The sequence below is a fragment of the Numenius arquata genome, chromosome 3, assembly GCF_964106895.1.
Source record: "Numenius arquata chromosome 3, bNumArq3.hap1.1, whole genome shotgun sequence".
Taxonomy (NCBI): Eukaryota; Metazoa; Chordata; class Aves; order Charadriiformes; family Scolopacidae; genus Numenius; species Numenius arquata.
The window spans coordinates 25,663,402-25,734,954 of NC_133578.1; the positions used below are offsets into that span (position 1 = coordinate 25,663,402).

Genomic DNA, 71,553 nt, shown 5'->3' on the forward strand with positions numbered 1-71,553 from the left:
AGAACTCTGGTCTACCGCTCAAATCATCCTACCTAGACCGAGGTCTTTCAAGACTGAATTGTAATTTAGAAGTAACAAGTGGCAGTTCTACAGTGTTATGTAGCAAATTTCCTATACAGTCCTCAGCAGAAGCAGGAACACTCACAGAGCTGTATGAAGAGTAGCAGTGTCCAGGACAGTCTCAGGAAGGCCTGAGACAGTTTTGGCAAAGTCTGAGGAGACTTTCTGCACTGGTGATATTCATACAAAGGTAAATAATGTGGGTTCTGGCATACTAATATCATTTATGTAAGGCAGACAAAAAAGGAACATGGCCCCTGCTATGAGGAACTGAAGGTTTGTGGAACAGTTATCAAGCTAAGATAATACCTAGCAGCATGTAGTAGGGACACACGCATTCCAAAAGAAACTGCATTTAATACCAAAATATTCCTTTCTCCTCATTACCCTTCACAGAGACGTAACTCAGAAACAGCTGGTTTGGTCCAGTAATCAGTTTTCGTTAGAGTAAAGAAGCTTGCCACCACAGACATACAGAAGTCATGTTAGAACTGACTACAATTTATGTTATTCTTACTGGATACCACTAAAGTAAACCCTAATAACAGAGTGAAACATGTACAGACATTTTTCAGCTTACTTACTGACAATTCCCTCACCATCCCAGGATGCAAACCACTTGGAAACACACGTGTTTGTGTTTTAGTGTAAATGGCATCTCAGATATGGATTTCACATTAAAAAAAAAAAAAAAAAAAAAAGACTTGGGTTCAAAAGATGGACTAGATAGGCAGATTTAAAAATCAATATTGACAGATTTAATCCAGAGGTCAAAATAGGAAAATCTGCCTCTTGTCATTGAAGTGAACAAAACAGAAAAAGGAAGAGCTTTAGGCTGGTGGTTGATGTTTCAGCAGTGCTGCAGTCATATATAATTTAATACTCCATGACTGGCTAATAATACTCTTCTCTGTGTTCCTATCACAAGTTTTGCAATAATAGTCAAGATTTGTGGTTTCCAGCCATCAGTTTGGAATATTGCCTCACTGCTCGAGGCCTGACATAGTAATCCTAGTTTTCCACTGGGATGTGCTATATAATTGCATCAGTCTGCTTTCTGAAACTCTTGGGAGGGTGTTAAGCTAAAAAATAGGCAAGATAGAGGCTTTGTTTGGGCACAGGACTACAGAACAGAAGAAAAAAATAACTAATTCAGTTAATGCCATCGCTAACTTCATGAGAGCGAGGGAATAAAAGCAACAGGTGTACTGGAGGCTTAGCACATGTCCATATGAGGGCATAAAAAGCAGTTAATTCTTGTGTAGATAAAATGGCAACTTTAAATTACAGAAATATCCAGCTGCATATTTTCTATATTTACATGTTCCAAGAACCTTTCTTGATTTTTAAATAAAATACTGTATACTGACAGATACAAAAATATGGGAAACTATTTTTATCATTGGAAATTCTGTGGTAAAACTACAGACAGTATTCAAAATGGTACAGCCCTCTTGGTTGACTAAACTTGAAAAGAAACTCCAAAGTCACCGAGTCCCAGGTGAAACTTCTTTGAGTTGGCGCCACTGAAGTGAAGCAACCAGACCCATTTATCTGCATGTTTTGAGTAACAAGTCTCTGAAATGGCACCCAGAAAGAATATGAAAATGGATAATATCTGCAAATTACTAAGGCCTGGGTAGGCCTCATCCTCAGCCAACACAAAGTCCAAGGAATGCACATCAGACAAGAATCTGATTTCATAACTCTAAAGCCTTTATCCAGAATTTTTTGTACACTTTGGGGATATTGTTAGACAGTTTATTAAATCCCCTAAACATCACAAAATCCAACTACATTTTAACTGTATCTGGGACAAGACATTGTAACCAAGTCCTCTGACATCTGGATAATGTAGATTGATGAACTACATGTTAAACGATATAACTACAACAGCATTATGGTGGCAAACATTAAAAAGCTACTAGTTTTTATATTACATTTTGCAAGGAGTGATAGTTTTCAGGGGAAACTCCATAAAAATATTTGTCTGTCATTTTTCCAAAAGCAAAATAGCAACGTTTTAGATCTGAATTGTTCCCATTCACACAACGTAACTTGTTTGAAACTTACAGCTTTAAACATTAATACAGTTTTATGAATTAGATAGTTGACCTTATGCTAGTTTTTTCTTGCATAATCTATTTGCTTATATTACCATCCTCTTATTAACACATAGAAAATGATTAATTATATGTCCAAGGAATCTAAACCATGTGTGTCCTGAAGGCAGAAGTGTCATCAGTTGTCATCATTTATTGCCATATTTCCACTACTCAACATTTTCCAATTGTGTTTATTGCATATGACCTACAATGTTTGGTAAAAAAGCGTGTGCAGCCATTTCCGTGGCAAATATTCCAGCATTACAGGGCATTTTTTAAACCACGTAACACAATTTTCCATGAAATACAACAGTTCATACTCTTGAGGTTTCTGAATGTATGTATGACTAACTACCAGTTGCAGTTTCCTCACTTTTGGCTATATTCTCCCACCAGTTCCAATATATTTCTCTTAATCAAGTGATTTAATCAGCCACAATAAGTAGATTGGTTCTTGACACTTGAGTTGTATTCTAGTCACCCAGCATCTCCATCAAACTCCTGGTACTGGCCAGTACAATCATTTTAAACATAGTGAGAAAGAATTATATGATACTTAGCAGAAACTATTATAATGCTTATGATATTGGTTTAAATTACAATCATGTGTATTTTAGGGGATAATATTTTGTATTTAGCAGTATCTGTTTCTAACTAAATACAAAATCTCTATGTTAGGAAAGAAAAAAGAAAATTTGTATGAAATTCATTATGAAGATTTGATGATTTTTTAAAAACGGATACATCTTAATGTTCCAAATGCAAACATTAGCACATGTAGTATCACCCTCTGGAATTTAAATTCATTTTGGCAGCTTTTGAAAGATAAAACTTTATTCACATGTTTCATGCTGTATATAGAGAACTGTACATGTCCTTGCATCACAGCAATCTAAAAACCTCAAATACATGTTATAAAATGAATAAAATGCTTCTCAGCAGCAACAGACCAGAAAAATAATTATGTAAAAAATCAATTAAATGTATTTTGAAATATCTGACTTGACAGGGGAGTGTAATATTTAAAAGTGGAGGACAATTTGCAAACAGATTAAAACATAGCATGCTATCAAAAAGCATGATCCTAACAGCTTAAGCATAGCTAGTAGATTAAGTACAGGAAAGGAATCATATATGTAGCTGTGTTTTTTAAAAAAATCCTATCTGTGACAGTCATTGGTAAAGTAGTTGTTAGGGTAGCTACAGTGTATACCAGATAAAGAGTTAAAATTATGTTTGATGTAAATCACAGTCTGAAGAATGTGTGCAAATTCAATTTAGGAAAAAAAAAAGTGAAAGGTTTTCATGTTTAGCAGTCAGAAAAGGCATTTTGAGGCACACAAATCCAGTGCCAGATGTAAGGCTAACTATTGGCTGAACACTGACCATGTGTTTGAGCCATGCGGATATGAAAACCCCTCCCAGAGCCAGATCTGCATTGCAGTCAAGGAAAGAACAAGATTTATTTCCCCTGCCCTACTCTCTTGCATAGATATGTAGGCAAGCAGGAAATCCACCTGCAGTTCCTCGCCTTAATAAAATGTATGAAGTAATACTTACCAGTTAGCCACTTGTACAATTAATGCTAACTAGTGTTTTCCAAATTCCAAGTAACAAAGAATGAACACTGAGATCAAGTATATTCACATACTACTTTTTACAATTTTGGTTTCAAGAATAGCAAATATCACTTACTACGTCCTCTATTTTTCTTCTCTTCTACATCTCAGCAATTTTTTTCTTCCTGTGTAGACAACATAAATCCCAATTAAAAATTATTCTACTAATCTTACATTTCTTATTGTTCCCAGTTGTGATGATTTTACTCCAAAAATTTTAGCACAGCTGACTCCTCATGCACTGGCATCTCAAATCCAACATACTAAATTTCATTTTAGCTGGAGTTTGCAACTGTAACTGGCTATCACATTCCTTTTTTTCCCTAGCAATACATATAGTCCTTTCTATCTGATCTACATTTAAAGAAAATGTATGTTTGCTAACAAAAAAAAATCTAATATAAACAATGTATGTTGCTTTTAAGAAAGCCCTAAATTTATCCTAGAGCCCTGTATAAATCAAGCAGCATAGAAAGTTAGGCATACAATACTTTATCTCTAGTAAGCTCCTTAAATATGATTGTTGACACAATCTTTGTGACATGTCTGACATGACATCTTTACACTTTGTCTAGGCATAATTTTGCTATTAAAAGAACTCCCCCTATCCTAAGATATAGTCAAGAAATGTGAAATTCTTGTGCACAAAGTTACAGAGCCAACTATGTTATAATGGCATCTCAGCAAGCTGTCATTCCTTCACTGCTAGAGGTTTTATTGTTTGGTTAGTCCTAGTATCATTCCGAATGCACACTTCTTCCTTTAATTTTTGTCAGAAGGGTCCAAGTAAATAAAATTTTAAGAAGAATAATTTTTAATTCAGATAAAACATAGAGTGAGCGGGTTATGGAATAAACCAGAGTCAATATGTTCAGATTTAATTAGCATCCAAAGAAGAGCAGAACAAATGGGAAAAAATGTTTAGGAAACCATTCATTTTTATAGCAATCCAAAATGCTATTATTTTCCATATTACATGTCTGGTACAAATATAAAATATTCTAAAGAATAAACATTTTACAGTTTGTAGAAAGAATTAATTCCATGTCCCTGAATGATACCAAAATATACAAGGGGATGCAGTTTAAAAGTATTTTTAATTGATCTAGTTGCTAATTGTTTGAGAGAGCTCATTTCCTGGATCACAGCTCTGAGATGTAGCTCTTGAGGAATATGTGTCATGCAAAATTGTTCTAAGGTCTCTGACAGATGGAGTCTAACAGACATAGTTGCAAGAGTTTGGTGTTACTTACCCAAACGTTTGCTGGAGGTTACTAAACCTGTACTAGGCTGGTGGACAAGTATGTGTGGCTTTGCTTCAAATTAGCTCATTGACTGACATATTACTTCAAATGCACCTTTATCAATTATCAAAGTTAATACAGGAGACTCTAAAATCAAGCAGCTGACGTATCTAAATGCATTCTGTGCATTCCATGGGAAGAAAAAAAAAACAGACAGAAAGGGGAAATCCTGTCTCAAACCACCGCAACCAAGTCCTTCAGAGACTGCCACAGTTCTGGGGCACAACACACCTTAATTGGCACAGTCTGAAGTGGAAAGAGTCTTCAGGATTTGTTGTTTCTGGAGTGTGTGTGTCTGCAAAAGTATGTATGTATACCTATGTATGTGTGTGTATGTGTGTTTCTGAAACAAAGCAAATACTGTAGCATAATCATATTACTAATTCTGATACCAAGGATCAGGTTGTTCATTCCACATATTTTTTAATGAATGAAGTAAAAGGTTTTCATGCACCCTGAACTGCATGCAAGTATAAGAAGAATTGCCAAAGTGTTACCAGATTTTACACTTACATATTATCCTGTCTTTGTTCAGTGAAGCTCAACTATTTAAATCAAATTTGGAGATGAAAACAATTGTTTGTAAATGAAGAAGATAGCAGAATCTGTAGTTGCTTTTACAATAGTCAAGTGTCTGCAATAACACTTGCCCATGTTTAAATATACCATATTTCTGTAATGCAGAAAAAAGAGCTGAACATTAAACAATCATTTGTCCTGAAGCTCACATGAACATTTTACTATACAGCACTTAGGCCTCCATATCAAAATTGTAGTTTGTGTCCTTTTCAAAGTATGAAACTTAAATATATTCAAACCAATACATTTGCAAAAGTATCATCACAATACTAACATTTAATTAATTATGTGTCCATTTGTTTCTGCAATCTAAGAGACTTAAGGAAAATATATTTGGTTCAGTGAATTGGTTCCATTAACATTTATGTTCTGAAGACTAGAATTCAAGATCAATTTCATATTTGCATCCTAATCTCTGTGTAACACTAAAAACAAAAAAACTTTGGACAATTTCACCAACAATATTTGCATACCCAAAGATTCACTTCACAAACAAATACCACGTAAGAATCAAGTAATAAAAACCTCCAACAAACCCTCAATAAAAAAAGAACAATGAAGAGAAACTGACATTTCAGCCACAGAATTATACAAGTTACAAGCCTTTCCCACTTGTTTTTGAATGAGGTATAAACTACTGTTCCCTTGGCTTACAAAGAAGTGAGCACACGTTTGCAAACACTGCTAGGAAAAAAAGAAAAGCATGTTAGCCATCTGCATAGACCACTGATACTGCATCTGCTACATAATGTGAAACTACATCTGACTATGAAACTATATCAGCCAGAATAGATACAGGTATACTAAATGCTACTTTTTTTTCTTAAGGAAATGAGTGATCCAAAATGGGAAGCAATATTCTACTAGATAACAACCAACCTGAAAACACTTTACTAGCAGAAAATTGTTTGCCTGCAATCCAAATTATAATTTTTCATCTAAGACCTCAAACTTGTGGATAATTTTCATCAGCAGCTGTGAATCTTTGTAAAATGTGCATCTCCCTCATTTACCGCCTTGTCTTTTATGACAGTGCAATAAGCACAGTATTATAAAATTATTACATTCTGTACAATTGATTACACATAGGGGAGGGTGATCATGAACTGAAACTATAGAATTCAAATGTGATCTGCCTGTGGCTGTGCAACCAAATGAGACCGCAAGACAATCAGCCTCCATGAGTGATGCTTACTGTGAAGTGAATGACAATCAAACTAATAAAGGCATGGTATTCTTCAAACTCGGTGAGGCGGCTCCTGTGCAAACTACAAGAACCTTTGAAATTAAGTGACATATTTAGCCAGTACTGCTATCTCACATTATTCTCATCCTGTGGGTAACAGGGCAAGAGAACACGCAACATAAATAATACATATATGAAGAATTTTATTTGAAATAAAAAGTTAAATTTTGTGGTTTACTTTGTTGGGAGAAGGGAGATGAGAAATTATTGGTTTTGGCCTCAATGCAAAGAATAACTAGAGGCTGCTGAGATTTCCACTGGGTTTTACTTTCTAGGAAGTCACCTACCTTCTGACAGATCAAAATATAAGAATAATCTAAAAGCTCCTTTCAACTTCTGTAGCCAATGGTAGCGAGAATATTTCTAAACCTATTGGGAATTTATCTACATATTAGGAAAATTCTCTTTATTTAGAGAAATCAAACGGGTTTTGACACTTTTACATAAATGAAAGATGCTAATCCATCAACCAGTTCACTCCTTTATATAGCATAAAGATATTTTTAAAGGGGGTAAGTGCTAACACCTGCCTAGGTTAGGTAATCTTACTGAAATAGCTACTGGTACTGTGAGAGGATAGAGATAACCAAGACTGAAAAAGCTTTAAGTGTAGGTTTTTCTAATGTTGTTTTTCCTGATGTCATTTTCCAGATAAGCAAAAATTTGTTATGTGTGCTTAACTATGCTTTTTTCTATACAAAATCCTTGCAGAAGACCCTTTCTTTTAAGCTCTCTATGCTAGTTTATGACAAACACCATTAAAAGGTACAGGCAATGCCTCTGCTTAAGAGCTATGGAGAAGTCTGTCAAACTTTGCTTTGTGTGTTTTGGTTTTCAACCAGAAATACACTAACCTACCCTCACTTCCAAAGGGCGAGCGCTAACCAGTCTCCAGAGAGCAAATCTTTTCACTGCCTCCTTGCAGCGTCTCCAGGATAAAAACAATACGTGGAGACAAATAACTTCTTTTGGAAGGTCCTGGGCGCCTCAGGCATACCCGGCTACTCCTGCAGAAGTCCTCTGTAAGTATCACGCCCCCTCCTTTCCTTTTCTCTTCTTTCCTACAAAGTACTTTAACCGGTCTAGATTAACAGTCTCCCTCAAGGCCGGTATTTCGATGGCTACTCTTTCGCACAGCAGCCCCCACAGCCACAGGCGGGCGAAGTAGCCGCGGCCCGCGCTAGTGACCGTGGGCCGGCAGCAGGCGATGGGCGGGCAGAGGCCGCGGGGCCGGCCTGACGTGTGGCGGGGGGGCGGTGCCCGCCTGCGCGCACCACTCACGGCTGCGCGCTGGCGCCACCACCCCCTCAGCGGGCGGCGGTTAGTGCGCTGGGCCGGCTGCCGGCGCGGGACCGACGACGGTGGGAAGGCGCTTAACGGAACGCTGGCACGGTTCTCTTTTTATTCTTCTCCCCTTCGCTCCTTCCCTTTCCTCTTCTCCCCTCCCCGGCTGCCCCTCGCTCCCGGCCTTTCCCACCCTCTCGGCGGGGAAGGGGCCGCTCCGCTGCGCGCGGCCCCGGGCGGGCGGTTATGGCGGAGGAGGGGGGGGGGGACTCTGAGAAGAAAGCGTTAACGGCTGCCGCGCGCGCGGGGCCGCCAGCCCTCCGTTTACCCCCCTTCCCGCGCGGGGCCTGCAGCCCGCCTTCCCACCACGTGACCCCTCCCTCTTCTTCCCTTGGGCTCCATATTGGTACTGAAGGAGGCAAGTCTGGTCACAAAATGGAGGTAACTGCCTGCTGTGCTCGGGGAGCGGGGCTCGCTGGGCTGAGCTGAGGCTAGGGTGGAAGGGAAGGTGAAGCAGCTTCCTTTCCCCCCCCGCCTTTCCCCCGCCGCAGTAGAGCCGCTGTAACTCGCAGCCGCCGGTGGGAAGGGGGAACGCTGGGCACGGCGGGGCTGAGGGGGAGGCGGCACGTGGCGGTGTCCCTCGCTGCCGTCGCCGCCTCTTTGTAGCGTGTTTCTACCGCGCTTCAGACCCGTTTTCCTCTGCGACATGGCGCATTAGCCCGCAATGGCGGCCGCTGGCAGGAAGAGGGAGGGTGCGGGAGAGGCTGCGCTTCCGCCGTGCGGCCCCTCGGGCACGGCGGCGGCGGCGGCCGCCATTTCGCTGCGCTCCAGAGCGTGAGGGGTTGCGGGGGAGAAGGCCTGCCCCGCGGCTTCGGACAGGGCTGTGGGTAGTAGAGCCCTCCTCGGCTATCCTGGGGGACACCGAAACACTTTAAACCGTATTCGGGCGAAAGCGAGGAGAAGCGAGCCCCACACATAGCTTATGTCATTGTTCTGTCCTCCTTGTGTGGCCCGCCATGTAAGCTACCCGGAGTAGTGCGCCAGGGGTGTTCATTTTCCCACGCATTTTCCTGGAAACAGACTTTTAAAGCACGAAGGTCGTTTAATGCAGTACTCAAGTTTCTCTCTGAGGAATGCAGGTACACGTTGCAGCACCTCCATAATATCCTTCACCCCCTTCCACACGGGAGTTAGTGCGTGTAGCGAGCTTTTGCAGCCTGGGGAGGTGGGGAAGGTACAGTGCGAAGCTCTCTCGAATAGCTTCCCATTTCCCTTTCTTCACTCCCCCAGACACACATGCACAAGAGCCACGACACTCCGTGGCATCCTGCCATGATCCTAGTGGAGAAGCAGTCCTGCACAAACCTTGGGTCAAATTTCTCTCAACTTGAATGAAGTCGAGATCATATGCACACCCTCTCCAGAGGGGAATACTGTCATGATATATGCCCTTTGCTTTTCTTTCCTCTCTCCTCAAAATCTACGGGTTTTTGCTCAAGTATTACAAGTAAAGTATGGTGAGCAAAAATTATGCAGGACTGGGGGTTTTGGAAGTAGGGTTTTTTTTTTTTGTGGTGGTTTTTTTTTTTTCTGTACCCCTTTCTTTGCAAGATGGAACCTTAGAGAGTTTAGAACAGAGAAACCAACAGGACACAAGTTTTGTTCCTATGTTAAAAGCAGAAAAGAAACTGGATCCCTCAGCAAACAGCTAATAATAACTCTTTTCCATGGAAGCTATTGTTTTAGCTGCTTCAGGATTGTTGAATAGTTTGACAAATGGGAGGGATGATGTTCAAAGCATTTGAACATTCTTCAGTAAAGCTTGGAAACCCATCTCATAAGTTATTAAGCTAATATCTTGGGTTTTTTTCCCAACAGACGTTCCTGTTGGCATTGCGAATAAGCTGCCAACACACTCCAGAGCTGAAAATCTAGTGTTTTGCTGCTTTAACTCTTAGGTTTGTCACAATATACTGTATACATCAGGTCCAACTTCAGCTATTTAGAAAAAAAGACCAGTGCATCTCCCTAGTAGTCTCTGATTGGACAGGTAAACTTCCCTCTTGGGAATGTGTTTCACCGCCACTGTCTGTCTCTGCAAGAGATACAGTAGCATTATAAGTTCCTTTGAGTAACGAGGCATCTCTTAGTACCTTTCGTCTCATAATATCCAACAGATCTGTTCTGAGACTACTTTCAGCTCTCTAGTTAAGTTGCACTATACAACTCTTTCAACGCTAGTTTAACTCAGTTGATGCTGTTCGGTATATTTTTATTTAGAGTCGAGTAGAGTATTTTGATGCTAAGTATAAAAAAGCTAATACCGACATTGATATTTTTAATGACTTTTTATGGGGCAAAGTAGGAATAGGGCTGAACAGAGCTGAGTTCCGCTTCAGCTGATGGCTTGCAGTAGCAAGGAGACAGTTCTCTTATGGCCATCATGGCCTTCAGAGGCCATTGTGGCAGAGACCATGCCTGAGAGCTTTATGTTGGCCAGCGTGGAGCCTCACTGGAGAAAGCAGCAGGTGACAAAATCAGTGAGGGATTGCATACTTTTAATGACTTAGAGTATTCTAATAGGCTTATCCCTTTCCTCCCTAACAATTCCCAAAGTTTTATTTTACCATACAGTAACTTTTTAAAAAGTTAACATTCTCTTTCATACCTCCCGTGTATGACTTACGGAATTGAACAGCTCAGTTGAAACACTTAGTATCCTAATACTTTCTAAGTCAAACTGATGTTTGATTTCAAGGATTTCAAGAGTAGGTTTAACATTGTGTAGAGAGGAACTGAAGACACTTTCATGTTACTTCATAAAACCTCTATAAATTTCACAGTTGAGTTTAATTTGAAGCTGGATTTTAACATGGGATTATATTAAATAATTATACTTTGAATAACAGTACATATTGGTCATTAGTAGATACCTGTTTGCCTTTCCCTATGCAGTATTTATAGAAATTAAACTTTAACTCCACCCCCCAACCCAAATAAAAAGCCCACAAAAATACATCTAATCTTGTAAATATTGATGTTTTCAATGCAGCACAAATATAGTTTTATGGAAGCATGTTATTTAGTTGACAGTATTCTATTTTGTCTACTGTAAAAAAGAAACATCCAAAGTAATGATGAATTGTAGCCAAAGATACTAATATAGTGTAGTAAGAAAAGTAACTTAATGATCTGAAGGGAATGTGATTTTTTTGTTTGAATGCTCAGATGTGGGTTCATTCACTGAATTTATGTTGTGAAATACTTGATTTTAGTAACAATATGTTAACTTTGTTAACATTTATTTTGAAAAGTTGGGCGTGTAAATAGTACATGGTAGTAATCAAATCTATCACTTGGAAGCAAAAGTAATGCAGATGGCTAATGCTACAGATTGCTAAGGATCAAGTGTTAAAATTTCTGATGTTGCAAGAATAGAATCAGTAAAGGATTCTTACACTGGTGTTAGTGGAAAATATTTTCCAATACAGAAAACATTTAACACATCTAATGTTCCAGTTTTGTAGGCTGCTGGGTGACTGATTACAATAGGTTACATATAAGATAATTCTGATAAGCAATATTTGCAAAATGTTAAGTGTTTCGGGGTTTAAAATCTGGAGAAGTAGAATTTCATTTATGTAGTGGGTTTGGGTATCAAAGATGGAATTTGCTTGCCCTCTACCAGTTGTATTCACGATAGTTATGTGAGACAGTAATTGACATGGGTTGTTTTCTACAGATTTTAGCTTTAGGTTGTACCTAGTTATTCCAACAGTTGTAAGAAGACCTTTACTAGGATAGCAAATGTTCCTTCTGCAGCTCTTCCTAATAGTGAGTGGAATGGGCTGAGGATTTTTACTCTACCCTTTTAAATACTTTTTTTTTTTTCTACTTTCACCCCGCTTCACGTTTCCTCCAGTAAAGCCACACCCGTGGGCTGCAGCCAGAGAAGGCCCCGCTGCATGGGAATTGGGGTAAGTACTGACTTATCCAACCTGTTTTCTAGGTTTCCTAGGTCTAAAAGAAAGGCTGAGTTAGAGTACCCTTCCAAAATGGCTGCTCTTAAGGAAGAGAGAGATGTGGAGGACTACAAGAGGAAAGGAAGACGATCCTCACAGGTGAGAGGATTGCGTTTTATTTTTTTTTTTTAAAGTAGCTTTAAGGGGAAAAGATTAAAAAAAAACTTTACCATTTCTGTCTAATGTATTAATTCATAGATGTTTCTCTACCTTCTTCATCCCCATATTAGTAACTTTAAATTGCAGTATATTACAGTTTTAAGGGGTGGGATGTTAAGCATAAGGAGGAGATTTTGTTTTATTAGTGTTTCGTTATAAGACTGATTAAATGTAGGTTTGTGATTAAAGTAAGGTGTAATTACTTTTTTTAAGAAATTCATGCATCCTCAGAGTATCAGCAGAAACTTTATTCCATCCTATCTTCAAAATCCTGTTTCTAGTGGGAATGAAGACAGGTTCTTCTATTCTTTTTTCTTTTTTAATAAAAATGGTTGCCTAAAAGTCACTGCAAATGAAAGTGAGGCTGTACTAAGTAAAAAATAACTGTTTTCTTTTGCTTCTAGCAGAAATACCGTAGACTGAATAAGGTGCGTAGTATAGAGAAGATGTTGGGGCTGTTCTGGGAGGATGGGAGCTAGTTACTTTGGGGCAGGGTGTGGAAACGGGAGGGGGGAATAAAAAGTCTTGACACCCTTCAGAAAGTAAACTCAATTTTAAGATCAGTAAAGAGGGTGTTCAATATGCATATGTAGCTGATAACTGAGACATTTTCTGTTTGCTTATTTTTATTTGTTTGCTTTCGAACATTACTTTTCCAGGGTGCCTGAATATTTTAGCTAGTTCAAACCGCCTTTGTGTGGAACGGTACGGTGCTGCAGTGCGGGAGGGGCTGTAGGCGGGAGTTAGGAGCAAACCGTGCGCGGGTTGCATGTGTGGGGTGGCCTGTGGTTATTCTGTACTGAAGCACGGTGTGTAAAGTCCTCCTGGAAGGAATGTTGCAACTCTCTCACTGCTCTTGGACTTTGGATAGAATGTAACTCGGGTCGCTCTTGTAGTTACAAAAGTATCTTGCCCCAGAATGTACTTAAAAGCTATTAAGTTTCTAGATAAAAAGGTTTCGCAGAGAAGGTTGGTGAGGGCCGGGCTGTGGTTAAGGTTCCCGGGGCAGAGCAGCCTGGCCGGGCGGGTGCAGCCACAGGTGTGCTGCCAGGCGCTCCGGGGACACTTACTGCTGCTGTTAGAGGCGCGATGCAGGGGAGTGCTCCGCCTGAAAACGCTTCCTTTGGAAGGAAATACCGCAACTCCAAAGGGCCCATTATCCAAAACCCCGGCCGTAGGGGCGAGCGGGGGGAGCCGGGCGCGCCCCCGGCCGCTCCCTGCCCGCCCGCGGGGCCGCCCATGGCGCCACTGCGGCGCGGGGACGTGGCCGGCGCTGCTGCGCGCCCGCGCCTTTCCGCTCCTCCCCCCGGCCCCGCCCTCCGGCTCCATATTGAGGGTGGAGGAGGCGAGATCGCTCACAAAATGGAGGCGGTCGGTGCTGCGCAGAGCGTTGGCTTAGGAGAGGAAGTCGCTAGTCAAAGGTGTGGATGGAAAGTTCCCCGCCTCCTCAGAGCCTGTTAATATGTTTGGGGAGTCTCTTGAGCTGCTTAGGGGCAGAAACAGAGCTCGTTGCCAGCTTGCTGGCTGCAGGCAGGCTGAGCGTTTTTACCACTACTCCCCCTCCTCCTTCCTGCGACCGAAGGAGTACTGCAAAATGACGTGCTGGCCCACAGCATCGGCTGAGTGGGAGGGAGGGAGCCTGCTGATCTGTTGAAGCAGTGTGGCAGCTAGGGAAGAAGGGAGAGGTGTGTGGTGCAGAGTTTTCTGCCCAGGAGAAAGTGCTTGTTATAACTAACTTGGAGCGGAAGGGCTGAGAAACAACATCTTGTGTGATAGAGGACAGCACTCTGAAAACCCTAGAGATTCTTATCCCCAGTGAGAACAAAATGCCTGAAAAAACCCAAAGAATTCCCTAAGAAAATGTCATCTTTTATTTCTGTGAAGTGTTCTATTGAAGGATCCTTTCTCTCCAATAGGAGAAGATATAACAGCAGGTGTTGTCCTCCCACATGAGAATATCAGTTCATGTGCACAAAATAAAAATAAGCAGAAAAGGACTTTAACTTTTCCTTTCAGGAGTGACCTGAAGAGTTCTGTGGTCATTCTTTGAAGGTAAAAGGAGTTGCCAGCTGGAACCCTGTAACCTTGAGGGATGTCAGAGAACTGTCAAAAGTCTGTCTAATTTTTCCTTGTGTAGGTTTATTGTTTTGGAGAAGTCTGAACTTTACAGTTTTGTCTAATAGAATTTCTCTTAGTATGTGCAGGAGGGTTTGAAACGTTTAATGTTCCCAGTTTTAACACAACCCAGCTAAAAATTAAGTAGTGTCAGTAGATTAAAACCAAAATGCAATTAGCAACAGAAACTAGTATTTCACTTATCCTAAAGCAGTTTATGGATACAGTAGGTGTGTTACCCTGTAAGATTTTAAGCTTATATATAGTTAGAAGGGAGTCCAGACCACTTAGAAGACCATAGAAAAGAAACTTTACTTTGTAGTCACAGGACCGTTGACTGTTAGTCACTTATATAACATTCCTGCAGTGACAAAGCTAGTGACTTTATAAATGGAGAGTTGTTACTATGAATGCTAGGGCTCTTCCTTGCTAGGTTTAGCCTGTGTAAGAGCAGGATCTACTTCCCAGACAGCTTTTCATAATCTTAGTCATTTTTTCCTGTAGTACAGCCTGAACATTATAAACCAATGGTTTCCTAAAGCAGTATGTAATTCAGGAATTCTTTTTTTGCGACGTATTGCTTCACGATATTCATTGCTCTTTAGAGTGATTGTCTTGCACTCAAAGGAATGTACGCTTTTCTGACCAGTCCTAGGACCACCACCGCCTCTGTTTAAACTGGCAGAGGTTAAAGTAGTTCATCTTCGGGTTTGAAGCAAGACATCTACATGTAGAAGTCTCTGGCTAGTTTTATGTAGTTCAGCTCTCAGGCTAATGCTGCATCTTGTCTAGGTTGACCCACTGCAGCAGAAGCAGTGAAGCCTGTTACACATTCATGCTGCAGAATTGAAGCAATCTGCAGCATAGCTAGCCAGCAGCTTCTTGTGGAGTGTTCTACAGGCACAGAAGTACCAGCTTGCTAAATAAGATTTTAGTCTGGTTGCTTTTTGTAAGACTTCTCTGTGTTGGGGATGGGAGAAAGTTGTAAAATAGTTTTTCATAAACTCCTGTCAAATGTACGGGAGGATATTCCCTGCCGAACTAAAAAAATATGCAACACTGAAAGAGAGCAGAAATACTAACACACTTGTAAGCCCGCTTAATTCATGCTATAGAAAACAGGGCTCTGAAAAATAGCACATTTTAAAATGTGGCTGTTCACATATAGGTGATACTGTCAAGAGCTTCAGTTAAACTTAGGTTTGTTTTACAATGCTTGTTAAGGTACCAGTCTTATTCCAGTAGTTGTACCCACTACTGGTCATTGATTCATTGTTATTCAAGATGTTTTTTTATCTGTATGACCAAAGTCCATGTTAACTCACATTTAAGAGGTATTTCCCGTACTACTGAAAACATATATAATTCTACTTTCTTGCTTGCATGCATTCAACTTTAAAAATTATCCAAGTGCAAAATACAGAATTTTAATTAATTAAGAATTGATGAATTTCTTCAACATGCATAAAAATAACCTTTCAAAATGGATATCCCAAAAGACTAGATGCTCAGTTTGGACAATAACCTCTTTTTCTTGTACACTGTGTTCTTAAAGTTTTTTATAGTTCCTCATGATTATGCTTCATAAAGTGTTAGAACTTTCCTTTATCTAGCAGCGCTTCGTTGCTGATCCCTACAGAGCAATACACGACTGGAACATAAGATAGGCATAAAATGAATGCACTTCCGGAGGGGGGGAGCAACCAAATTATTTGTATATTGAAATCTCTTTACTGTTGTTTGCATTTGAGCACTTTTAAGTTGTTAGTTAGTTAGTGTTTTAATTAAAATCACACCTCATTAAGTGTTTACTGTGTTGCTGTCTTAACCCATTAGAAGTCATTGTTTTTATGTAAATGTATTCCACCTATTTGTAGTTATAACGTGCACAGACAATTTTTAGAAGTTCTGTGAAATTTCAGGTTTGTGATTTGTATTCAAAATATGTTTTTGACTTTTGATTTTGTAGGGCCATGAGCCAAAGGAGCCGGAGCAGTTGAGAAAGCTGTTCATTGGAGGCCTGAGCTTTGAAACAACAGATGACAGCTTGAGAGAGCACTTCGAAAAATGGGGCACACTCACAGACTGTGTGGTAAAGTGTCAAATATTAGTTTGTGCTTTTGGAAGGGTATAGGTACTTAATCTAGTACAGAAATGCAGAGTACCCTCTATGTTGTTGCAGGTGATGAGAGACCCACAAACAAAACGTTCCAGAGGCTTCGGCTTTGTCACTTACTCTTGTGTGGAGGAGGTGGATGCTGCCATGAGTGCTCGACCACATAAGGTTGATGGACGGGTGGTTGAACCAAAGAGAGCAGTTTCGAGGGAGGTAAGTATTTCAGTTTACCTTATTTCCTAATTTTTACCAAATAATTTAGAACACTGAATGTCATTTTTGCCATTGTAGGATTCTGTAAAGCCTGGAGCACATCTCACAGTCAAGAAAATATTTGTTGGTGGAATTAAAGAAGACACAGAGGAATATAATTTAAGGGAGTATTTTGAAAAATATGGCAAGATTGAAACCATAGAAGTCATGGAAGACAGGCAAAGTGGAAAGAAAAGAGGCTTCGCTTTTGTAACTTTTGATGATCACGATACAGTTGATAAAATTGTTGGTACGTAACTCTTGTCTTGTGGGATGAAAGTGTATCATTAGATTTCAGAACAGCAGTGTTGTTCTGATGTTGTCAGTATGTAAGATGTTGTCATAATCAGCTGCTTGGCTACTGTAAGAGATAGAGTAGATTTAATGTTCCTTTTGGAAACTTTACAGTAACTTTCTATGGGAGTTTTAGAACATATTGCTTTCCATGATTGGATTTTCTAATTCTTTCCTATTTCACAATTTTCTCTAGTTCAGAAATACCATACTATAAATGGACATAACTGTGAAGTGAAAAAAGCACTCTCAAAACAAGAGATGCAGACTGCCAGCTCTCAGAGAGGTGAGTTTGGAGTTGTGCATGGTTATTCTATGTAACTGGCTTTCAATTGATGTAATTAAAGCAAAATATTTTGTAGGCCGTGGGGGTGGCTCAGGCAACTTCATGGGTCGTGGAAACTTCGGAGGCGGTGGAGGGAACTTTGGCCGAGGAGGAAACTTTGGTGGAAGAGGTAAATGACTGGAATGTTTGATAGAATGTGATTTCTATTTTTTATATTTCCTGTGTCAGTTGGCTTAAACACTTAACATGTGTGTTCAGGAAAACGTTCTCATCTGTTTTGTGTTCCAGGAGGCTATGGGGGTGGTGGTGGCGGTGGTGGGAGCAGAGGAAGCTTTGGGGGTGGTGACGGATACAATGGATTTGGTGATGGTAAGTGTATTGTTCACTCTTGTTTTTTCCACCCAACGTTACAACCAGCTGTAAGTCTTGTCTTCACCTTGGAAACCAAGTCTACTTTGGTGATGTTTTCTACACTGTCGGGCTGTGAAGAGTTAAAGGTTTTTTGTTTTCCCCGCAAAATACTCCTTTTTATGTACCCTTTAAATAACCTCATCTCATGAGGTTGTGCAGCAGCTGTTTATGATGATTGAGAACTAAACAAAGATTCTAATGTCAGTTAATTGAGATGACTAAAACTGAATGAAGCAGTGACATGCCAGATATCTTTTCAATCAACTGTAAGACCTTTCATGGCTTGGTAGTATCTTTTTCTCTATGAAGTTTGAATGAGTATCCGAAGTGCATCTGAAGAGAACTGTGGAGATTACCAAATGATGGTGGAAGTAGCATTTGGGGAGGGGTTGTGGAATGAGGGAAGTGGCACGTAGTTATTTATGTCCCGATTCTGTAAGTAGATATATGTAGTGATGTTGAGTTTTTTGGAACTATTTCCTAGTTGGGAACTACTCCAACAAAATATCTGAGTCCAAGTCAGCATCTGGAATACTAAGTCTTTCAGATGTGCTTTACATGATCAGAAAAAAATAACGTCTAGTAGCTTTGACACACGTGTAAATAAAGCTGCATGTCTGTAGATAAAAACTGTAAAACAGAATTCTTTTGAGGGCTTTGCCTAATGAGTCATTTCATTTCAGAGGAATAGAGAGGATGATTCACAGTACTGACAACGCCATTTGTGTAAAGAGGCAGTTATTACATGTAATAGGGGGGGCAGTAGCAGCATGTCTATGTATTTTCTGTGAGCCAGAATGAACTTTTAAGTGTCATGCTTCAAGGGTATACCTGAAGTAATATTTATTTTTTTTGTTTGGATTAAATAGTTTAGATAAATGATGCAACCACAATGAATATAGTACAGGGAAAACATTGTGGGAGATTTTTACTGTTTTTTTTGTTGTTGTTGTTGTTGTTTTGCTTGTTTGTTTTTAAAGGGACCTTTTTTAACCAATATTTAGCTTGGATGCGCTCAGTTTGATTCTTCTTTTATTCAAAGGTGGCAACTATGGAGGTGGTCCTGGGTATGGCAGCAGAGGAGGTTATGGTGGTGGTGGAGGACCAGGATATGGAAACCCAGGTGGTGGATATGGAGGTGGAGGAGGAGGATATGATGGCTACAACGAAGGAGGAAATTTCGGTGGTGGTAAGATGCCAGTTTTAATTAGACATCTATTTTTTTAGTAAGGTCTGAGTTGTACAATGCCTGAAGTATTGATACTGCTTGAAATGAGTTGTACAATTAGGTCTTAGCAGAATGCTGTGTTACATAAGGAAAGTTCTTTTCCCTCTGGATCAGCTTTAATACACTATATACAACATTGTTTTGCCAGGAACTTATTTTTCAAAAAACAGCAGCTATAAATCTGTGTGTGGAGGGAGAGAAGAAGGATTTTTATTCTGACCATTTGAAGTATCGCTGTTGTTGTCAGATACCAGTTCACATCATGTAGATTACATCCTCCTTGGTGAGGACTATACATCTAAGTTTCTATAAGCTTTTTTATTGTTTGCCTGTGAAATGACCTACTTCAGTTATTTTTATAAAAACAGTTCTTTTGTCAATTACACACTCTAATTAGACTAACTGGAAATCACATAATTGTAATACTGTTTTAAAGTCTTAACCAGTGTAGACCCTTGATGAGTATATTTAAAATGTAGATTAATATCTAACCAAAATACAGGTAGCTACCTCCTGTTGTATGATCAGTTTAGCTGTGTTCTGCGTTATCAGTATTAAATTCCCTGCAGGGATTTCTAAACGATAAGGTTAATCTTTTAATCTGGGTAACTTCTATGGAGGCCTTTAATGACAGAGAGGATGTTTCTGGTAAGGGTACCCCACAAATACAAAACCAGTTTAGGCGTATGACTAGAATTGTTGGAGAAGGAGCAGTAAGAATGTGCCAAGCGCTAGTGCAGGTTTGGGGAGTTAAGGTGCAGAATCTACTGCATATTTTATTCTACCCTCTGATGTGTATATGCAGCGTGCCTGTTACAGTTCCATCACTTTTTGGAGCAAATAAATTGTATGTAGTTTATATTATTGTCGTACATGCAAATCATTGGGCAGCGGAATAATGATGGTGAAACTTGTGCTTTTCCAAGTTTGGATGCCTTAAATTTGACCTATTGTTTTAACTTCAAAATGGCCTAATGTCATGTGATGTTTTTCACCTTCAATGAAATACCAGTTTCTAATCTTCAAAACGCTAAGGGTCTTCCTGTCACTTGTGCGTTGTGAGTTAGAGGTAGCATGCAAAATGCTGGCAATTCTATTTTAAATTGTTTTAAACCATTACAATTTACATTTACGTTGGATGTCATAATTTGGCAAGCTTCATGTCCTAAGTGTTGAACAGAAGTGGCTTTATAAATCCGCATTTGTTTCAGGTAATTATGGTGGCAGTGGAAACTACAATGATTTTGGCAATTACAGTGGACAACAGCAATCCAACTATGGTCCCATGAAAGGTGGTGGCAGCTTTGGTGGCAGAAGTTCAGGCAGTCCCTATGGTGGTAAATAGGATTTTGTATAGCAAATATTTTGGGGGTTAATTTTTTTTTTACTATTCTTGTATTTCAATATCCACCCTGTTTTTTGTAGGTGGTTATGGATCTGGAAGTGGAAGTGGGGGCTATGGTGGTAGAAGATTCTAAAAATGCTACCAGAAAAAGGGTAGGTGTAATGCATATTTATAATGATGATTAATAATGTACAACTGTTCACTGAGAGTAATAATTTTCTTATCCTGTATTCAACAGGCTACAGTTCTTAGCAGGAGAGAGAGCGAGGAGTTGTCAGGAAAGCTGCAGGTTACTTTGAGACAGTCGTCCCAAATGCATTAGAGGAACTGTAAAATCTGCCACAGAAGGAACGATGATCCATAGTCAGAAAAGTTACCGCAGCTTAAACAGGAAACCCTTCTTGTTCAGGACTGTCATAGCCACAGTTTGCAAAAAGTGCAGCTATTGATTAATGCAATGTAGTGTCGATTAGATGTACATTCCTGAGGTCTTTATCTGTTGTAGCTTTGTCTTTCTTTTTTCTTTTTATTTTCCCATTACATCAGGTATATTGCCCTGTAAATTGTGGTAGTGGTACCAGGAATAAACAAATTAAGGAATTTTTAACTTTTCAATATTTGTGTAGTTCAGTTTTTCCACATTTAGTACAGAGAACTCTATAACAGAAATAAAATGTAGTTTAGGGTGTTTCCTTGTTAGTTAATAGAGAGGATTAATGCATTTCTCAATTACTATTTTGTATTAATTTAAAGTTAACAATAGAAACACCTATTGATTTGCAGTCTTAAGGGGTCTAGTCTCAGTGTATATATGTAACTGTCATTGACATGAGTTACATAGGCATACAGAGGGAAAACATCTGTATGTTGCATTATAGTTTGTTTAGATGTATAACTAGGATTGAGTTACTCAAATTAGTGTTTGTGAATTATAGAACTAAGCTTTACCTTAATGAAAATTTCAAATTACTTTTTGGTTTGTGCATATTTTTTTAATTTGTAGTTCTGTATTAGTACTAGCGCTTCAAGAAAATAAGGCATGATAAATATTTTAACAAGACCAACTTTAGACACATTAAAGCTGTCTCCCGTCTCATTTGAGATGTCTAAGGGATAACCGCAGTTGCTTAAGTCTTGGGTGAAGAGAAAAAGAAACTTGCTTTTTACCTTTATATTTATTGTAATTCCCGAGAAGTTAAGGTGGGGGGAATCAAGTGCCTGTTTCCTTGGGATATACAATGATTCTGTTTCAATAAAACTATACTTGGGGGAGGGCGGCTTGGAATTTTCGTCCCCTTCCTTTGTCCCCGTTTCCCTCTCCCTCACACCAGACTGCGCTGTTTCAATTAAACGAGGCGTCATAGTGAGAGTAATAGGTATGTTCCTCAATAACTTAATGGCTATATACTTTCTTGCATGCACCCTAGGCAATTTTCTGGACACATTCTTCTGACTGGGAGCCAAGGGTAGCGCAGGTGTAATCACTGACAGTCCAGGTAACGCGTTCCAAAAGCCCGCTGACGACGGGCTCTAAGTAGTCTAGTTCTCAAGCTTCTTTCCCTTGCCAATGTCTGCGCTCAGCTAAGAGCTCGAAGAGAAAACCAAGCGCCATCTAGCTGTACTTTACCGACTAGAAACACTTCCCACCATGTGGTACAGTCTTGAGTTTCCACAGGTAGAACGATAGTGTGTTACGACTGGGATTTGATGCACTGGAGTAGCAAATCTTATCAGCACATATGGCTAGAAATTGTACTTCATTCTCACTTCTGACCTCCAAATTAAGGCACTGCAGTCTGTCCTTTCCCCAGCTGACGCAAATTCTCTCTCGACTGTTGCCAGGACAGTGCTTTCTGTCAGCTCAGACTCAGAGGAGTAGGGGCCCAGGCAATAGAAGAAATACTCAGACACTTGGCAATGTGGTATTGGAATTATTCACACCTGTTTCACTTCTGGGTCAATGTGCAGTATAAGGTAAATGCGATTCCAGTGTAGGAATGAATCTGCAAAGATGTATGGAATGGCTCAAGGCATAATCAGTCATATATAATAATGAATTATAATTTTAAGAAGTAGTAGAAAAATGAGTGTGTTGTTTGAAAAAAAAATTAAACATTGTTATTTAAACACTGTTATTGGAGTGTATGTAGACCGCAGTACACTAAACCAAGGAACCGGTGTCAAGATGGTAGCCTCCAAACTGGATTTCAAAGTCTGCTTATTTTATGTGGAGTTTTAAAATATCTCTAAAGCGAAAGCGAGAATTGGTGATTTAGTGAACGCTTCTGTTGTTGTACATATTAATTCGGGCTCGGGGCGGGGGGGGCAGGTTGTATTTCAATAAAGGCGTTTTTTAAACAACCCATTTGGAGTTTGAAAACCTCGGAAACTAAAGCACAACTCCCTAGGGAGCGAGCCACCCAGCCACCGACTTGCTTTGTTACGCTACTGCGCTTAGAAGATGTGTAGACTTGTACCCGGGGCCTGCACCTGGTTGCAGGGACAACTGGAGGATGGGGTTGATGTCCCTACTGACAATTGATCTGGTGTTCCTAAATTTTTTTTTTTTAGAATGTATTGACAGTGTTCTTTTTAACAGGGCCTCTTGTAGCTGTACTGTGACAACAATGTTAACTTTGAAAAATAGTGTCATAATAAACTTTATGAACAAGATCTGTATGCAACCTTTTAAGAGATGGATGTAAGTGACGGCTGTGTAGGTGGGTGGGGTAGCTTAGCTGGTGTTTGTGACGTGGAAAAGCGTGAGGACAGTGATTAACCAGCTTTAAAGAACCTAGGATGTACTTCTCTGACCCATACTTTGCTAAGGAGACTCATAAGACAGGACTTCAGCAGCCTATTGAGTATGGAGAAGTCAGCCAGCATAATTGCAGAATGACAAGGCAGCAGGAGCAACAGCTTCAACTTCCAGAAAAGTGAAGGCATAAGATACTGTGGCTGATAGTGAGCAGCTTCCCAAAGGCTAGTTAATCTGCTGGTCACAGCTGAAATATCGAAGAAAGTCTAGCAAGAGTTCTGCACCTTTTGGAACCTCCTTGAGTGATAGCTACTTGAGTTGACTCAAAATCAATAGGTCTAGCATTTAGACCTGAAAGGAAGGGCAATGAGCATAGGTAAGGTTTGCCTTTAAAATTTTTCATGAATTATAAAGAGTAGCGGGAGGTTTTTAAACAAGGTAAGAGTAATTTCTTTAATTTTCAGGTTGAATGAGAAGCTGCTGCTTGACAAAATGGGGAATGTCTTGCACATCCTCTTCAATTGAAGGTTTCTGACTGGGTAAGATCTGTAGTGTTTAGTAAAACACTTGTTTAACCCTTATTTCCTTCTAGGCTTTCCTTTGCCAGCCTTTTAGTGTGGAGGAAAGCCTTAAGCACTAAGGAGCCAGTATGGCAGCAGGGGCCGTCCAGCCTTCCCTGCGCTGGCTGGGGGCTGCTGCTGGCGCGGTCGCTATCCCAGAGTCTTCTGTTCCTGCCAGGTACAAAATGGCTGTGTGTCTGAGATCGACAAGACAGAAATGATACATGTTTTGAAATGCCTGCCCTCGTTGCCACTGGGGGGGGGTTGAGAAATTGTCGGTTACCTTTGTCGTACAAAGAGAAGCCCTGCAGAAAGCCAGCGGTGAAGACACTGAAGCGGTTCCTCACGGTTCTCGGTAGCGTGTGAGACGCTGCTGCTGCAGAAAGTCTGTAAAGGCACTTTGCGTTGGTTAGAGCAGGGGCTTCCCTCCCAATAAATGAGCCTTGGCTTCTTACCAGGTGGGTTTGGATTTATCTCTACAGATCTCAAAGAGTTGATTTTCAGACGTTTCAGTGTTTGGTGCTTTCAGGCAAGGTGGTCTTGTGGAGGCTGGCCCTGTCACGTGACGCCCAGCTGAAAGCACATCTGGATTTATACAGACAAATGGCCAGAAAAGAACTTTTCATGGAATCTGCTTTTCCGCACATTGGTTCTTAACTCTTGGAACATGTATTTCCTTTTCTTCGTCTTTGATTGTTACAGGTCTGGGATATTTTAAACTCCTTTCGTATAGCAGTAGTCTAGTACCTGCCTAAACTTGCTGATACGTTTTTGAGTCTGCGTGTTATTTTTGTGAAGTCGGTTTCTATTTCAGTGTTGGTTTTGCTTCAGTTACTCAGAAAATAAAGTCAAATGGAACTCGTGCATTTCAGCTTATGGATGTTCACAGGGGGTTGGAGTATTTACGCTTGTCACCTGCTGTCTGTAAACATCCAAAAAACAAACTTGACATTGTGACATACAACTAAAAGTTAATTTGGAAGCAAGTTGCAATGGTAATGTTGAGATTTTCGTATAATCAGGAGCTACTTCATGGGAATCTCACAGTGACCCCATGGATTTTTAAAAAAAGTTGACAAATGTTTTTGGTTAGCCGGGGTTGAGCCAAAATGTCAGAGTGCTGCAGTAAGGTCACAGTCGCCCCGCAGGGCACTGTGCTCACAGCTTGGTGCCGAGGTGACAACGATCTTTCTTACAGTCGGGGTGGAGACCTCTGCTTCTCCTCAGCTCACCTGGGCATCCCCCTGTAGCAACAGGGAATGGGGAGGAGCATTAGTGTGTCCTGGGCCTGCTCCCTTGAGGGGAAATGCTTTCGTACTTGAGGGGAGGGGGAACGTTACAATTTTTTTTAACAGTAAAATCTTGAAAAGGTTTTAACAAAAGCTAAGTTTTAACAAAACCTTTCTAGTTTGCAGCCGCTGCTAGGCCTGCGTAAAGCTTTGCTCTGCCCTACCAGGAGAGGATTCTGCATGGCTGCAGACTGGTTCTGTGCTCTGGAGGGGGCTTTTTGCAGCACAGACAGATCTAGATACTCACTCTTAGAATTATTTTCACACTTGGATTTATAACACTCTCGTTAGATTAATTTGCTTTATTTCAATTATTCATACCCCAATTGATTCAGGAATTAACCTTGTCAAAGCTAAACGCATCCTTAAGGAGTAGTTGGTCGAGTGCATCTTTGTCCAGAGGCAGTTCCAAGAGTTAAGAACGCTGTTTCACGGCTACGTCTTTCTGTAGCGGCTGCGGCTGGAAATGGCTGCTGCAAATGGAGATGGAGATGTGAAGACGTAAAGTTAATGAAGTGCTGGTCCCTAAGCAACAGTTCTATGGAAGTTTGTTTGATACGTAAACCGGTGTCTTAATCGAAAAGTAAATGGTACATCCAGGTAGTAAAAAATGTATTTCCCCAAAAGGGGCCCAGGTCGGTGCAGATGTGAGAAGTATTTTGTTTATATAACACTGAAATGAAACACAGCATCTTAACTTTGACATCCTTTAAATTCGCGAGGCGGGAAGGGGAATGCTCCTGCTCTTTCAAGCATTGATTGTGTGATGTACTGACGTGCTGTCTTTGGTTCCCGTGTTTAAGACATGAACGTGTTTCCATATACCGTCTACGCTGCGGCGGAATATTCCCTTACGTACCAGTCTGTGGTCTCTGACAAGTGTTTGTATCTTAAGTTGTGTGGAGCATGAAAGATCTTGAGTGTCACCAAAATTCAGATATCTGATGGATGATTCTTTTTCTGCTGTGGGTGCTACAGGTTGACATCTCTATCTAAGATTAGCTTTTTCCTGAACTAAAGTAATCCAAGTATCTCCGTAGAAGAAAAATGGCCTTCATGTAGAAGATAATATCGCAAGATTGGAAACAGAATAATATGTTAAAATAACTGGCAAAGACTTCAAGAGCAATGGTGCTAGTGTGCGCTGCAATCTTAAAACTTGTGGTTAAACAAGTTTAAAAATAGCATGGAAATTAAAAATGTCAGTATAGTCCATAATGGATTGAAATTTGTTAAAATATTTCAATTTTGTATCAGAATAAAGTGTATGTTGTCAAATGACTTACAATTTAAAACGCGTTGCCATCACCTTTTTTTAGTGCTGTGCGGAACACAAAGCCCTCTTCAGTTACTGCAACACGTTCCGAGTTACAGGAGCGCCTTTCCGACTCGGGACTGCAAGGCAGGGAACCTTGTTCTGCCCAGCTCCTCAGCTCTGCTTTTAATGCTTTTAATGCTGCATGTTTTGATCAAGGCACAAATGGTCTCCAGGGGGAGACGTGTCAGCGTATGAGGTCTGCATTGTGATACAGGAGACTTGGCATTGTCACTAGTCACGCTCAGGTTTGGGAACGTACTCTGTACCTCAGTAACAACAACAATAAAATGCAGGATATCATCTGCCAGCAGATGTTTTCACATATACCAAAGTAATCTAAGGTGGAATATTTTTTTTTCCTTAATGATGTGGAGAGTTTTGATGCGAGTGCAACCAGCCCTGTGTGCCTGGTATGAGAAATACTGGTTTAAACTGAATGTGAGTCCTTGTGGTTCCAGTTACTTCAGACTGGTTCTTTCCTAGTGGAATTCAAAAGAGGCTTCCGCATTAACTGCAGGGTGTGTTTGGCGGTGTTCTTTTCATCTCGGTCATGGACTAAGTAGCCCTGTAGGAGGTTTGGGATGTGGGTAGCACCCATGCGCCAGCCCCTGCAAAGGCTGTGAGGTGCTGTTTGCCTCGGGCTTTCCTGTTAGTGCTAAAATAAGGACGAAATTGAAGTGGAGGCAGGGGTTTACTGCCGTCTCTGTTTTACAGCCAGTTTGTAATTCAAGTCTTTGTATTACAGCTAGAGAGAACATTTTCTCTGTAAGCCAGAGACATCTGATAGCCTAGATAATGGGGGTGAGGGGACGGACCCAGGAGCTCGTCCTCTTTAGGTTCTCTGTGCTTTGCCGTCAGACCTACCCCTGTGTTAGTGCTACTCTGTTATCGGTGGGGAAACACTGTGCAGGGCCACAGCTCCCTGTGCCGCCTCCTCAATGCTTATACTCCCAAACTGCCATCCTTAAGTATGGATTAGATCCTCGTGTTTCACATAGCAGCAAAGTCTCGCATCCCCCCTGTGTTTCGCCCAGGCTTGGCGGCGGGTAGGGGTGTTCCCTGTCCTGGGCGGTGCTGGTGGCAAAGTCAATAGAGGCGCATTTGAACAACAACAGCAGCAGCAAGAAAAATTTCCCTCACTGCTGCAATATCTTAGACTTAATTTAGCTGGTGCTTGGCTGCCCTGCCTGTTTAGAGCAAATAAATCTGCTTTGTCCATCACGTCCAGCCTCTAGGTTTTCAACCATTGGTATTTTTTGGTATTGGCTCCAAAAAGAGGAATGTTCCTGCGTTCGCAGCCTGTGGAGGCCTGTGCGGTGGGGTGGAGGGACAGGCCCTTAGCAAGGAAGGTCAGTATAAACAAGGTAAGCAGCCTCAGACTGCAAGTTGGCTCACCTGGATTCCGTTTCCCACTGTTTTCTGCAAAAATGCAACTGTTACTACTGGATGTGAGGGGCAGGGCATTGCACTGCCCTGGAGCAAAACCACCTTGCTGGGGAAGCCGTCACCAGCGCTGCAGGAGCAGCGGGAGACAGAGTTTGCATCAGGTCCCAGAGCGGCCTCCTGTTAAATGAGTTAACAGGAAAAATGAATGACAAAATGACAAAGATTAGAAATAAAAAGTTATTTGGGTTAATAAAACCCAAGTTGATTGTGAAGAGTTACACCGATGCTAGTGTGACCAACTGTACAATAACATAACATCTGAAATTCTGCACACAGGGAAAACCAAAACTGGGACTTACCGAACAGCAGGCTCCAAGCTAGTTCCCGCTGTTCAGGTGAGGGTGTGGAGTCACTGGAGAGCTGCGGGAGAGCAGCAAACGGCACAGAACAGCTGAAGACAGGAGCCCTTCCACAGCATCCCGTGACGGAGTAACATTCATTAGAACTCTGGCTTTCTGTATTAGGCCCCAAACTTTCCTCTTTGTGGCTTTAAGTACACTGGGAAGGCCCACAGAAAGGGATACAGTATGGGATCGGGGTTATGATAATCCAAAATTGTTCTGTTGGCTTCTGTGGCCAGCCAGGACCTACGCTGCTTTCTGCTGGGTAGGCAACTCCAGCGTGGTTCAACAGTTTGAGAAATGGGAATTTCATGACTGAACACCAACAACCATATAATTTTATTTAGCATTACTCTAACTTTGTGAATAATGAGCTAATGGAGGGCTGGTTTTCTAATCTGATGTCTCTCTAAATTATTTTTCCTACAACATTATTAAACAATCCTTGTGGGGCCCTACTTCTACCCTTTGTCAGCATCTCCAGTTCCTTCTTTTAAAAAAAAAAAAAAAAGGTACAATAAGGTCTTGCAAAACAACTCGGTGTTTATTATACTAAATGAAGTTATGCACAATGTTGTAATAGACAAAATAATCCTAAAATGATATAGAGCACCAGTGGCAGAAAAAACATTTGAGATTAAACATGCCTTTACAAGTTTCAGAGGGAAGATGATGCAGTGTTTATTGTTCAGATCAGTGTGTATTTCAAATTAAAAATTATGCATTTTCTGTATTCAAAAAGTCCATAATGATCAAGTACAGAGTCCCTTTGAGAAGGGTAAACAAAACAATGCTATTCGTTTGCCCAATTTTTATTCTCTTATAAATCATAATTTAAACACCACACGTTCTTCAGTTAATTGAGCACAGGTTCCAAACAGTGCAGCTGCTTGGCAGTACGTGTGTGCCTTTTCTAATTGGCTCCAAAGTAATCACAGTGACGAACGCTGCTTCCTGATGGGAGCCAGAGACACAGTGTGTTTCTAAAACAATTTTTAGTTGGAAAAACACATAATGCTGACAATGCCTGTCTGAACAGATTTTAAAGGCTTTTGGAAGAAAGGTTTCATCATGAATTTAAGTAGTGTTCAAAGAGCAAACCAGAAGTTATGTAAACTTAGCATAGACTTGAAACTTAATTTGTTACACAATCCTTCCAAATAGCAGTTAAAATTATGCTGAAGGAAGCCTGAGCAATGCTGACAATGCTGGGGGACACATCTCTGGTTATTAAGCATATTTGTTACATGAAGACTTAGCCTTGGAAAACTAGTCAGGATTTCCCTTCTATAGGGAAATAAATATGTATGAAGTAGAGTTAAAAAAAAAAGTTTAATGAACTGATAAATCAAAATCAAACAACTTTTATACTAAATTAATCATATATTAAATATAAAGCAAGTATAAATGTGTAAGAAAAATGAGAAACAAACATTATTGCATATTTATAAAAAAAGTATCAGAAGCCGTACTGTTTGTCTTGCAAGAAATTATATTTAGAAGGCTAAAATCATTTTTTATATATATATCAAATAAATCTATGAATATAACAAGAGATAGGAACAGTATATAAATATGGTATCTTTGAATATTTACATGTATATGGAAACTAGTCAAAGTGGTGCTATAAGAAGAAAGAGTCTGTTATAAAAGTAAGATTACAAATTTTGCATACATCTGTCTGCACTCCACTATTAGTTTTAAACTTGCATCTTCCATAAACTAATTATCAACTTGGAAATTATCATTGCATAGAATTACTTGAAAAAATATTACCTAATTCTGCATTCCACCTCACAGTGAAAACTATCAGGATAACAATACAAAAATAGTAACTTGGAGAACAGTAGCCAGCTGTGCTGCCCTTCAAAGTTTAGTCTCTGACTTCCTGCTTTTAGGAACAAGAAAGACGTTGCCATCCCTAGTTTGCTGCAGTGAATATTCACTGGGAGAGTAACACTTCCCATCTTCGTCACGTAGCATGCTGAAGACCTCAAGGTATAAGGTGGTTAGTTGCTTTTTCATTTGACGAAGGCTTTTGTCATGCTCGCCTTTTTCCTTCAGCAATTTCTCTTTCTCGTCTTTCAGGTTACTCAAGTCTTGCTCCAGTTCCACTATATTTTCCAGTTTTCGTTTACGGCAGTTTTGAGCAGCCACTTTGTTCTTGCCTCTCCTGCGTATATCTCGAATAAGTGCAAGCTGGGCTTCACTGAACTGCTCCTTAGACATCATTTCGTTGAAGTCATCAACAGGGAGATTGATGATTTTTTCGACAGGAAAAGGGATCTGCAGAGCTTTTGCTCTTTGCTCATCTCTTGTGAGATGAGCTTCAAGGCGGCTTGAAGGTTTATCTTTCGTGAACGGAGCTTTGGGGTGGCCTGGACTGGGAGGGGGTTCTTTCTTTGGTGTGTTTATACACTGCAAACTGGGCGTTTGAGTGCTTGGCCCCATGGAAGAAAACACTTGATCCTGGAATTGCAGTGAGTACACGCTGGCGTTGCTCTGCGGCACACTTCCAGGAGCACTATCCACGTCTTCCATTTCAGAATCGCTACAACCAAAAGTCTTATCTCCATAGGCAGACGATTCAACAGAGTGTTCAGGCGACGCTACGCTAGAATTTGCATTCAATGAAATACCAGAGTCGGAATCATTACATTCTGGTACGGTTCCTGAGTGGTTGCCATTAAAAGCTTTGCACAGTGAGAAATCAGAAAGATCAATAGGTTCACTTAGAATTTCCGCGAGTGATTGACTGATAGTGTTTGTCGTTGCTGCGTCACCGTTCGCCTTTGTATCAATAAACGCGGTATAAAAATCCTCACAGAAATCAGAGTTTGAAGGGGACGTGTCATTTAAAGAGTTCACACTCAGCTGGCTGGTGTCTTCTGGTGGCAAAATGCTGGAAAAGGGGCCCTCGATACTATCCAGGAAATCTGGACTGCAGTTAACATCTTTTCTCATGATGGGTAATGAGCTGTAGTAATTATAGCTGTTGTGCAGCTCTGTTGGCTTGGTTTCAGGGCTTGTGATTGTGCTTACCTCAGCCAGGTTATCATTTTCAATGTTTAGACACTACATGGGAAACGTAAGAGAGAAGTTGAGCAACACATCACCAACTGATGATAAAACCATTTTCTATAACCCACAAACATTAAATATTTTAGCAATTAACATGCACATAAAACGGGTATTGCAACAATGCTGTAATCTACATGGCTACAACACACTTTTACTACAGAGATGCAATCTAGGAAGAAGCAGAGTATAAGCAACTCGTTCTGGAGAAAGCGATTTAGGTTCAGACAGCAGAGCCTCTCAGACTCGGAGCAGGATGCCAATTCCAGCACACTCCGATGCTGCATGGAGCCCTCCTGCTCTGCTGAATTGCTAGTGGGGATCCTGGAGCTGCCAGGTCTGAGCTGCTCACAAGCACCACTGCTAGGAATGGCATAAGTACAGTAAACATGAAATTACTGAATGAGACCTAATGAGCATTACTAGCACACAATTACATTTAGCACTCAATTTCATGTTATGTGGTAGATTTCCTCAGGAAACAAGATTCTTTTAGGATTTACTGAACGAACGAAGCAGCTGTTCAGTGCAGAGAAATGTAATCCTCAGTGAAGTAAAAAGAACACTAACACGGAGCCTTGCAAATGTTAACTCACCCCATGTACTTTTAGTTAAGCTGGTGAACATCAGTGCGAGCAAAGACTATTACGTTGATGGGCTTTCATTGGTTACAAGACCAATGTTCTTTCCAAGGGGGTGGCAGTTTCTTAACTGAAGCTGAAATAAGTGTGCCTGCTGTCCCCAAAGAACCAGGCAATTACCAGAATGATTCTGTTTCTTTTAAAGAAGGGATCACACACTGATTATTTAACCAGAGATCGTTTAAGGCTTAAGCTAAGGGTTTGAATGAGAGCTTTTTTTTTTTTTCCTTTTTCTTCAAACATAATTCAAAAAGGCAATGTAATTATCTCACTTCTTTCAGAAGATTATTCAGTTACTATTCAGAATTACTGCAATAGATAACTTTGGTTTGGTTTCTTAATTTACTTTCAGCATCAATGCTGCCTCTTCCACAGCCAATTGCCCTTGTTACTTATGTGGAGACTGCCACAGCAGTAAAGATTAGGAAACTAGGAAAATTTTGAAAAATACAGAAAAACAAAGGGGAAAAGTAGAGTGGGAGGAAAAACGCAGTTCCTGCAAACACTTTTTTTTAAAAAAACGATTCAGATTTACAGGCATTCCACTGAGCATTCATCTCTTATGTTAACAGCATAGAGCAGAGCAGCATCATGCTGAAGCATGACAACGTTCTACACTAATATATATGAAAACAGATTTACTCAATTTTATAGTCAAATCTAAATAGATGTCCTCTGTAATGCACAATTTAGTACTATAGCAAAGTTATGTTCCTTTGAAATATTCAGTTCATGCACATTACATAATTAGTTCTTACTGTTCTTACTGAATATATATAAACAAGTTACATATAGCTGACTCTTCTATGTATCTAAATATATGTTCTATTACCACCTTTATAAAACCCTTTCCTTAGATAAAAGTTGAATACAAAAGTAATCATAAGTGATTGACACAATCTACTTAGGCACAGCAAAAAAAAAAGTTTACAATAATGCTGGTGGAAATAATTCCTGTTGCAGACCCATAATTCAGAAGCGCCCATTTTTAAGCAGCTGAAATTTCAACCATGATCATGCTGTAAGAAGTTGCACAGAGGCAAACAATGATTTGCTAAACATGGGGAAGTTCTGGTTGGGAAGACAGATTGTGTTTTATGAAGGCCTTCTGATAAACAACTGATTTCTTTCCTCCTACATGTTTTTCAATATTATTTTTAAAAGATTAAAGCTCATATTGAGTTACAGACATCCTACAGTCATAATCGCCATCTGTCAAGATGCTCTTGCACTTCATTCTCCGAAATACCATACTCTTCCAAAATATCATGCTATCATACTAATTGTATACCAATATCATGATTATCATACTGAAGCTTTACCTGTAGCTCCGGAAGGGACAATAATTCTTCCCAAACTTGCTCTATGTTCTGCATATTCTCTGCATCGGTAAGTGGAACTAGAAGAGGTGATTCAGGTGGTTGACTTTGATCAGAGGAAATGAAGACTGGGTTGCTATCAATCTGAGCAGGAACCAGTGACTGAAATGCAGCTGAAGAAGCCTGGAGTGTTTTTAAAAAAATAAATTAAAAAAAAAAAATCAAACCAACAATAACAACAAAAAAATCCACATAAAAAACCACCACCCAAACCCCCCCAATTTTCCAAAGCAAAATTCTCGTTTTTGGTGTTCTACCATTTCTGCAGGACAGACAGGTATTTTTTAACAAAAACATTTGTTGTAAATAATGGAATACTACAAAAATATTCCCATTAAAGAAGTTTTCATATTAAGGAACGAAATAGGAAAAAAAAAAAAAAAGCTAGAAATCTTTACACATCAAGTAGTCTGGGTCTGCAATGGAACTAAAGCAATTCAAATGCACTAACTCCAGGGAGCTGCACTAAGCTCACTGTAGCAAACCCAGGAAGGCCACTACCGTTATTTGCAGCAACTGGAACAGCTGCCATCAGCTGGCATCGTACGCTGAATCCTGGCTGCAGGATTCAGTAAGCAGAAGGAACGCAAGAGCACAACTCCAGTCCCTCTGGACACAGCCCTAGTACACTGCTTTATTCCAGTTGGAGTCAGCCTGGGGACAAAACTCAAGTCATATCACAAACTATTATATTGGTGAAGACAAATCTTAGTAAGAGAAGACACAAGACTGACCCCTTAGAAGACCACCCGTGAAAGCGCTCTGTTGAGCATTTTTACCTCATTGTCATCTATAAATGGGAATGCTTCTGCCAAGAGCTGCATGCAGTCATCAAAGGACAAGGCCTCTGCTTCTGGTTTTGAAGTCTGTGTGGTCTAAATAGGAAAGTTATGAAAAAATGTTACTGCATCTTTGAATAACTGAAGAATCTTCCATTACAGCAACAAATGCAAATTCATTTTAGGTAACCACCAACATTATGTCTTCCTGTGAAAGGAAAATGGTTTAAACGCACTCACAAACACATATGAGAATTTACCTGTGAAAAATCTATTGGTGGCTCAGTATTTTCTGACTCAATGCGCTGAGCTGTCTGAACAGGAACAAATTCACCTGTCTCTTCATCTAACTCCAGCTGAGCCAGCAAGGCTTTCTCCTGCTCTTTTTGGAGCTGCTCTTGTCTTTCCTTTTCAAGTTTCTTCTGTTTCTCGAGTTCATACTCCTTCTGTCGTTGACTAAAATCAAAAACTTCACGCCTTGCCCCAAGGTCTATATCTTGCCTCCAAAGGATGTCAATCAAGTTCATGTCCTGTAATAGAAATGCTTTTTTTAAGCAAGCGTCCTCCCCAGCAAAACTGGTTTAGAACAATAGCAAAGCTCTTAAGTTCTGTATTAAACAGGCAGACTCGTGTAACTGAAGCTTACTCACTTAATCCTACAAAATTATCTAAATAAAACATGGCTCTATACGACCTCTCTGAAGCGTGTGAACTGATGGTTTGGTTGCTGTGGCCCACACGCAGGCTCATAGAAACCAAGTAATTTGTTACAATTGGTAAGGTAATACATGAACTAGCCAGAAAATAAATACGTTCTTCTTTCCTAAACTAGCTCATAGAAAACTTGAAGCCATAGAATGAATTATGTCACAGTAAAGTCATTTTTAGAAGAAAATTGAAGAGAAAAAAGAAATTGAAAATAAATGGAAAGAAATTGAAGTTTGCCCATGTAAATTTTTTTTTCAGTATAACCTTATAGAACTGTAAAAGCTGACTAAAAACATGATGGCGCTGTCTGAAGTAGCTATAATAGCCATACTGGAAAATGTATTTTAAAATATTTATGTTCCATCCTGGTATTAAGCATTAATCTTAAAGATCTGCAGAACGGGGCTTCAGGGTCGGAGGATAACCTGGTTTCAAAATCACCAAGTGACACAGCATCATTGTAACACCAAACCCAATTATTTAAAAGTTTTAATTTAAAGCTTAGTCTAAGATGATGTTCTAAGTGCAGTTGGTTTGGGGGCAGCTGAGTATAAACTAGAGGTCAATAGGTGTCAAATTTTGGTAATCAGTTGGCCTCTGGCTCATCAGAGTCAATCATTATCAGACAGCTAACAATGACCTAAAGTTCTTAGAAATAAGCTGCCTCTTGCGCCTGTAGTGTTTCAGAAGACAAATTAAACTCTGCTATTTAGGGAAAACCACCCAGTTAATATTATTTGATTTGGCTACAATTTCTTTTAATTTATTGCATAAAGTGTGTTTTTGGGAGGGGGGATTAGTGGATTGTTTTGAATTTTTTTTGTTCAAATATTCAGTATTTTTAAGGGCTGAAGTTTAGACTATTTTCTTCTGTGAAGAAAACCTAACACTCAAAAATCATTAATTTGGATGTCAGCTGATACAGAATTTTAATACTTAGTAGCCGCATTTGTCAGATGGGTAAATGCCAACAATTTCTTTCTGGTGCCTGGGAGTTTTGATTTTATTGCATGCTTCATTATTCTTAAAATTCCCCTTTAGCAGCAAAATAATAACGTTCAAAAATAATGTTCAGAGTTGGGCATTCTCATCAGGCTGGCACGCTACAAATCATATACTGGACACTACATTTCATTTAAACAGAACTTTACTCATTCAGTTAGCAGTTCTACACCCAAGATACATTTATTTTGCCATCATATCACATTAAAACATTCCTTTATCTCTAAAGACTATTTGCAAATAGAGAAGCAAAGTAACCTGAACACCCAGTCATGTTGCCATTCAAAACCATCACTTCTGTACAACAGTTACAGCAAAGAGCTTTAGGGCAAGTCCACGTGAGAACTAACCAATTCAGTATTCTCTTTTCTTCGTTAAAAACGCTGTACCATTAACACTCATATTTACACATTGCATGAATTATTTCTACCAGTTACTAAAAAAAGCACTTTTCTCTAAAACCAGGCAGTTCCACAAAATATTTATGTGTAACACAACGCAGGCATTCCCAAATCTAAGATATTTAATATACCTTGCTGGGAGAGACCAAACTCAGCTTTAAGGCCAGCAATGAAGAAGCTGAAATAATTACAGTGGCTGCCCAGGACAATGTTTGGTCTCTGCAGATTGGCAGGGTAAAACGAACTAATTAAGTTCTGCAGTAATTGGAGATATTGCAATATGGTATAGCTTCATTAAGGGCCAGTAGTTTACCAGCTGCTCACTGTCTCTGTCTGCAGCAGATTCGAAACTGTTTCCTAGTCTCAGAGCATTTGCAATATGTTCTGGATAAAACTGCAGGATCTGGATTTTAGGGCTCACTTCTGAATTATTCATTTACAAGGCACCATTAAAAATGGGACTCAAAAGATTTTTGTCTCTGTGTGTGTATAATTCACGAGGCTGTGAATTAACAGAGCTGTTTTCCTCTCCAAGTTGCAACAGACTACAACACAAAAATAGCAGAACTGGTGCTCAGTTTCAGTTTAAATCACAAAAACAAAAGTGATCACAAGAAGAGGTAAAGAAGGCATAATATGATTTCCTTAAGAAGAAAAACCACGTAGCCCTAGTGCAAAAACTTAACGTGCAGCTATTAAAACTTTCACCCATGCTACTGGCTACATTTGTTACCAAAATAAGTAGCTTTGGGTGCTGCTTCGTTTGTGGGATGAGAGACCTCCAAAGACACCAGCTGGCCAAAAAAAAAAGCCTGTGGCTGTACCCCACCACCTCTGCCTGTGTGCAGCAATCAGTTCAGCCAGCAGGATTATTTTTTGAATGAATACGCTCGCACAGTTTTCAGGAATTTGGGCTGTTGTTTGAGAAGTATGACAGCATTGTTTGGCTCCTGTCACCATTTTTCAAGGGACCATATTTAGCCCAGTATCTCATATCTGGCAAAGGGCTGAGCTTTGTGAAATGCTGTTGAGCTCTACTCTGGAGAGAGATGCTTGTCAGGAGCACCTTTTTCTTAATTTTATTTACCTGTTGCATTTGTAGCACTTAAAACCAAAAGAGTGCATTTTTTTTTTTTTAGTTTTTTAATTATTACCATATGGTTGGAAATGAGCCCTTCTATTTTCAATTTGAAAAGTTCTATACAGCAATATTAGCCTTAACGTCAAATAACATTTCAAGTAATTACTCTTCACATTAATGGTTTGCATGGGGGAAGTGTTCTTCTGTTCAATATGCTAATATGTAACATCATCAAACAGCACACTGATTTAAATATTAACCTGTCATTTAACACTTATCTAGAATTTCAGTCAATACTTTTAGTAATATTGCCCTTTTCAAGAAAAAAAATATAAAATATATTAATTCTGGGCATTAGTCCAAAGCCTCAAGTCAAAGTTAATGGAGTCAACAGCGACCAGTGATTTAGTAAGGAGTGAATCACAACCCCCAGCACAAGGTGATAGCAAAGAACTAAAAAAAAAATAAATTTAAAATTGCAGTCTAAAGCAAATATCAAATATTTTGCAATTTTGTTCCTTCAGCCTCCCCACAGCCTTCCTCTTTTTCTCTGCCTTGTTGAACACTATCACACACATACACAGAGGTACCCAGAGACACAGGCAGGCATTCTATTTCAGGTTTATTACTGAAGCATCTTTCCCCCTTCCACTGTGAAAGCATCACCAAAAATAACCGTGTATTTGATGCCTGGAGCGTTTAACTAAACTTATTAAAAGGTATTTTAGTTCTTTCTTGTGCAATAGCTACCCTCTGATTTTTAGATGCCTTAACGTGATGTGCTGGTCTCAGAAAGATTCGTGTGGAGGGACAAGCGAGCACAGGTTCGCATTCTAACTGGAGCACGTGCCCTGAGAGCCCTGTGAAAGATTCATCTGACCCCGGGCTCCTTGCTGCCCTCCGGAGCCACGCTAGCCACTTCCCTTAATGTCAGACTGATTTACTGTAAAGGCGCCAGCGGTCCCTCATGTGACGGACTCCACAAGCGCCCGTTTGTTCTTTCCTCCGTTGTGCAATTTCTTGAATTGCATCAGAGGAAACGATGGTTTTGGCGGTGGGGGAAGAGCCAGGCCTGCCCTGCAGGAGGAAGGACCTGCGCCTGGGAGGGGACAGCAGCAATGTTTTCCCTGTCCAGAGCTCAGCTCCTTCCCCCTCAACACCAACGCCTATTTTGAGAGGAAGTACATTAAGGTATTTAATGTGTACCACCATTGTACTTTCTGGGAACGTAACATGATTTTAATGTTTCTCCCAAGCAGACAAACACTGATTTGATTTTATTTCTAATATTTTCTTCACAATTCTGTAGACAGAGAAAGAACTTCTCTCAACAGATAAGGATGCTTTGCTTTTCCATGATCCACATAAGCAGGAGGTGCTTTGTACTCGGTGTTTGATTTTATTTTATTTTTTGTTCATTTAGTGATATGCTCTTCCAACCACATTGATAGCTTAGTTTGGACATATAAAGGCACTTTTAATAAGATAAACATAAATGTTAAACAATTCACATTAAGCCACCATCTGGCTCCCAATGGAAATTTTCATGTTTTAGATTTACATATCAGCATTTGCCATCTGGGCAGAGTCTGTTATACATTGTATGCGAAAATCTCCAACTACATTGTAAAGTTTGACAATTAACTCTTATTGCTCCTAAGCAAACATATTTGCAGTAGGGTAAACAAAAGCAAAAGACCCTGTTTTCATGTTATTTTCGCAGACTCACTTTTGTGCTTTAAACAAAATGCTAATCTTTCATTTTTTCCTTGTTTGGTTTACTGACTGGTTTTGGTTTTGTTTGGAATATAAGCCACTTACAGGTAGCATTAGTAAAGTGGAAACATCCAGCGGCTCAAGTGTCAGGAGAGAAACAATCTGGTATCTCAGCACTTTCAACCCGTTACTAGCCATCCCCTTATTAATACAGAGCACATTGTGGGTTTTGCACATTTACTTCTTACAGTTGTGCCTTTTGCAACATAAATTGGGATAATACTAGCAGAATCTCTCACTAGACAAGGATTTGTTTTTCTTTCCCAGTATCTGTTAGCACCTAACTCCAAGAAGAGAGAAGACTTCACATGCCAGCAGGAGTAAATAAAAGAGCAACAGAATCGACAGATATTGCATGCAGCAGAGAGCTCAGACTGGGACCCCACAAGCAGCAGGAAAACACTCCTACAGCTTACCCACAGAAAAAGAGATAGCAAAGTATCCCCAATTCCTATTTGTTTTCCAGAAAGTGAAAGGAATGAAAAAAAAAAGAACCTTAAATTTTTGCTGTATTAAAAAACCAAAAACGTGTGGGAAGTGAGGATCAAGGACCTGAGATGCTCCAAGGCAAGAATGAAAGGGAGGGGATCAAGTAATAAAGCAAGTGCAAGAGGAGGAGCTGGAAGCATCTCACCACTTCAGAAAAGCACAGGCAGCGGCAGCAAGAGCTGAATGCCTTCCTCAATGTTTTCTGCTCATTATCCTCAGGAGAAAGTGATTTTGCTCAAGTAGGTTTTAAGAATTATTTAAAAATCATTTGCTGTTTTCATATGATCTCCGAAATCACCATAACTAGTGGTTTGTTTTTGAAATCTTTTTCAAGGTAAGCTACTTATTTAATTACAACTCATAATTACAGAAAAAAATCCTGGACACGTAAGCCTCATGCTTAAGAGAAAGCACAGAAAGCAGATAAAGTTAGCTCAACACCATAACTTTTTAAAAAACAATTGAGTTTTGAAAGCTGACCTGCAATTTTCAATCCCTTACAACTGGAAATTGAAGAAGGTAATTTAAGAATGTGGAAGGGACAGTGAGGACATGAAAAATTTGAATGAGCAGCAGCCCTTATGAGAAGAATAGGGAAAAGGGAATGGCAGAAGCTATTTATGCTGGAGGGCAGAGGGGTACAATACCAACTTTAGATGTCTGCATTTAGGATTTGGAAATGTGACAGAACAGACAGCTGTCAAGCAAACCCTTGTGACAGGAACCTGTGACTTGTGAATGCACAAGGTCAAATCCCTGACTGCCCTGTGGAGCTGTTGTCCCATACTCTTCACCAAGACCTCCCAGGCAATCTAGGAGGAAACAGGGAGCTTGGGTGGATGTGAGGGGGATTTCTTCCCCCCTCCCCCGTCTTTCATACCTGTGCCACTTACTGCCTGTGTGACTGGACTGACACTAAACCAGCCTGCTTCTGCCTCTTGATGCCCATTTGCTATTCCTGGCCTGAAACAGTCTTTGGATAACTGCTATCTTGGTCAGCAAACCCTCTGCAAGCCCTGGTAGACTAACTTACCTGGAAAAGGACTCTGAAAGGGTTGGATAGCCATAGCTTTAAAGAACTGATGTTGCAAGAGAATGTCCACTCTATGTCTATACAAATAAGCCTGTTGAAAAATGCCGACCTTGTGTCTCAATATTTCATTAGCTAGAAGCGATTAGCCTCTGTTTTCTCCTAACATACATCTCATATTTCAGACTGTACCTCCCACTGTATTCCAGCAGGCTCTCATAATAAATGCCAAATTGTCAGGATCTACTCTTATAAACTAGATCAGCTGAAAAACTCCTTGGCTGGATGGTTTAGCATTCTTAAGACAGTTTCACTACAAGCCACGTCTGGGCATTATTCTGACAAAGACAGGAGGAGGCTCTGGCTGGCTGGAAGGACAGTCTTCCCCTATAAGTGCAAGTCTGGACACTAACCACCCACTCCCCCAACCCTCACTCCAGAAATAACTCCTCTGAGAAACGCATGACTGATATTTCACCTGAAGCGTCATCTTCCAGAAATGGTATCAACAAAGGCTATGACTGTAAGGTCTGTACAGCTCCCAACATGATGGTTTTCCCATATGATACATCCTATGGCAAGCAAGCTTTTCAAACTGCCAGGGAAATACATATACCTCATATATTCTCTGGTAGTAGTGAAAAGACAGGAGCAAGAATGTAACTGTAATAAAGAATAGCTGAGGTAGGCTGTTTATGGTCGTTAATGTACTAACTTCATTCCAACTGCAAAAGCTGTAAAATCTTAATGCTACCAGTACAGCAAGACCACAGCAGGTAGAGAAAAAACCCTCATCAGAAAGACAGCTAAGAAAGGAAAAGGAAGAACGTAAAGAACAGTTTACTACTTCACTTTGACAAGTTTTCTCTTTTTCTGCAAAATCAATCAATCCCCACCTCCCTGCCCCTCCTTAAAACACTGAACGTGTGTGAGCGCCTCACAGCACTCCCTTCCAGCCTGGGGCACAGCAGCAGGAGCAACGTTCTCCTCTCTGGCTCATTAATCTCTGGAGTCAGAAATACATGTATATATCCTTTTCCCACCACATTTGGTCTGCCTTGAGGTCACCATTTCTGGTACAACAGATCATGGTATTCTTGCTCAGTGCTGCAGATCTTTTGACAGATTATTTTTTTGTGCTCCATCTCAGATGCTCCAGAATTAGCTGTGTTTTTTCTAAATCATTTTATCAATACATATTTTATAAGATAGCTTTAAAATAGTGTTTAATATAGCATATGTGGTTTCCAGGGGTTAAATGGTCCCAGGACCGATCCTGCCTCAGCATCCTTTGGAAAAAAAATAAAAAAACAGGGAAAAAAAAAAAAAAAAGCCCAAGTCCACTGTCTCATTTGCTTAAATCTGACATTGGTGTTTATTTTCTTTGTACAATGCCCAATTTTTCAGAAGTTACTCTCTAATATCAATGGCCAGGTCTGTCATGCGTTGTATATGCTCCAAATTCCCCTATTTCTGCCTTAGCCTAAAGGAAAAGACAGAGTGGGGTCTGGTGTTGTGAGCTGATGATGACGAACGTTTCTTGAATAAATTTAACTATGCCCATATTTACAAGCACTACCCCGGCTAAGCACAAGCCAAAAATGGTCATGGGTGTCATCCTGCTTCTTCAAATTTAGTGCTAAATCTCTTGACATCCCAGAGTGCTTCCTGGAACATCAGTATCTAAAGCAATGAATCTTACATGTTTTCAGAGCTTTGCTGTTTCAGTTAGATGGGTTCTGTTCTTCCCTTTTTCGGTCTTAATTATATTGTGTTTATCTAAATTTCACTTTTCCACAGTGTATTTGGCTGGCATGAAAAGCGTTGTCCCTTCTACTGGAGTTCTGAATCCCTCTTTCAGCTTAACGTATCTATTTACTTGCTACTTCCTTACTCTATCTTGCATGAGCAGCATTACAAAATGATTAAGTCAACAAGCACACAAAGTTAATATGTATTCAAGTTACAATCTATTACACAAGTTCCATAATGAAATTGGGAGGCTGGCAAAAATACAAGATTGTTTTATAAAAGAGTGGATTAGGCTATTTGTTTTTACATGTTTGATACATCAACAAAACTCTGCTGTGTTGCCCCAGCAAGTAAACTAAGCAATTCTCTTGTAGCTGACTTTCTAGCTGTTGTCTCATCACCATGTACTGCACCACCCAACTCCATTTTGAAAGGTATTCAAATAGCAGACATCTCAGACAGAAGTCGTCTTCATTTCAGGAAAAGCTAATCCTAATGGCTTTATTTGTGTTTGGGTTTTTTTCCTCCCAAGTCAAAATTGCATCATAAAAAGCCCTGGCATTTATACATCATAAAAAAAAAAATAATTCCTTACACTACATGTAAACCAATAATATAAAAAATACACAGCATCTGAAAATACTGCTGTTCTTTTAACAACAGAAAAACAATTCATTTTATGTATTGAATCTACAGTACTTGGAAAACAATTACCTGTTAAATGATAATCTTCAAGCTATCCTGCTGTACCCAGCCAGGCATGTACTGTGTGCGGACATTGCCACAGGCTACTCGTTAGTTTATCTACAAGAGGATTTGTTTATAATAATGGCTCAGTCATCTGTGAAACAAGATCCAGTCAAATTATAGCATGCTCTTATGTCCAATGAAACAAATCAGGAAGCAAGAAGAGATGAGCATAGAAACAGAGAAAAGAACCTAACAAAACTACAATACCATACTTACTAGGTTCTATTAACCTTGGGTTAAAACCTATAAGCCACTATTTTGACTTCACCAGGATTATACACTTTTCGGAAAAGCTTGTTTCCAACCAAACATGAAAACAGCATGTTTGCGAGTCAAAATATTCTCTGAGATTATTTAGAATCTTTCTTGTACTACACATTTTCACTGCACTGGGATCTTCCTGTAAAGCCCTCATGTTTAGTTGTCACTTTGCTGATGGCTGGGCAAGCTATGGGGACAGGCACCAGACAGGTCATTACAGCTGCAGTACAGCCCGGCTGTGGAAACAGCGTGCTCCAATACATCAAGCAGCATGTCTCACCAAGTTTCACTTCACTGATCTCACAAGCAACTTGTTTGTTGTTGTTGTTCATGGGCCAAGCTACAATTACCAGCAACAGGAATTATCTGTGTGGGTTAGAAAGCCGTGAGGTTCACTAACTGTACTGCCAGCACACATCCATCAGCCCTCCTTCGGTAACACAGACATCTACTCCTTAAGGCCATATCAAGGAAATTCTTCCACGCTTCTAAGCCGAGTTGACGAAGAAAGGGTAAGCCTTCTATCCCAGAGAACCTACCACAAAACCACCTCATCAGCCCAGAAATACTATCTTAAGACTAAAAGCTTGAGAATATGGTTACATTGCAGGGAATACAGCTTGCTCCAGAGGTGGCCAGCTGTGACATGTTCTATATACATCAGCCTATGTCTGGCAGAGTACGTAGGTGCCTACCTCCCACCGCAGTCTGTGGGGCACAGGTGTCAAACACCTTCGTGGACCAGAGCCTTGCAATTAATGTGTACTTTTCACATACATGATTTATACAGATACTGCTGGGAATTCAGTGTCAGTGCAGTTTTGAATAAATAAGCAGGGCCAAGTGTTGGGTTTTGGTTTTTTGTGGGTTTTTTTGTTTTGGTTTGTTTTTTTTTTGGGGGGGGGGGTTTTGAGTGTTCAACTTTAAATACACTTGGAAAGGTTGTTTAGTTTCTACAAGGGAAAAAACACCAAAGAAATTTACATGAAACATCATAGAAATCTGTATTTACTTTGAATGAAAGGAGTTTGTATAGCTTTTCCTCCAAGATACATGATAAGAGTTGCTTTTCCATAGAATAAGGCAAGGATAGATTTTACTAACTTCCTTAAGCACCTGTAATTCATATATTTCTGAGCAAAAAGCAATCAACTTTCACAAAGGTTTCAGGAAGCTCTTGAAGGTCCTGCAAAGTTAAACAACGAAATCAAAAAGTTCAAGAAGGGTCACCATGTCAGGCATCCCCATGCCAATTAATGGTTTTGTACACAACAGCTTTTGCTTAAAAAGGGTAAATCCACCGAGGAACTGAACAACATTGTGTGCAAAACTAAAGTTTTGTTTCTGTGTCATGCAATCCAGTCCCCACTTTTTAAAGTTCTGCGTAGTACTCAATTTATAAATTCTGAAAGCAAAAGGAGCTAATTCACCTTCCAGGGCATGAACTACAGTAGATAAATGGTTTTATACCTCTTACCAAATTATATGAAAACAGCTATTCTCGATATCCTGAAAAGAACAACAAAACCCCCAAAACTCAACTATCCGAAATTGTGTCCTTCCATCCAAATCAAGTGCCTCCTCTGCCCACCGCTTTCCTTGGGGCTTCCACGCCTGTCCCACTGGAGCACACAGGAGGCTCACAGCCTGTACACCTGCTTATCACAGGGATACCTCTTTCAGCCTTCTGATTACACGGCTAGACGTACCTGAGAAATCAAGGTACAGGCCAATCCCTGACACGTGTCCCCTCACACACTCTATCAGCACCTGTGACGGCCAAAACAAGACTGTTTGCCACAAATAATAAACACATCAATATATCTCTTCCATCCATAAGCAGCAAATACACTCCAGGCATGTTAATATGGTTGACAAGCATTAAATATTGGGGGGAGAGGCTATCCAGATTGCAAATACTTTACAGTACACTATATTTAGCAGACCATTTCTAAGATCAGCATTTACAGCTGATTTTTCTAGTAGATTACAGAGATTTGATTGCTTTCCAAATGTAATTAGAATTAATTTGTTGATGATCACTTGTAAAATAAGAAAATATGGAATACAAAGAAAGTGTCAGGTTTGGATCTTAAACAGTTTTCTACCTTTTATCAAAACACTTCCTTATGCCTCACTTGGGAAAAAAGTAATCATATTATAGCAAATCATCAGTAAAAATGGCAAGATTCTAGAACTTCTCTATAGCACACAGTTAATTCAGACAACGAGAGATAGAGATCTTGTTAGGGTAAATCAATACTCACTGTGTCAGCTGTCAATTATTAATTCTGTCATTACTACTTGGATTTTATAAGACCTTGTTCATTATCTCTGCCACATATACACACAATTTTTCAAAAACTCTCATGTCAAGCTTCATTTTGAATTTAAAATAATTCTATGGGTCTGACCTGAGTAACAGATAATTTTTTTTTCAGAATAATTTAAAGCACTCTATTAACAGTTTCATTATTTAAGTGGCTTCCGTTCTTCATTCTGTCAGCAAAAAGAAACTTCAAGAGATGAGAGATGTCTAGAGATGTTCACACTGGTTATCAGCTGAGCAGGGATTCCTGACAATGGTAGGTGCAGAATAGATGCCTGTTGTGGCAGATGATAAAGGATCACAAATCAAGCTGGAAAACGTTCCACAGAACTACAACATTCCCCTGATTCACAACAATTTATACTGGTTGGTTCAAATACTAAAACCAAATTAGAAAGCACAATATCAGAAGGCACCGTACTGTAATTCTCTCTGTTATAGCACGCACAGCAGTGAGGCATCTAAACATGATGTGCATTTACACAGCCCAAGAATTCAATTTAAATAATTTGGAAGACCAGCTGTCAGAAGTTATGACTTAGTTTCAAATATAAGTTCTGTTTTATCATATTACACTATTTTAATAGCACCCTTTTTGTTACTGAAGTACTTCCATTTTCATCCCTAGGTATCTTAAAACATACTTGTTTCAAAAGTCTGTGCAGGTTTGTCTGATTTATTCCACAAATATCAGTGGGACTATCTTCCAGAAATTCCTCAGCTGACACAGATCTGCTCAAGACCAATACACAGCAGGCAAAAAGAAGTGCAATGTTATATAACAGAACATACATCCACACATCTCGTGTCAAATAATTCACAGAAGATTGCAACAGGGTCTATAGTACGCTTGTTCCAAGGACACTTAATGAGTATATTACTTGCATAATGCATACATATGAGTCACTACTACTGCGATACCAGCAAAGACAAGTGTTAGTGTATCAAGCTGGGGTAGAATACTCCCATTGACATGTCTCAGATGACCTCTGTCACTAAAGCCTCCATATTCTTCTTCCAGCCACGAACGTTCTGAAAAATTGTTACCCATCTGAGCTGAGCTGCACCAACCTTCAGAGCTGCCCACCCAGCCGCCCACCCCTGCCACCCTCTTTTGCCCATCACTTTATTACCCAGCTGAGCACGGAACATGTCATCTGGTCACATGATGACACACAATCCAACTGGAAATACCCTGTCTTAAGACAAAATTCAGCTGTCTTACCCAATAGTACATAACTCAAACAGTTCCTGAAGACAGAAAGAAGAAATGATCAAGCGCCCAGGCGGCACAAACCAGAAATGCCAGCTGTGGAGCAGACAGAAATACCGGCCATCTTACATGGGAGCAGGCAGGACTCTCAGTGGCAGACCTGCATCGACCACGTGCTGCCTGGGAATTCTGAATGGGGATCTTCCAACAGCCCAAGCGGCACAGGAATAGCTCCGCTCTAATTATAGCAGTAAGTAGTGAGGTACTAATTTTACCACAAGGGTTCAAACATACAACCCCCCCGCCCCGGATTTTTCTATCATAGCTCTTTATGGCCAAACAGTGGTGATACCCTGAGCAGGAAGCAAATCGAAGTCACAGCAACTTTTCACATAATTCAGCTCTAGAAAATTCACCACTTCAACATTTAGTTGGCATTAATTTCAAACACAGCAAATAGGCACACTCTTAATCATAAAACAAGCCTCTTCTTAAAGACAGGCTATCAACCAAGCTCCTTCTGAGTCAATTTCTAAAGTATGCAAACTTTGTTTTGCAAGCAGTCTCCAGGAGTGGGTTTTCTTATACTTACAAGAGACAGCATGTAAAACCAATACAGCAAACAGCAATAAAACTTTGAAACTGCAAGACAGAGGTGGGGGTAAGGAGGGAAAAGTTGATATCTTTATGTTTCATAGTCATACAGAAGATACTTCCTTAAAAGGTTTGAAAGAGATGGTTTCAAACTAGTCTTACATAAGTTGTTGCTGCAACATCAAACTTAAAAAAGAGAAGAGAAAGGAAAAGAAAGTTCCTTTAATTGCATTGGTCATAATAATACTGCAGAAGTTGGACTAAAAGTCTTAAGACTGCAAAACAAGTACAAGGTTGGGTGGTCTCAACTCCCTCAGTACTGCAACAGCAACAAAAACACATTTCTTGAAACAGTTAAACTAAACTGTAAAGATAGGGAATATTAATAGTAATTTACAGCATCTTCAAAGTAACTTAGCTAAAAATAAACACTATTTTATATTCCTTCTTCCCTGTATAAAAACTGCAGCTTATCAGGCCAAAATCAGAAACGTAAACTGACATAATAAAAAACTTCAAGCAGATCTGTAGTATATAAATTGCACCCCCGTATTATTTTTAAGCTATACCCATTCTACTACAGTCTTGCCAATTAGTACTTGTGCTCGGGATTAGTAATATACCAGTGAGCAGTGGTTATACTCCACTGGTAAAACAATGAGTTATTAACACTCTTACTAACTCCTATTGGCTTTCCATCATCACCACGATCAACACATCAAAACACTTGAATTAATTCTCTAAAGTGAGCGTTAAAGTAGAAATTAAGAACCAAACACAAATCCCACGTACGAACACGTAACATCAGAAAATCAATGTGGCAGTTAAAGAAAACCGAACACATATTTTACCAAGAATTCAAACGGCTAATGACAGAAAACAGAAGATGCTTCATAAGATGAAGACAAATCCTCTTCTCCAAAGAAGTCAGATAATTAAACATTTTTATCTTTATTTGATGTTGTTAAAGACTGCTTGGTTATGCAAATTAATATTTAATTTCAATGCATGGTTCTGAGAGACTGCTTTTATTTGAAACAGGCACTGTTGGGCTATGCATGTCAAGGTAGAACATGGTAAAACTAATATTATAACAAGATACTCTGCTGCGTAATGTATTTTTTCATTTCCTTATTTTAAAAGGTGGTAAAGAAATATTAAGAAATACATATCTAAAAATCACCAAAACAAAGAAATCCTGAGACAGAGCTGTCCCTGTGCTTGCTTCAGTGCTGTGCTGCACAAAGGAGCAATACTGTTCTTATACTTTAGAAAAACTTAAGTGCTATAAGATAATTAACTTCTTGTTACTGCCAATTAATACGTGACTGTCACTAGCTTTGCTTTTCCTGTATAGAAAGCAGTTACGGGGTAGGAAAGATAAAAGTACACAATGCCTATCTTTACTTGAAATGTATTTGCCGGTATCTGTTTCAGATAAGCCTTCCCTGGTTTAAAGCAGTTTTATACACCACAGATAGCATTGCTGGCTTTCATTGCTTACTGGCTGGTTTAATTGTTTACCTTAATAAAACAAATACGCCATAAAACTATTAGTGTTGAGCAATCCTGAGCAGGAGTTCAGTTCCCTGTATACCAGTCATCTTTGGATAACATGAATTCAAAATCATGACTTCCAACCCCTCCTACCTGACTTCTCATTGGTCTATGCAGAAAGACTTGCACAGGTAGCAGATTAAGTGTTTCTAAAACCAGTTAAACTAGATTATTACTGAAAAAAAAACCCCATAATCTAGCCAACGCGTTGTATTCTTTTCCCTTCACCTAAAACTGAACTCCGTGGCACAAAGTCCAACTTCAGTATAATATGCTGTATCAGAACACTGAACAGACTTCAAACCCTTTCAAGTTCTCTAGGAATGTGCTCTATTAAAATAATAGGTTACTTAGGGTTGGAATGAGATGGAGGCCAAAACAAACTTTAACTAGGTGATTAACCTGGAGACTTTGGAGGACTTTTCGCTGGCTGCAATTCAAGCACAGCAGCAGGGGATTAATATTTAATTCATGCCAACAGGTTACTGCCTGGACTTGTACTGCACTAGCCTCAGCCAACACCATCATTGCAAATACACTACACTTTCACAAACTGGCCTAACTTTAGTGAATGGTTTAGTCATTTTAAAGTTTGTCATTTTAAAGCTTATCTTTATAATTTCAAATGGGGGGAAAAGGAAAGAAGCAGTATTCTAGATACAAAAATCAAACAAATTCCTTCTTTCCAGTGAAGCACACATCCAGTGTTACAGGCCTGGGCACAGTTGGTGTCATTTGTGCTCATCATCTGAACTTTCTATATTCTCTCCTTAAGTTTCCAAAGATTTTTCCATGACAGACTCTGAGAGCTTTTGCTGTTCTGGGGTTTGTTGGTTCTATTGAAGGACCAAATATAAAAAAAAAAAATTTACAACAATATAGGAAAAATTACATTAAAAAATAGTATGAATTGTTTTCACTGCGAAAGTAAATGAATGAATATTTCACTTGGCTCCTTCCATTTTTAGTGTCATCTCACAAAGCCCAGCATATTCCACAAAGGTATCCGAGATCTCTCTAACGAAATAAATATATTCAACATACTATTGCTACATTCATTTCAGTCAGGATCACAAAGGTAGCAATACATATCAAACAGATATTTTTCTGCTTTGCAAATTTAAGATACAGAACTTGAGGAAAAGAAACCAAATCAAAAGGGTATTCAGGTGCAATACAAGATATAATAATCTGACACATTTTTAACAATATCCTTGTCTTTCAGGATTATACATCAACTGCTCCTTTCTTATTCGGGATAAGTATTATACCATCTCTATTTTTCAATTAAAAAAAAAGAGGAAAAAAAATAAGGGATAGAGTGCCAAAATTTATTCTCGCCCATGAACATTACTGGGAAGTGTACACAAACCTCCCTAACCACCCACACAGTGCTGTAAAAATGTCTCAAGTTCTTTAAAGCACACAAGATCATCCAGCTGTCCTCTGCTTACACTGAATGTGCTTTTTTGTTCCAGTTTGGTCTCTTTCAAATATTTCCCAACAAACTTTCAACGCCACACTCTTCCCCAACTTTGAGTCCTAACCACAAACTTCTTCAAGTCAGATTTTTCAGAGGCAATTAACTTATTGCACTGCCATCAATTTCCAATATAACTGTAAATTCTTAGCACATTTTAAAGACAAACTACAGAACAGTGTTCATATGATGGATATTTACAACAATAACAATAATATCCAATTAGCTGTTCTGAAGGGATTGACAGGGTCAGTTCCTATTAATCTCCATGTATTTCAGGTAAACATACTACTTTGCGTTACATCTACCACTAGCTTAACTGAAAGATATTCTTTTGTGAGTTTTGACGGAAAGAAAGCTCTATCAGTGAAGCCTGATATCAAGGTGAGCACAGAAGAACTGAGAGGGTCAAAAGATACATTTTTACTTAAGACAGAGCTTGTGACAATCTCTCATCTACTTCCTCCAAACTTGTCCATAATTTTAGTAAATAACATTATATTCAGAAATGTGGATGTTTTCTTATATTGAAATTTATCTGCATACATAGATATTTCTACAGATATCTTGCTCAGATATTCCTATTCGAAAGGGTTATTAAACTGCATTATCAAGAAACGAAAAACCCCAAAGCAAAACACCCAACCAACTCTAAAATAAGATTTGTTGCCAGGCCTGAGCGATGCACTTGTTTGTCTTTGCCTGCAGAATCTACCTCATGTGGAAGTGATAGGTCATTAGGGAACAAAAAATAAACCCATTCACTTGACAATTTAATGCACCATGTCATAAAAAAGTACATGTAATTCCTCGTTAAAGCCCTTTAGATTGAAGAGATCACACTAATTGAGCTAGAGACTCTAAAGGGCAGTTCTCTAGGTAGAAAAACCCTAACAGATACACTCACACAGGCACTCAATTATTTGCTTACTTGGCTTTGCCAATTGTTACAGTTGGTCTTACTTCACTCTGACTGAAAACCCACAGCTTTATTCTTTGTGTTGGAAAGTGAATTCTTTTTGCTGTCTTCTTGTTGCGCGGCTCAAAATTTAATAACTGATGAGGCTGTTGAGCTGTTTTACAAGGTTACAAGCAACCATTTCAATAACTTCAAATTTACTGAAGGAGAGAACAGCTACTATGAGAATATCATGCTTTCACAAGCGTGATTTGAAACATCTTGACATTTGTTCCATTGCATTCTTTCCTCTTAGGTCTTTTGATGTCTGTGTGTAAAAGGCAACATTCCATTTCACCTCTGCGTACAGAGGTGCATCCTATTTCCAGGCAGAGAAGTACAACAAAGGAACACTTTTTTCAAGGATAATGCAGGCAATGGCACTTCTAACTCCCACAGAAGTATGTAGCAGAAAGCGTTGATTCTACATTCTGGTTGAGGAGCTAGATGAATGCCAGTCCTTCACATTCACCTTTACTGCCCTGACAATTGCTACCAGGCACACAAAAGACTAAGAGCTTGTACTGTATTTGCACAACTGCATACCCTTCCTATCCACTGGCTTACAGTTCCAAGGGGCTAAATGAAGACAGTGTTCCCCGTCTCTCATTTTGAGGGAACACTTTATGGGAACAGGTATTTGAATTTGCCATTTAATAAATACATTTAAAACTATATGTCAAAGATCGTAATCATCTACTATGTGAAAAACGCAGCGTCTTTTCAGGCTAGCTCTGCAAGAGAGGAAACCAGCAGCTGTTGAGCTCAGACAGGAAAATTGTGACAGGTGGCTTGGTAGAGAGGCTTTGACAAAGTAGGGAAACATGTAACAAAAGCTAGGTTTACTGGCTGAGAAGTCACAGCAGACTGGACAAAAAAGTACAAAAGCAGGTACACAGGAATTAGTCTGTCCAGATTCTCTCAGAAATGAGAGCAAAAGTGCCACAGCTAGATACTACAGGCAAGAAGAAATTCACACGGTGTTTATGTAGCATGGGGCCAAGAGCCTGATTTTTGTTGGAGTATCTTCCAAGAAACTGAATAGGCAAGATGGAGGTCACAGACCCATCACCCAGGGCTAGAAAAACAGACAGGCCAGGCAAAGCCATGAGTGGCCTAAGATAGAAAAGCAACAACATTCAATGAACAGAAAAAGCTATAACCAACACTGTTAAAGAGATGTTACCTGTAGGAAGTACGCACTTATATATCCTAAAGGATGGATAGACAATGTTAAAAATAAACTCTATTACATAGCATATATTGTACTGACATACACTGAAAGAGCCTCAAAACCCTTGAGTCATAGACTTGTAGCATTAAAAGAATTAAAACAGCTCCAGATGAAGTTTCAAGTATTACTTCTTTAAACCTAGTAGTTGGTTGATAAAGGTATGTTTTCCATCTAAAAGCCCGAGATAAACATGTAGCGATTATATAAATTTAAAATGGAGCTCGGTTACGTTTTCAGTTATTCACCCCACTCTTGTGCAACTAGCTTGCAATCCAAAAGCACTGAACTTCCCCAGGCTCTTGGAGAAGAGCTTCCGTAGCACAAGAGCGCGAAACACAAACGCATCCAAACGCCCCTCAGCCTCCAAGAGATTGGTCTCAGAGGAGACCACCAACCGAGACCTAACCTCCGGCGGGGTCAAAACCCCAGAGCAGGGCCCTGGCTCAGACCCCTCCAGAGGCCTTTCCAGCCGGCGGAGGTGCTGGAGGCGCACCCCGGCGACAGCCGCCCGGGCCCAGGCCGGGTTCATCCCGGTTCAGGCTCCTCGGGCTGCGTGTGAGAGGCTGCGCCAGACCCAAAACCGCCCCAGGGAAGTGCATGATTGTGCAACAGCTCCTGCTTGGCCCGGCCCGCCTGGGGCCAGGGCCCCGGCGGGGCAGCTGCGACGGGCAGCCCTGCTACGACCGAAGGAAACCTGCGGTAACTCACCCGAGTAAGGAGCGAGAGGCCCACGGGCACGCCGGGGGCAGCGATGCGAGGCTGCGCCCGGCGCGGGCAGCCCCTCCGGCGGCGGCGGAGGGCACCTCTCCAGCCGCTCCCTCAGGGGCCGGCTTCGGCCCCCTCACCCTCCCCGGCTCCTCCGACCTCCTGCCCCCACAGCGGGCAGCTGCCGCCAAGGCGGCTCCTGGAGGCCTTGACTGACCTCTCCGCCACCGGCCCGGCCCCCCCCGCCAGCGGCAGAGCAGAGCCGGGGGGGGGGCTGCGGGGGCCTCAGCAGCACCGCCCCCACCGTGACTCAGCGCCTTGGCAGGGGCGGGGCGGCGCCACGTGCTCCGCCGGCCTCGTGACCGCCCGCCCCGCCCCTCGCCCGGACACCCCACCGGGCCGGGCCGGGCCCTAGTGGGGGGACACCGGGGGCTGCCATCGCCCCCGGCCCCTCCCGCCGGGCCGCGCTCTCACCTGGGCGGCGGGGGGCAGCTCGATCTCCATGGCGCGGGGCCCGGGGGACGCGGGGAGGCCGGTACGGCGCGGTGGCGGCTGGCCCGGTACCGCCTGCCCGCTCGCTCAGGCGCTGTTTGGGGACGGGAGGCGGCCCGGCTCGGGCCGGGCCGGCGGCCGCTCCCGCGCTCCGCCCCGCCGCCGTCCAGCCACTCAGCGGCTGCGGGAGCGCGCGGAGGCGGCTCCTTTCCCGGCAGCGGCGGCGGCGGCGGCCGTGCCGGGAACCTCGCCCGCCCCCGGGGCTTCCGCTGCCCCCCGCCCTGGCCCCGGTAACGGTGGGCCGCGTCTTGGTCCGGCCGCACCGGGCCGGCGCCGGTGCTCCCCGCACCCCTCCCCGCTGCCTGTCTGCGTGTGTATCCGTGAATCGCATATTCACGCGGTGAGCCCAGCACCGGTGCAGGAAAGATGGAGGTGACGGCAAAACCGGGCGGAGAGCCGCGGTGGATGGGCACTGCGGGGAGGGAAAGGCGGGCGACACGGTCACAGCCTGGCAGAGCCACCGGTACGCCCACTGCCCGCTGCCAGGCGGGAGAACGCCAAACGAGTGCCCAAACTGCCAAACCAGCCAAAACGAAGATAAGGAGATTTGGGGTTCGGTACAGAAAAACTGCATGGAATTTATACCTTCAGACGAGGTCCTGTCCCCCCCCAATAGCAGTAATGTCACTTGTCTTAGTAACTTTTTGTCAGCGCTTTGACTTCTCCAACTGTTTAATACGTGTCTGACAACACAGCGTGTTCTTCAGCTGTAACAGCGAGCACATGGCCCAGGAGAGCCCAAAGTAGGAGGGAATGCTGTAGAGCAGATGGGCCACAGGCCTGGGTCCCTACCCCTGTGCCATAGTTAGCAAATTATTGGAGTGTCTTATCTTAAATCACTTGTCATTATTTGGTAAATGACGTTAACCGGAGAGCACGCTGAATTCCACTTGGAAATTCAAGTAGCAGTCAAGTAGTTAATTCAGTGCGCTGAGTACGGCTTGGAAAAGGGTTCGACCACTGCTGTTCTGTTTGTAGCCTGGCTGACAGTATATGACAATATGGACCTTTAAAATGATCCTTTGGTCACCCCTTTGGGCCCATTTTTGAGGCTACTTTCAATGATCTAATATAACCAAATAGCATGGAATTAGGAGACGCTTACTAGCCATAACAGAAGATCTAACTATTCTTTTGCAGGTGCTTATTTAGCTCTGTGGCTTGCAGCCAGCCTGCTGCTGTAGCCGCTCCCTGACTGGTGCACTGGGCCTGCTTTGGCTGTTCACAACCATCCAGCTGTGTTAGTGCACCTTGCAATTTAAACAGGGCTGGTGTGAAGATCTCATTTTCGTGTTTGCCCAACAAGGTACAAGAGTGTGACTTTATAAATTAAAAAATAGCACGTGTATAGATTTGATAAATCTAATAATTTGAAAAATTCTTTGCACCATCATGGTGCAGGTGGTTGTCTACCAAAGATATTGCTTGCTGTAATTACATGAAATCGACATATCCCTTTGGAGGAAGAAGAAGCTGTAATCTAAGGAGAGTTATTATATGCAAGTTTGATAACTGTACTATATACAGTGGGAGCACTTGCCTTACAATGAAGGTTTACTTAAAACACATCCATAGAGCCACTAAACATATTATGGAGCTCTAAGCAGAACATGTGCTCCATCACTGAATGGACTAGCTAAATTGAAGGAGCTCTTATGATGCTACAGCTTCAAATCCGTGGAGGTAGAATGCATGGCAACAGTCAATCATTTGCAATGGAGAATCAGCAGCAAAATTTTAAGTATATTCCTGTGTATTACTTTTGTAGTACCACTTCATTCTGTGGTCTAAAAGTGAACCTAACTGAATCCAGCTGAAAGGGCTCGGCTGGAGACTCTGGAAAAACAGAAGTGGGCTGTCGTAAGTTAAAAAACTTCTGAGTACAGCTGCTGCCAGCTTCTTGCAAATGATGCTTTTATTAAGTACCAAAGCTTTTGACTTTTTCAGTATTATAAAAGAAACAGCAAGCAGACCTTGCTAGCACAAAATGAGTAATACACAATGTCAGTTTGTGAAAAATTGCCCTGAAGCTATAAAGGTGTCTTTTCTACGTGCTTTATTTAATAGAAAGCAAAATAAAAGCAAATGTGAAACTTAGGCATTGGCATAGATTGTATCATAGTGCAGAAATAGTCTGCAAAGCTAAGCAGCTTGCTTGGAGCCTGGGGTGAAAAAGAAAGGCAAGGACACTTTCTGGCCAGGCCAGATAAAGGAGCAATGACTATATATTTTGTTTGTGTTCCTTGCTTAATTTCTTTTCTCCTTTCCGTATCTTCACACCTTGAGCTCAGGCAGACCAGCGCTCCATTTCTGATGAGTAAGGCAGCCATCCAAAAATCAGCTTAGTGAAAATGCTGTATATCACTGCACTATTCCCACCGTGCGCCACCGTACCACTGAACGAGGTGTATGGCATTAGGAGCTTTCTGAAACAAAGTATGAGCAATACTTTGGCAATATTGTTATTTTCATTTGATTAAACAGCCTGAAATACCTGGAAACTCAGGCTTGTTTGTTAGTTGCCCTTTATAGCTTTTTGTATAGTAAAGTTTTGCAGAAAATGTTTTCAATTACCATTGCATCTTTCTAATTCTGGAGTTTATTTGGGATACAGTAACATTGCCATATGGTACACATAGAGGAATATGGGCCCACATGTAATGCTTTGGTCTTCACTTGCAAATCTGAACTTTTGGCCAATCAAAGAAAAATCAAATGTTTTTCCATTTGCTGTATTCCTGTTAGTATACATTCATTTACCTTATAAAACTTAGATACCTAGTATATATGTATTGACATCCATTATTGCACTATTACAGCTTATATGCAAATGAGATAGATATAATTTCCAGGAAATTTGAAGTAGCTGAAGTAGTATATTCAAGAACAACCCACAGTGGTACTTTAATGAAAAGTAACAAAGAGTATTGAGAACTTTTTATGACACATATAATTTTAAATGTTATTAGTTGCCTATTTTTATATTAGTCTAATTATTCCTATTCTTGCATTAGACTTTTTGTCAATTGTAATATTTAGAAAAAATTTATTTTATTATCGGAATTTATTCTAAAATTTTTTTATGCTCTTTTTAAAGTTATAGGAAAATGGAAAGATCTGTCCGTACTTTCAAATAATGAATTATTGACAACATTTTGATAAAGTTCTTTCTAATGCATCTGCATAACATTTTATATTATTTTATATTAGAATAATTATGAAGACAGAAACTTCATAGTGCCACCTACTGCTGAAAATACACATTTTTAAAACCTTGCTAGTTTGGGTACCTACAAATACAAGGGCAGTGGAGGAAAATATCTGTTGGAATAAAATCTTTCAAACCTCTGAAAAATGTTGGAGAGAAGTCCTAACTTGCTGAGTGACTTTCAGTCACACTGAATTTCTGAGCTTTGAACCAGTGACTATTTTGTCTGAGACTGTAATGAGAAGTGACTCTCAGTGTCTGGAATTTTTGTCTAGAAGTTTTTTCAATGTTACATTTTTAATAAGAACTATGATTTTAAAATTATTCCCTGTGATGCCACTAGAAAAACACTGATGAAAGGATTCAATGAAACAAAATTTATTTTTCACTCAGTGATAAGGAGACATCCTCTATTTTACAGAGAACTTGGCATCAGATGTAAACCAAGGGCCCTGGAATCAGCATCACATGCAGCACAAACTCTGTTCTCTTCTTAAATCCCAACGTCATGAGATGGACCATGGATCCCTGCTTGGTTGTTGGCATAAGATGGTATGTCCTCAACCCCAATTGTTGGAATTCATTTTCCCTAACCCTTACCATCTAAAAGTTACATGAGATTAACGTACAGTCTAAAGTACAGTAGCTGATTCCTTCTTCACTTCATGGAGAAGACCCTGTCTCTAGTGCTAGTGAAATAGTAACTGCAGGCCTACAACCATGTCCCACGTCCCGGACGTTAAATATTGGTTATGATCTCATTCGCAGGAACCACGGAAATACAAGAAGTGGTAGGACTTTGTACATGAGCGTGAACAAGTAGAACATAGACCCTTATTCTTCCTGAGGAAAGTTCAACTTAAACTTGGCTCTGTGGAATCAGGAATGGTTTATCTTCTGCTGGTACTTGCCTCATCCTGTAGAATAAACTGACATTGAAATGCTTTGAATGCGTGACTGTCAGAGTTTCTGTCTTGTTATGGCTTGATGACTTAAACTGAGAAATTAATTTCTTTTCAAGTTGAAAAATTCTTGAGAACAATGCATTGAAAACAGATAAAAGACCTTGTAAGGACAATTTAGCCACTTTGTGGCAGCATGTTAGAAACCTTTGGAGGGATTCTGTGTGACAGCCCTTTCCATTCACAGAGGATAAGGACTGCTGTCATGACAGGATCACGCAGCAGTACTTCATTTTGCAACAGCAGCCTGATCTATTAACAGATAACAATTTTCAGAAGAGCTTTTTGTAATGTACGGAAGCTTACGTCCAGGCAATTCTGGGGCACACATTTTACCAACGTTACACATTAAGAATTCACCTCCTATGAAGTTAGCTTGATAAAAAACAAGATCAAGGACATTTCTTAGTTGTTGAGCTTATTGTGTCTTTCACACAGTGAAAACTCATGTGGACTTTTTGGTCACTTATCTTTTTTATTTACTGAACTGGTTTTGGTTGGGAGAGAGTTAATTTTCTTCATAGTAGCTTGTATGGTGCTGTGTTTTGGATTTGTGATGAAAGCTATTGACAACACAGGGATGTTTTAGCTATTGCTGAGCAGTGCTCACACAGAGTCAAGGCCTTCTCTGCTTCTCAGGCTACCCCACCAGGCTGGGCGTGCACAAGGAGTTGGGAGGGGACACAGGCGGGACAGCTGACCCCAGTTGACCAAAGGGATATCCCATACCATATGACACTGTACTCGCCAATAAAAGCTGCAGGGAAGAAGGAGGAAGGGGGAATGTTCAGAGTTACGGCATTTGTCTTCTCAAGTCACCATTAAGCATGATGGAACCCTGCTTTCCTGGAGGTGGCTGAACACCTCCCTGCCAGTGGGAAGTAGTGAACAAACTCCTAATCTTGCTTTGCTTGCGCACGCAGCTTTTGCTTTACCTACTACCTACTAAACTGCCTTTATCGCAACCCACAAGTTTTCTCACTTTGACCCTACTGATTATCTCCCCATCCCACTGGGGGAAAGTGAGCACGTGGATGCATGGGGCTGAGCTGCCCACTGGGATTAAACCAACACAGTCCTTTTTGGTGCCCAACTCGGGGCCTGAAGCGTTCAAGGTAACAACAGGTTTGACTGGAGTTTGCTAGACCAAATTTATAGTTGTTATAGCTGTTTAGCTATTAATTGGCAGGCTCCTGTGCTTGCCATGGGGCTTGCTTGCTTTATTGTACGTTAGAGTCCACTGCTTGTTAGTGGCTGCTTTTTGCTCTTGCTGTTTGCTGTTGGGTTTATCATCTCCCCCTGCTGTGCCTGGGAGCATTTGATAACAGCAGTGGCCATGTGCCTGGGCTGGCTGATGGCCAGGCCATCGCTGCCGTCTGTACTTCTGTGCTGGACAGGCTGGAGCTCCAGTGTCAACGAGTCAAAGGGACTGTGGTCTGTGGATAAGTCCATGTGGGAGCAGGACACCCCAAAGTGTCTGTGGCTGTGGGTAAGTCCATGCTGGAGCAGGTACACCTCAAAGCATCTGTGGCTGTGGATAAGTCTAGGCCGCAGCAGGCATAACCCTGAAGAGGCTGTGGCCCATGAGTAAGTCCACACTGGAGCGGGTGGGCCTGTGGTTTGTGGAGAAGTTCACACTGGAGCAGAGGCAAGAGGAGGAGCACACTGCAGTGTCCAAAGCGACCAGAGGCGGAGACTGTAATGGATATACCTTTGAATTATTGTAACCTATGATTTGAGCTGCATGTTACAGGAAGTACTACAGCAAGAACCACCACCAGTGGAAGACAAGCCTTACAAAAAGCAATGTAAGTGCAGCAGTGACCCAGCCTAAGCTGGCTTTGGTGCCCAGCTTTGGTCCACGCAACACACCACCTCTCCTGTCCTGAGTGACCACCATAATAGATAGAACTCAAATCAAGGACTAATGAACTCAACAGACATTTCATGGACATTTTATGGACATTTTACAGGGGTGGTCCATAGACTAAGGGAATGATATCTCTGATATACCAAAGCATGGGAAGAGGGAAAGTGACTAGTAAGGATCTACGCACGCCTCCAGGGCTACGACATTATTGGCATCACCGAGACGTGGTGGGATGGCTCTTACGACTGGAGTGTTCGAATGGAGGGTTACAAGCTCTTCAGGAAGGACAGGCTGGGCAGAAGGGGAGGGGGTGTTGCCCTCTATGTCAAGGACCAGCTGGAATGTATGGAGCTTCACCTGGGGATGGATGAAGACAAGACAGAGAGCTTATGGGTCAGGATTAAAGGGAGCACGGGGGCAGGTGATGTTACAGTAGGAGTCTGCTACAGGCCACCAGATCAAAGTGACAGCGAGGATGTGGCCCTCTACAAACAGATAGGGGCAGCATCGCGCTCACACGCTCTGGTCCTCATGGGGGACTTCAACCACCCCGACATCTGTTGGAAGGACAACACAGCAGAGCACAGGAAATCCAGGAAGTTCTTGGAATGTGTCGACGACAACTTTCTTCTACAAATAATAGAGGAACCAACGAGGAAAGGAACAGTGCTGGACCTTGTCCTCACCAACAAGGAGGGGCTGGTCGGGAATGTCAAATTCAAGGGTAGCCTCGGCTGCAGTGACCATGAGATGATAGAATTCAAGATTCATAAGGCAGCAAGGAGGGTGCGCAGCAAGCTGGCTACCCTGGACTTCAAAAGAGCAGACTTTGATCTCCTGAGAGATCTGATTGGTAAGGTAGCGTGGGAAAAAGAACTGGAAGGGAGAGGGGCCCAAAAAAGCTGGGTGTTATTTAAGGATTGCCTCCTCCAAGCTCAGGAGAGGTGCATCCCAAAAAAGAAGAAATCGGGCAAAATAGCCAGTAGGCCGGCGTGGATGAACAAGGAACTGCTGGACAAACTCAGGACCAAAAAGGAGGCCTATAGAGGGTGGAAGCAGGGAAAGGTAGACTGGGAAGAATACAGAGAAGCTGTCCGAGTCACCAGAAACCTGATCAGGCAAGCGAAAGCCCAGGCAGAACTAAATCTAGCCAGGGATGTGAAAAATAACAAGAAGAACTTCTATAGATATATCAGGGATAAAAATAAGACGAGGGAAGCTGTGGGTCCCCTCCGGAAGGAAACGGGAGACCTGGTCACCCAGGATATGGATAAGGCTGAGCTACTGAATGACTTCTTTGCCTCAGTCTTCACTGGCAAGGGCCCTAACCACACTGCACAAGTCACGGAGGGCAAGAACAGGGGCTCTGGGAATGAAGAACCACCCACAGTACAAGAAGACGAGGTTCGAGACCTCTTAAAGAACCTGAAGGTGCATAAGTCCATGGGACCTGATGAAATCCATCCACGGGTCCTGAGAGAACTGGCGGACGAAGTTGCTAAGCCCCTCTCCATCATATTTGAGAAATCGTGGCAGTCTGGTGAAGTTCCCACTGACTGGAAAAAAGGGAACATAACTCCAATATTCAAAAAAGGAAACGAAGAAGACCCGGGAAACTACAGGCCGGTCAGTCTCACCTCTGTGCCTGGCAAGATCATGGAGCAGATCCTCCTGAAATCCTTGCTAAGGCACATGGAGAATAAAGAAGTGATTGGAAACAGCCAACATGGCTTCACCAAGGGAAAATCGTGCCTGACAAATTTGGTGGCCTTTTACAATACTGCCACAGACTTGGTAGACAAGGGCAGAGCGACTGACGTCATTTACCTGGACTTATGCAAAGCATTTGACACTGTCCCGCACGACATCCTGGTCTCAAAATTGGAAACTCATGGATTCGATGGATGGACCACTCGGTGGATAAGGAACTGGCTGGATGGCCGCATCCAAAGGGTTACAATCAATGGCTCAATGTCCAGGTGGCGGCCAGTAACGAGTGGTGTTCCGCAGGGGTCGGTACTGGGACCAGTACTGTTTAACATCTTTGTCGGTGACATGGACAGTGGGATAGAGTGCACCCTCAGCAAGTTTGCTGATGACACCAAGCTCGGTGCCGCAGTTGACACGCTGGAGGGAAGGGATGCCATCCAGAGGGACCTAGACAGGCTGGAGAGGTGGGCTCGTGCAAATTGCATGAAGTTCAACCAAGCCAAGTGCAGGGTCCTGCACCTGGGACGTGGCAACCCCAGGCACAAATACAAGTTGGGTGGAGAATGGCTGGAGAGCAGCCCCGAGGAGAAGGACTTGGGAGTGCTTATGGATGAGAAGCTCAACATGAGCAGGCAGTGTGCACTGGCAGCCCAGAGAGCCAACCGTGTCCTGGGCTGCATCAGGAGAAGTGTGGCCAGCAGGTCTCGCGAGGTGATTCTGCCCCTCTACTCTGTGCTCGTGAGACCCCTCCTGGAGTACTGTGTCCAGCTTTGGAGTCCTCAACACAGAAAGGACATGGACCTGTTGGAACGGGTCCAGCGGAGGGCCACAAGGATGATCAGAGGGATGGAGCACCTCTCCTATGAAGACAGACTGAGAGAGCTGGGGTTGTTCAGCCTGGAGAAGAGAAGGCTCCGGGGAGACCTTATAACAGCCTATCAATACCTGAAGGGAGCCTACAGAAGAGCTGAAGAGGGACTCTTTGTCAGGAAGAGTGGTGACAGGACAAGGGGCAATGGTTTTAAATTGGAAGAGAAGAGATTTAGATTAGATATAAGGAAGAAATTCTTTACAGTGAGGGTGGTGAGGCACTGGAACAGGTTGCCCAGGGAAGTTGTGGATGCCCCATCCCTGGAAGTGTTCAAGGCCAGGCTGGATGGGACTTTGAGCAACCTGCTCTAGTGAGAGGTGTCCCTGCCCATGGCAGGGGGGTTGGAACTAGATGATCTTTAAGGTCCTTTCCAACTCTAGCCATTCTATGATTCTATGATTCTATGATTCTATGATCTATTGGATACAGTGAGACCTGAGCATAACGTAAATGGTATGGAATAAGGTGTGGAGATTATACTGGTTTTGGCTGGGATAGAGTTAATTTTCTTCATAGTAGCTTGTATGGTGCTATGTTTTGGATTTGTGACAAAAACAGTGTTGATAAAACACTGATGTTCGTGCTTTCCGTATGACACAGGGGATGCCTGCACTGTGACAGAGGAGGAAGGATGAGCGCCCTCACGGTTGGCTGGGTAATTATTTTGCTCAGAGGCGCATGAGTTACAAGTTAGGAGTTAATGAATTGCGAATTACGAATTAGAGAACTTGTGAGAAACCTCATGACTTAAGTGATGAATTAGTGAATTCATGCGCTACACTAGCCTGTACAAAGGGGATTGAGCCCTTGTTTGTTGTGTTTGTTTTCTCTCCTAATGAGTTCATAAAATAAAGTTTAATTCACAGAGTACCTTGTAAATTTGACAGATCCAAATGGACCGTGACACAAAGAAAGTAGTCAGTAGCCCTCCTCCCTGTTACCTGTCCAAACGCTTTTAAACTTTCTTTCCAAAAGTACAGGCAGTGACTAGGGACTTTGCTCTGAAAGGAGCAGGAGAAATCCTTCACAATGCCCGAGTTCTGTGTTGGCTGTCTACTCCAAATTCCCATTTTTCTGTAAGGGCCTTGCCAAAGACCTCTGGTGCCTGCTCTTCTTCCTGGGCAGTTATAATCTATCTGGTCCTTCCCTCTTGTTTCACTTGCTACGGACTATGGACTTCTAGTGTTAATGTATGTCAGACTAAATAATTAAAAGCAATACAGACTGTATTCCAGCAAACGAGAAAGGTTGAAAATGTCCTTCTTCCTTCTCAAAGAAAGGTGCAAACTCAAATCACAGTCAGCAGTAAAATGAATAAGCTATTTAATGATACCATGTACAACAAAATAGCATCATAAAAATTAAATTATTTAAAGTAATATTCAAATCACGCAGTCATCATTGATTTAGTTTCCAATTATACAGAGGTAATTGTATTAACGAACTGCCTCATTCAGTTTGGTGGGAAAACAATTGAAAGTTTTAATGTCCTGGCATCTGCAGATAATAAATGATGTGATCTGTGCTCCTAACCCAACTAGAATCCTAATTCTTGTTTTACCCAGGGCATACTACAATAACAGCATGTCTGATGAAAGATACTTCTATGACCTTCTGGAGCCAAGACAATGCTGGAATAATTCTAGAATAGCATAACTGATCTAGAATTAAATATTGAAATAAGCTAAAATAAATGAAGGAGCTTATTCCAGAATTAATGACCCCGTATATAGAGAAATTTTAAATCCAAGTTAAATTCTGTGAATAGAAACGTTTGCAACCTGCATTGCACTGAATATACTAGGAATAGTTTTAAAAGACATAGTTTTGTGACTTCAACTGCTGAAGCCAGACTAACTATAAATAAACATATTACAAAGAGCCTGAAGTCTACCATGTGCTTTGGAGTCAAAACCCCATGTCTGGTATGCTGTTGAACTCCCCACCGTCCTCTAAGTGTTGGAATACATTTACGCCATAGGTGACCTGAGCCAGCTCCTGCCTGACTATCGTTCTCTTTAAACTCTCAAGTGTTCCTAGGAGCTCAGAGAGCCTAAACATTTCTCAAAAGCATACTATAATTGTTCATGGATTTTTGTTGGCCCTTCCACCCCAAAAAATTCCACGAAGTGTGAAAGCAAGAATGATACTGAGGTCTCTTTGAGTTTCATTTTCTGATGCAAGAGATAACCCAAACATTGGTAGAGTGTCCTCTCAAAGTATAGTATTTAGTATACTAGCAGTACCTATATGAATAGAATTAATAACTCAGTGCTAAATCTATGATACGTTCATAGTATCTTCTAGGAAAGACCTTCCTTATCCTCTAACTCATTCTGTACGTCCTCTGCTATAACAAGTGTTTGCTAAATAGGAAAAACACAAAGTTATTTCCTGTTCTGATTTTCAAAGAGAAAGGGAGAAGCTTTATTGCCATTTTTTTTCCTTTCCTTTTCTCTTTTTTTGAGATTTTCCTCCTGATAGTCACATACCATGGGAATATAATACGTTGTTTACTTCTTCAGCCTCTTGTCATGCCCCATATATTCTGCTAACCCAGCAAGCAGTCCTTACTTACCATGTTTAAAATATAAGCAAACTGCTGCCTTTATTCACACTGTTCTGCAAGAGCTGCTCACGGAGCAGCCACACGCTCAGGATGCTCTGCTTCTTGTCTGTGGGGCTGTTATGCAGGCACCCTGTTAGCTATCAGCCACCGTCAGCACTGAGTCTGTCCTGCTGTATCTGGTGGGATGCTGACTTCCAAACGTGCTCGGGGTTGTGAAGATGGGCACAGGCAGGAGGGCAGATGCCAGTGTGGTGTAGGAATTCTTGTGCAGTCTCACTGCTAGGTAGGTAGCAGAGGTAAGACCTCGAACAAGTTGCACAGACTGGCTTACAGTGCCGACGTGTTCTCTATGCCTCAGTATGGAGGCAACAGTCAGAAATGCAGAAAACCTGGAGTCACGATGTTTCTTTGGTATTTTGCCTGGTTCTTTCTTTCTCTTTCTAGCTTAATTTGCCTCTCTTTCTCCTCTCCTAAATATGTCATTATGTACATGGTGTTGCCACCCGTTAGCCTCACTCTTGATCTCATCCCTGTTAGTGTGCTATAGGGAGAGGTAACACATAGGCCTAGAGACAAATGAAGACTGTATTTGAACAGGAAGCAATATCAAGCCATCAGTGTGATCCTCAGCACTCTACTGGACTGTGTGCCTACTTTATATTTAAATAAGTGGTAGAAACCGAGAGGTTTGTCTCTGGAAGTGAGTTTCTGAGGAAACAAAAATTAAGCATGATTCTCAGAATATAAATGCAACTCTCATGCATTTTTTTGGGATCTACTACTAGAGTAATTTGGCGGCTGCTCAGCAGCAGGAGCTAACAACGCAGTGTCGGGGTCTCTGGCAGCTCGTGTCCTGCTGACCCTTTTTTTCCTACTTTGTATTTCTAAGTACTGTGTTCCAGAAAAAGTCATCCATTATGGGTTCCCCTTAATCACCCTTAAAGTTTTGGACAAGTTAAACATACACACGTATTTCCAAATAAATCTGGCCTCCAGCCGTTGATGGCTATTCTGGCTTTTTTCAGAACTCTTTCTCAGTTATCTTTTGTATTTTTGATAGTGCTGTGGATGGAACTGAATATTTTAAGCCAAAATCATAAAGAAAATGACTTAACCTGATGCTGTTACAGCTCTTCAGGGGGAGTCCAAAATGACATCGCTCTTTTGCCTTGCCATATCCTTTGCAAACTTGCATCTAGTTGCCTGGGGAGAAGAAAGAGAGTTTCCCATCATTCTCTTTTCCAATTCAGGCTTTTCAGGCTTTTTCTTCCACTGAAAAATTATTTGGATTATTTTTACACTATTTATCAATTTGCCTTACTCTAGATCAAAAGGATCACTTTTTGAGTGCGTCATTTCTTTACACCCCGTCTATAATTCTTTCTTCATTGGTATTTGCAGCTTTTTGCAATGTGAAGTTGTAAATGTCAGCAGCATGCTGAAGTTTACTTTATTTTCCTGATGAAAATACTAAAAAAATAGCCCTCGTACCTATATCTATCAAACCCCAAACATCTCCTCCCAGTTCAACATACCATATGTCTTTGCAACATTGTATTGAGGTTCCCAGTATGTACTGGGGTTTCCAGCATACTGTGAGCCATGTTTGAGAGGGAGAAGCCTATGTGGGAGCCAGAGCAGCAGTTTGGTAGCTGGCAGAAGGAGGCAGCTGGGCTGTCAGCAGCCTGGGAGCTTCCCAGGGAAATCGCTTGCTGCTGGCAGAGTGTCATTAGTAGCAGCAGGGGGACATAAGGAGGCAGGAGACACAACGAAACTGCATATGTGACTGGCAGAAGACTTGTGTCAAATGGTCCCAATAAGGCCCACCCCCTACGATCATAACCCTCATTTGAGATTCAGCTGCAGGGCTGATAACATTGCCACTGTTAAGAGTTAATTGTGGTTAAGGGAGTTGCCCTATTTGTTCTGAGAAAGCCATACACCAGTCACATTACTTCTGCAGACCCTGCGTGTTAAACAAGGACAGCCTGGTAACTGGAGCCTGCAAAGCCTCCTGCCTCCAACACCTACAGCACTGGGCACTGAGCTGGGGGAGCCCCAAGTCAGAGAGGACATCGGGGGACAGGTCATGTCCTCCACAACAAACTCACAGCTTTCCTAGCAAAGCCAGCTTGAATTAATTTTTCCACTAAGATTTTTATGAAGTTATTTTCAACCTTTAAAAAAATCTACTCCATTACATCTGCTGCCTTCTCTTCAGTCATTCCTTTTATAAATTTGTCCAAGCAGATCACGCAAATTTGCATAGCAAGGTTTTTTTAATAAGGCCACATTGTTTGTTGATTGTGGCCCTAGAACCTTCCAGATGTTGAGCGATCGCTGGGCAATGTTTCTAGTATTACTCACTAGGAACAGAAATTATGCTTAAGAGAGACTGATGCCAAGTACCACTTTTTTCTTGTGAAAATTGGTGAGATGTCTGGTTAATAAATGTTCCTCAGTTTCCCACATCTATTGAGATGCTAATTTATGCTGTTACAATAAGGGTATCACACACATTCCAGAAACTATAGCAGAATGCAGCTAGCATCCCTTGACCCCTGCAGTGAACGTAAATTTCCTGTATTTGCTTACAGTTTCTTAACCAATTGATGAAGAATTTCACTTTCAATCAAGCTATCAGTTTGCAAGGTCACAAAGGCTGTTTTTATTAGTGTGTGGTGTGCGTTAGGTTGGCTTGCGGACTGTTTCCAAGTGCAACAAGAGAGCTGGAGGATGTTGCTTGATGAAAACAAGTTTGCTTGAACATGTATGTTTTGCTTAGGTAAGCTGACAGTACCAAGCAGAAAAAGCAGACCTGGAGTAGCCCATGTGCTCTAATTTGTGATGTTCAGGAGCTCTGCAAGTCTTTTTAGGTTATTATGCAAATGGAACAAGAATGAGAACTTTTCGGAATATGAGATTTTTACTGCAGTTCATGCATGCAGTTTTTTCTCTGCTAATACAGACAGTTGGCTATATTAGTTGGCTAGCTTTTCAAGAAACTAAATTCCTGTGACTCTGCCTGACTTCCTTGGAAAATTTGAAGCTGTTTTTAAGGAGGTTCTGTGAGAAAACACAGCACAGTGGATTTCACTAACTTGGCTGGCTTAAAAAGGAAAGGCTTGCAGTTGCCCTTAGGCATGAACTTGATTACATGAAGAGTAAGAAAATACAAAATAAATCATATGCTTTAATTCTAAATTACATTATTTGGTGTAATAAGAACTTCCATACCAGATCAAATCTAAACTAGTTGTCTGCCAATAGTAATTCCCAGATGTCTCTCAGGAAATTGCCCTATTCTTCAAGCTCCTTTCCCCCCCTCCACAAGTATAATGGATAATTGTATAACAACCTGACTACAGGAGAAGTTATTTTCTAACCTCAGGCTGGTGGCTGATTTATGCCCTGAACTGTGAACATTTATATCCATTATGAATTTTTATCAGGTCCAAAATAATTCCCCACCTAAATGTATGAATATGTATGTATAACCTTTTACTGAATCCTGCTAAGCACTTGGCCTTGATACCATTTGCCAGCACGTTTCGCAGGTGTATTACTTCTGCCAATTTTAAATATATTGCCTTTTACTTTCATTATGACAATCAGTGTTTACTTGGGGAATGTATCAGTGGTAGCAGTAATCCCCAATATCCTTTTCCCCAGTCACTCCCTGGCCTGAACAGCTCTGAAACCTGCAGCCAGAGCTGGAGCCTGGGTGCCCGTGCTGGACCAGGAGGTAGCAATCTCCGGTCTGTTGACATTTCCTGCTCCATCGCCTCACAGACCAGGCCTCGCCTTTTACATTATGGGTTGATGAAAGGCAGAGGGATGATGCTTGAAGTAAATGAAAAGGTTAAAGCGCCTCTAGTACTACTATCATTCTGCTGCACCACAACTTCCTGAATTCGCAAGTGTCATTAGAATTTAATGTCAGGAGAAGAGTTTATTTTGGAGGGAAGAAGTTGTTTTGGACTATGGGAAAGGAAATATTTTTGATTTGTGTTGCATCAGGTCAAAGAGGGGCTTTTGTGAAATACTGGGGAGGGAGAGATTAATCTTGAGGTGGGCTATTCCAGCTACATTTTATTGTGAGAGGTGGATAGATTAGCTTTGATTATGGGGAAATTGGTTATATCTGGGAAAAGAAGGTTGGATTAGGACCGATGCTGAATAGAAAAGTAAGAACTATTTTACCTAAAGAAGGAATTTCACTGTACGTCTAATGGGGGCTGACTACTGACATAAAGAAGTGGATAGGTTTTGACTAGAAGCAAAAGCTGGGACAGACTGTAGGGAAAACCAGGCAGAAAAAGCAAGAAAAGATGATGTTTTCCTTTCTCCTCCCAAACCTGGTCATATCTGCGTTCAGAGAAATTTGAAAGGCGGGCAATTCCCAGGATTGCCAAAGGCAAGAGACACCCTTGCAAATCAAACCTTGAATAAAAACCTGTAATGACAAGGAGGCCATGAGTCCCACTTCAATAGTTCATATATGAAAAATCTTGAGCTTGTAAATCCTTGTAACACACTCTCAGTAAGGAAATACCAGGCACAAAAAGCTCATTTACAGAGAATGGGAATATATAAAAGCCAACAAAGACATTCGGAGTGGTTACAACAGACAGCAGAATTCAAGAGGCAGTAACTGCACACAGAACTTCGGTGGTCAGGGTTAGTACAGGACATCTGTGGACTAAGCCACAAATTTCAATTTTGGTGTAAATTCTCTAGTTTGGGAGTGCTGAGACATGGTCTCTTATTGGTTCACTTAATTATATAATGAGCAGCTGTGAAGTTTTTATTCGGATTAAAATTTCCCTTGAACTCAAGGTAATTTAGATCTGAGGTTTTGGCTCCAGTCCCTTCCCAGCTTGTACTCAATATAAATTACTTCCCTAGAACCATGACATGTTCAATTTATCCTCCATTTTAGATGGCTGAAAAGTGCATGCATTATTCTGTACATACCACACTTTCTGTAATCTACTGTGACAAATAGACCAAATGACTGAAACTGCTAGGTAAGACACTTTATTTTAGTCATGAGCCCACACCCAGCCTTAGTTTAAATATCAGGCAAAAATGACATTTGAATTATTTGATTTGAATCAATGCCAAATTCAATCTTATGCAAGCTCAGAAAAAGAGAGGGAAAAAAATTCTTGGAATAAACCCAGAGAATTACGTGTGGGAACATAAGGGAATAACAAGCAGCAATCGATTAAATCATAACATGAGGAGTGGATCACCATGAAAAATCTGACAACTTTGCACTGGAGCTACCGCAATTGAGGGATTTTTACACATGAATAGAGACTACAAGAAAAGCAGACGTGGGGACCAGCATTCCCAATTCCACCTTCTATCAAAAACATTGGTCAAGTTCTGGATGCCATGCTCCACTCACACTGCTGTGAGTTTCTCCATAGCATAGCACAATGCAAAATGACAAATACTCTTATTCTGGAGAGAAAAATAGAAAACAGTTAAATCACACCTGTCTGAGAGAAATTATATACATTTTTATAATCTAATTCCAAATAACTATGTTAAATTAAGAGCTGTATCCAGAAATGATTAATCTTGATGTTGGGTTTTGATCTTCTGGTCAGTCTGATTTGCCCATTAGTGCCATGAGTTCGGCTGCAGGGAGGCAACGTCATATCAACAGGAAGAAAGCAGGACTGCCTAGAATTTTGTCAGCGTTACACATCCCACCGGGATAATGTTTTCCAGAATTACTTTATACTCTGAAATATTGCTATTTTTCTTAGGGCTTTCTTGACTATGTAGTAAGCCTTTCTAATAAGGCCATGTTTGCGTAACCAAATGCTAGGAGTTCAGTTCAGAAAGGCAGCCAAGACAACTTTGTGGCTACACCTACTAATTCCAACATTCACCTCAACCCAAGAAAAGGGACTGGGGAGGTAGACACATAGAAAGTTTCTTACTGCAGTTCTCTTTGGCCACTTGTACCCAGAGAGACTCTGAATGAGCTTTCTCTGAAGTTATGCAAAGAAAGGTCCAACTCCTTGTAGTTCTTTAAGCAATTTTGTCATCAGCCAGAGACCTATCCTCTAATTTGATGCCTCTCAGTGGAAATTTTTTTTTCTCTGAATTGTCATGCCAAACAGTTGTCTGCTTCGCTGTTTTTTTCATAGCAAGGCACCTGTTCAATTTTAGATATTGCTCAGCCTGTTCCACTTCAGTGGTCTGCACTACTCCTCCGAGAGCCCTGAGCTTTTCACATATTTCAGGCTGCCAGCTCTCTTATGTGCTTTTCCCCAGCAGCCAATTTTGCTCTGAAGCTCTTATGACTGAGCCAACTTCCATTCCTTCATAAAGGGATACCCTCTTGTTATTGCAATTGAAGAGTTCCATAAGAGGCTTTTAATGTCTCCAGAGTGTTGTTACATACGATAAAATCTTGAATTAAGCTTTACCTAACACTTGTTCATGCAATATTCA

At 41.0% G+C, this 71,553-nt stretch overlaps 2 protein-coding genes across 8 annotated transcripts; one reads left to right on the forward strand and one right to left on the reverse strand.

Moving 5' to 3' along the window:
• Positions 1-8,185: 8,185 nt before the first annotated feature.
• HNRNPA3 (heterogeneous nuclear ribonucleoprotein A3) lies at positions 8,186-23,091 on the forward strand. 4 transcript variants are annotated; one of them, XM_074145495.1, is made up of 12 exons: positions 8,186-8,305; positions 12,207-12,318; positions 16,463-16,585; positions 16,676-16,822; positions 16,901-17,111; positions 17,352-17,441; positions 17,518-17,610; positions 17,730-17,810; positions 18,895-19,041; positions 20,292-20,417; positions 20,506-20,577; positions 20,664-23,091. In XM_074145495.1, the coding sequence occupies exons 2-11, from the start codon at positions 12,253-12,255 to the stop codon at positions 20,556-20,558; spliced, it is 1,137 nt and encodes a 378-aa protein (XP_074001596.1). In that variant the 5' UTR covers positions 8,186-8,305; positions 12,207-12,252; the 3' UTR covers positions 20,559-20,577; positions 20,664-23,091. The 4 variants fall into 4 exon arrangements, with proteins under 4 accessions (XP_074001596.1, XP_074001594.1, XP_074001593.1 ...); XM_074145493.1 differs by having other exon boundaries at positions 8,189-8,300; positions 17,503-17,610; XM_074145492.1 differs by lacking the exon at positions 8,186-8,305 and adding an exon at positions 8,597-8,638 and having other exon boundaries at positions 17,503-17,610.
• Positions 23,092-28,667: 5,576 nt separating this feature from the next.
• Positions 28,668-53,979, reverse strand: NFE2L2 (NFE2 like bZIP transcription factor 2). 4 transcript variants are annotated; one of them, XM_074145057.1, is made up of 5 exons: positions 53,809-53,979; positions 34,275-34,544; positions 34,015-34,110; positions 33,179-33,358; positions 28,668-31,212 (listed from the first exon to the last, which is right to left on the reverse strand). In XM_074145057.1, exons 1-5 carry the CDS (start codon positions 53,836-53,838, stop codon positions 30,004-30,006), a joined length of 1,785 nt encoding a protein of 594 aa, XP_074001158.1. In that variant the 5' UTR covers positions 53,839-53,979; the 3' UTR covers positions 28,668-30,003. The 4 variants fall into 4 exon arrangements, with proteins under 4 accessions (XP_074001158.1, XP_074001160.1, XP_074001162.1 ...); XM_074145059.1 differs by lacking the exon at positions 53,809-53,979 and adding an exon at positions 53,338-53,568; XM_074145061.1 differs by lacking the exon at positions 53,809-53,979 and having other exon boundaries at positions 33,179-33,337; positions 34,015-34,101; positions 34,275-34,541.
• Between the last annotated feature and the right edge of the window lie 17,574 nt (positions 53,980-71,553).

Bases quoted from the DNA above. Each gene is read 5' to 3' on its own strand.
- HNRNPA3 (XM_074145493.1), top strand. From the start codon at position 12,253: ATGGCTGCTCTTAAGGAAGAGAGAGATGTGGAGGACTACAAGAGGAAA. The intron at 16,586-16,675 runs GTAAAGTGTCAA...ATGTTGTTGCAG, and splicing joins GCACACTCACAGACTGTGTG to GTGATGAGAGACCCACAAAC. The intron at 17,442-17,502 runs GTGAGTTTGGAG...ATGTAATTAAAG, and splicing joins GACTGCCAGCTCTCAGAGAG to CAAAATATTTTGTAGGCCGT.
- NFE2L2 (XM_074145057.1), bottom strand. From the start codon at position 53,838: ATGGAGATCGAGCTGCCCCCCGCCGCCCAG. The intron at 34,545-53,808 runs GTGAGAGCGCGG...TTTCTATTACAG, and splicing joins AGCTGCCCCCCGCCGCCCAG to GACATGAACTTGATTGACAT. The intron at 34,111-34,274 runs GTAAATTCTCAT...TTTCCTATTTAG, and splicing joins CACCAATAGATTTTTCACAG to ACCACACAGACTTCAAAACC.